Source organism: Apus apus, chromosome 3 (genome assembly GCF_020740795.1).
Source record: "Apus apus isolate bApuApu2 chromosome 3, bApuApu2.pri.cur, whole genome shotgun sequence".
In the NCBI taxonomy this organism is placed as follows: Eukaryota; Metazoa; Chordata; class Aves; order Apodiformes; family Apodidae; genus Apus; species Apus apus.
In genome coordinates, this window is record NC_067284.1 from 14,373,054 (window position 1) to 14,444,971 (window position 71,918).

At 42.0% G+C, this 71,918-nt stretch overlaps 1 protein-coding gene and 1 long non-coding RNA gene across 3 annotated transcripts; one reads left to right on the forward strand and one right to left on the reverse strand.

The window, feature by feature from the left end:
- Positions 1 to 9,947: 9,947 nt before the first annotated feature.
- On the reverse strand, positions 9,948 to 12,032 carry LOC127382166 (uncharacterized). The gene is made up of 2 exons (XR_007888893.1): positions 11,930 to 12,032; positions 9,948 to 10,292 (listed from the first exon to the last, which is right to left on the reverse strand). It is a non-coding gene; the product is annotated as an uncharacterized LOC127382166 (long non-coding RNA).
- On the forward strand, positions 10,212 to 17,602 carry TENT5A (terminal nucleotidyltransferase 5A). Of its 2 annotated transcripts, none has more exons than XM_051613380.1 (3): positions 10,212 to 10,273; positions 11,131 to 11,653; positions 12,722 to 17,602. In XM_051613380.1, exons 2-3 carry the CDS (start codon positions 11,219 to 11,221, stop codon positions 13,499 to 13,501), a joined length of 1,215 nt encoding a protein of 404 aa, XP_051469340.1. In that variant the 5' UTR covers positions 10,212 to 10,273; positions 11,131 to 11,218; the 3' UTR covers positions 13,502 to 17,602. The 2 variants fall into 2 exon arrangements, with proteins under 2 accessions (XP_051469340.1, XP_051469339.1); XM_051613379.1 differs by lacking the exon at positions 10,212 to 10,273 and adding an exon at positions 10,632 to 10,888.
- The last annotated feature ends 54,316 nt before the right edge of the window (positions 17,603 to 71,918 follow it).

The following is a 71,918-nucleotide window of genomic DNA, read 5'->3' on the forward strand; positions in this document are numbered from 1 at the left end:
TACTACTAGTGGATAAAAAGCTGGACATGAGCCACCAATGTGCAGTTGCAGCCCAGAAGGCCAACTGCATCCTGGGCTGTATCAAAAGAAGTGTCGCCAGCAGATCAAGAGAGGTGATTCTGCCCCTCTACTCTGCCCTAGTGAGACCTCACCTAGAATACTGCATCCAGCTCTGGTGCCGCCAGCACAAGAAAGATGTGGACCTGTTGGAATGTGTCCAAAGGAGGGCCACGGAAATGATCTGAGGGCTGGAGCACCTCTCTTATGAGGACAGGCTGAGGGAGTTGGGGATGTTCAGTCTGAAAAAGAGAAGGCTCTGGAAGGACCTCATAGTGGCCTTCCAGTACCTGAAGGGCCTACAGGAAAGCTGGGGAGGGTCTTTCTACAGGGGCTTGCAGTGAGAAGACAAGGGGCAATGGTTTTAAGCTGAAAGAAGAGAGATTTAGGTTAGAGGTCAGGCATAAATTCTTCAGTGTAAGAGTGGTGAGATACTGGAACAGGCTGCCCAGAGATGTTGTGGGGGCTCCATCACTGGAGGTGTTCAAAGGCAGTTTGGATGGGGCTCTGAGCAGCCTGTTGTAGTGGAAGGTGTCCCTGCCCATGCAGGGGAGTTGGAACTAGATGATCTTTAAGGTCCTTTCCAACTAAAAAAATTCTGTGCTTCCGTGATTCTGTGACTTGGTATGTGCAATATAAATCTTTCTTTGAAGCTTTGCATTAGGGCAACAGGTTTCCTGAGCAAAGCATTATTTGGAATTCAGTGGCAAATTTAACAAATGTTATGCTGATAAATAAGGACCTCAGGAGGTTAATTTCAAACAGCAAGACTGGTCCTCAGCAGAGAAACAAGGAAAGGACTAATGAAATTATTGTGCCATTCATTCTGAATTCATTTACCGGGTCACATTATGGCACTGTGACTCTAATTTGCACTTTTAGACACACAGTAATACAACCACAATGAAATTCCCCATCAGGGAAAAGCTTGAGGAGGAGATTGTGTCCAAATCTGGACTGGGAGTGAGCTGAGGCTGTTGCTCATGATAAGATTGGGTTTGGTTATGCGTAGGAAGCAAGCTCAGGACTATTTCAAAAGTAGGAAATTTCACAAACTCTTCTCTGTGTTTTGGCCCAGATGAACTGTCTTAGAAGATTTCCACTGTGATGGGAAACATTTAAACATCAGAGCTGGAAAGAAAGGCTCCATTCCCAGTTTGGTTCCTTCCTACAATCCCAGGTGTGGGCTGAGGTTACACTCTGGGATACCTCCTCCTTCTTCCTTAGCAGCGTCCACCTGAAACATTGCATGCCCTAGGGGCCTATCCAGGAGCAAGTGAGAGCCAAAAGGGTCATGAAGTGTTGTGGCTAAGAGACCATCTTTGCACTTGGACTTCTAGTTTCTACCTCTTTAGCCTTGGAGGGCTTCACAGTAAAAACAAAACAAAACAAAACACAAAAACGAACAGAAATGCGACAGTTGCCCTTATTTTGGTGTTAATGTTATTCCTGCCTTACTATTTTTATCCTTGCACAAAGCCAGATTATGGTTCAGACCTCAGCTGGGCTACTGCTGAGCTCAGCATGACCAAAGAGCTGAAGCTGCTGCTCTGAAGAAGAGGCTGCTTCTGCCTCTTGAGAAAGGGGGGCAGCAGTTGAGCTCCAAACTCAGCAGGAGGTGGGAGCAGGAGCTGGTCTGCTACTTTCTCAGACAGGAAACGGCTCCCAGCTCTTAGGTCTTGCTGATTTCTGAGGTCTTCAAAAATGGTGAGACCCATGCCTCAGTGGCAGAGCTCAGTGAGGACTGCTCTGCCCTAGCAATTGCTTCTCAGGGAAGCCACCATGCTGCTCCCTGTGCAGCAGGAGTTTGTAGCCCTCTCTGAGCTAAAACTGTGTTGCCACTGCTGCCAAACAGCTGCCCATCCCTCTCAGCAGTACATAGCCCTGATGATGCTTGGCTGATGCTCAGGAAGAGCTGGAGCCTCAGGGTCCCTGCCTTGCCTCCCACAAAACCCAGTGGTAACTTGCAGCTGTGGGAGATGCAGCTGCTCCATTTGGGATCCTGCAGGGTCTCAGTGAGAGCACTGGCAGGACAGAATAGAGCCCTCTCAGCAGCAGCTCTCTGCCCCTCCAGTGAGGTGCAGGCAGGGGGTACTGCTACATAATAACCTGCTTCCGCTACCAATCTGTGTAATTTTTGTGTTCGTGGTAGAAGAATCTTGCATTTGTGACTGCTCCCCCTTTCTGACTTGGAAAAAACCTGGGTGTTTTTGTGGGTTTTTTTTGAGAAATACTCTACTTTTGCTTAGAAATATAGTTGATAAATTACCTAGTTCTTTTTTTTCTCCATACTCTGACTAAAAGCTCTGACTGACAGTATTTTGCTCTTTGAATCTAGCATACCAAAGCAGTGCAGGGTGTGGAGAAGCAGGGTTTATCATGTAGGAAAAGGACACCCATGAAAGAAAAAGGAGTGTTGTGGGTGGGTGTTTTGGCAAAATACATCACTGCATCCTTGTTTGTGACAGCAGCATGGTTCCAAACCAGGTCCTTGCTTCAGCTGCCATTGTTAGTTCATACATGGACCGCTGGAAATGATCTTTGATAGGGAAAAAAAAAAAGTATTAAGGAAACAAACAAACAAACAAACAAAAAAACCAAAGGGGCGGCCTCTTGATTTGTTTTGTGTGACAGTTCCACTGGAGACCGAAAAACATACAAAGCAATTAAAATTACAAACAGATTCCTGTTGTCTTCTTGCAATTTTGGAAACGCCAAGGAAACACCAGGATTCAGGTAGGACAGCAGTGCACATTGGTCCAGCATGGTGGCATCCTGTGGGCACCAGAAAAGTTACTATTTCCTAAAAGTTATGTCTGACACAAACTGTGATTTTTGAGTGATGGCACATTCGGGTCATCATAAACCCGATTTGTCTCTCTTGATGTGCACAAATGGACTGTGGTACCATCCAGGTTTTTGCTTTTTTGGAAGAGGGCTCTCACATCCTTTTAGTCATTGCTGCACAGGGTTTTGATGCTGTCTCCACTTGCATAGCCTTAAAATGCTGGGTTACATTCTTTCACCTTCAAGGGACTTTGATTCTTCACCTCTAGGCCAAAGGCCCAGCACACCTGTACAACTTTAGATGACCAAAACCTACTCTAGTATGTACAACGGTAATGTATTGGCTACTGATGGATGTGCAGCCATAAACGAGCCCATTTTGCCTCCTTGAGAGGGAGGTAACCTTCTTTTGCAGCAACCCATTACCTTCAGTAGTCTTGGGTGAGATGCAAAGCAATAGGGGATGCCAGCTGAGGAATTCACATTGTGCCTCTGCCCACACATAAGTATTACTTCAACAAGCAGTTTTAAACAGGAAGAGCAACAAATGTGTATATCTTAGTTTCTGATAGCTGCTAAGAATTGTATTCTGGGCACATACATGTCATTTCAGTGTACAGAGACTAAATTCAGTGCAAACATTCCTGTTCTGTGCAAACATACCCTCTGACTAGGAACATTGTGCACATTTTTAACAGTGAGGGTAATTAGGTAATGGAACAAAATTTCTGTAGCAATCCAGTTAATTTCCAGCATTTATAGATGTCAGTCAAGACTGAAAGATGTCCTGACTCCATCAGGAGTTCTAGTCTTGATAGTGAAAGTAGTTGGTAAAATGGCTTTCATTTTGTCGTAGGTGAAACTAAGTTATAGCTTTGAAACCGTTAAATCAGTTCTGTTTGAGTGAACAATAATGCAATTTCTGCTAGTACACATTGTGTCTTTTCACACTGTGGTTCGCTGTTCCAAAAGCAGGACAGCTTGTTTAAATCTGAAATGATGAGTTTCTCCAGCTCTCCTGAATAAAAGGCAGAATGCTGAAATCCGCTGGAGTATTCCCACAGGAGCCTAATGCCTTGTAGGATAAACAGAACATGGAAAAGTAAAATTGGCATAAAATCCTATCAGTCATAAGCAACGGGGTTTGCATGAATGCATGAGTCATGAAACATTGGGGGTTTGTCTATCCTATATGGACAGAAAGACTGAAGCTGTTACACTATGTACCAGTGCTATATACCAACGAAAAATGTGGCCTCTGAAAAAAAAAAAAAAGGAAGAAAAAAGTCTTATTCTTGGCTGCCATATGAGTAAGGCTAAAATCAACTGTACCTGAGTGTAAAACACAACTGAATCTGTGAGCAGGGCTATTTTTTTTATGCAGGTGAACTAGAGAAAAGGGATGCGGCCAGGACTGGAGCACCCCACACCTTCCAGGGTGGGATGGCCACCTGCCTGGCACGGAGGAGAGGAGAGGCTTGCTGGTGCCTCTGTCATGTCCTGTGACCAACTACAGCCCCAGTTCTGAAAAATCCTGCTCAGGAGGTGACCTCCACTCCTTTCTCTGGGGGCAAACATCAATGAGTTTATCTAAACAAAGACACTGCTATTTATTGGTATGTTTAGGCTATGACCTCCCTAGATGAGGCAGGGATATGTCTTTTGAACTGTTTGGTGCCCTGATCTCTGATGTGGCCTGTGGCTGTTGCAGCAATGCACATGTTGGATGCTACTATTTCATTTACACTTTCTCAGCAGAATTGCAAGAAGCTACTGGCAGGCTTGTCAGAAAATTCTGATAATTTGGCCTGCTTCAAACTGCACCTTTTCAAAGCAACACAGCATTCAGTCCAAACATTGAAATTTTTCCCAGGATGAGTAAAGTATCTTTCCAGTAAAAACTGGCAGAAGGAAAATAAACCAAATAGAACAGTAGTACTTTGAAAGCAAAAAGATTTCTTTTATTTGTCTCTGAAAGATCATTTTCTAGATATCACTGATTTCCATTTTATTCAAAGAACCTTAGTATTGACTACTCCAGCAGTCAATGTTAATTCCAGTTCTAATTCCTAGTATAAAATTTTTCATCAAAATGTAGTAATTTTTTCTAATGTCAAGCAGGGAAATACATTTTGGAAATCGATCAGTGTGAACTATAGAATACCAAGCTATCAGAAGACTACTTTATCAATGCATGCAAGACATAGACAAGGTCTTTGAAAAGCTACCTAAAATACATTTTTTTACAATTTATTCTTGTAAGAAACCCAAACCAAGCCAAAACAAAAACATCCAAAAAACCCAGACAGAGAGAGCCTTTGAGCTCTGCTTCCACACCCAAGCTCAAACTTTGCCCAGACTAGTTCTGAGGAAAGACATGAATGAATCAAGACTTGGAAAGGATTGCGAGTCTGTTTAGTATAGACAAGGTCCTAGAATTAATTTTGAAGGACCTTTGCTTTGTGCTATTGTCAATAGCAGCACTAGTCTTTTTGATACTCAAAGGTACCTCCATCGAGTATCCATTTGCCATGGGCTGTTTTCATGAAATGCAGGTTTTGGGCTGTATATGTGTGTGTACACGTGCATGTGCAAAGGTGAGCTGGGGCTGTGGTTGGATGCGAAGACTTTGTATTAATTCACAGCATTTCCCAGCCAAGTCCAGAGTTCTCTGAACTTCTGTGGGCTGATGGCTCCTCGCATGTCCCCACTCTCTGGTCGGGGTGAGCACCCCACAGACAAGACATAGCACACCTCATGCACCAGTGGGTCACCCAGCCGTACTGTGGGGGGAGCGGGATGGAGCTGCAGGTGCTCAGAACCGCTGCCAGCAGCTGTGTGAGAGGTGATGGGGGGGAAAGAAAAGGGCACGATGTCCTGTATTCTCCAGAAGTTTGTATCTAGAGATGACCTGATACATTCATATGCTATCTGGGTGGAGAATAACTAGGAATATTCTGCAGTCACATCGCTGCTGTTTCCAGCTAGATAATCGTTTAGCAACAGAGTGAATAACATAAAGAAGTTTTCCGGTGATTGCTGCCCAGCCGTGTCTTTCCATCTCTAGCAGGCAGAGAACAAAAAATTAGGTCAAGATCTCATTTTTAATCTTTTAGTTGCCATTGGATTCTGTACAAGAAGGGACAAGCCAGCCATGCTAAGGCAATACTAAGCAGAGACAGAGAGAGCAGCTGTGTCAGATGTGGGAGGATTTGGGGCTGCTGTGCTCCTGTGCAGCCACCACTGTTCCCTCCCACTGCAGCCAGGGCTGCCAAGGGGACCTCAGAGCTCCCCTCTGCCCAGCCTCTTCATCCACGCTTGACACACCACACATCCAGCCACCTGGAAATGGTGCCTCTTGATGTCCATCTTGCTACAGCCTGTTACTTTTTTATCATATTGAACATCTATGTTCATTTTTAACATTGTCAAGAGGAGTTAGGAAAAACCACCATAGGGATACCTGCCATTTCTCTCTGCACTGTGAATAACTGCACTTAATAGAAGGATTAGAAAGAAATAAAAGAGGGAAGGAATTATATTACTAAACTTTTCATGCCACAGTTGTGATAAAACTGGACTGTATCTTTTTTTCCAAACTTATTCTGATGGAGTTTTTCAGACTTCCTAGGCCCTTCCTAAACTTCTTTGTTTCTGCCAACTCTATCCAAGACATAAGGCTGCTGCTTTTAATACCTAGTGATGATAGCAGTATTAATGTCTATTATGTTTTTAACAAAAACAAACACCTCTGGCTGAGTCAACACCAACTTTTGGACTAAAGTAGCACTGCTGCTCAGAAGTGAATCCGCTGATTGTCCATAGGTACTACATGTTGGCTGTATTGGCAGAGCAGCTGTGGCACACAAACTCCATTCCTCTTGGAATGAAAAAACCCAACAAATTGGAAGTTTTGCTCCAGCTGGGTATCAAATGGGCACCAATTCCTAACACAGGCACAGCTCAAGAGTCATGGGGGTTTTTTGCTTCTTTTTTACACCAGAGAAAGCATGTTCCTTTTTAAGGCTTGGTTAAAGGGGAGGTGGAATGACATGTAGTTCAGTTAAGAAAATGCCAGCAATTCTTAAATTCAGCAGAACTCACCTTCAGTGTGTGCTCTCTAGTATGTGGCTGAGCTGAATGAACAGCTCACACCAAGGACTTTATTAGGCAAATATACACAAATGCATCCAAAAGACATTTATTGCTAATCAACTGGGTGAGGTGAAGGGACTAATTGAACAATATTAGGTGTACAGACAGAAAGACATGATTTGCACCACACATCTTGTGTTCCCATTAATTGCTTGAGCAGTACAAACAACCTGTGTGAGTAATATGACCAAAATTCTACCTAAGAATTACTGCTTACATTGGCAAGCTAAAAAAAACCCCTTTTCCTTCCAAAAATATGTATTTGTCATTAAAGAGACAGAGCATATTTATGAACTGAATTAATGCTTTTATTAGCAGCAGCATTACCTGCATCAGGAATAATTAGAATGATCTCTGTAACTCTTGCAAATATTTCTAAATTTCTCACAATATAATTTGCCCTAATTCAGTTTCTTGATACTATTCTTAATGATTTCTATTGATTTAAAACAACTTGGACTTTCACATTCAAGTAGGGCAGAAGAGCAAAACATTTAGAATATGCATGTGCTCTAGGCAAAGTACTGTGCTAATAAAGTTCTATTTCCCCAATATTTAGATAGGTTATTAAAAAAATAATAAAAAATGCATGTATTGTGTCTATTAATTAGGGAAAGAGAAGTGAAAATAAGGCTCCAAGGAGACCTTATAGCAGCCTTCTAGTACCTGAAAGGCCTACATGAAAGCTGGGGAGGGACTTTTTACAAGGGTGTGTAGTGATAGGATGAGGGGTACTGGATTTAGGCTGGAAGATTATTAATAGACTTAGGTTAGACATTAGGAAGAATTTATTTACTGTGAGGGTGGTAGGACACTGGAGTAGGTTGCCCAGAGAAATTGTGGAGGAACCCTCTCTAGAAGTGTCCAAGGTCAGGTTGGATGGGGTTTAAGCAACCTGATCTAGTGGGAGGTGTCCCTGCCCATGCAGGGGGGCTGGAATTAGATGATCCATTCCAACCCAAACGGTTCTATGCTTCTATGATTCTATGAAAAGAATTGCACATCAATGCAAATAATTCTTAATTTATACGAAGAGCTTGATGATTAATATCCTGTGTACCTTTCTGAACTGAGAAAGTGTAAATGCAGGGATTCTGCCTGGAAATGATTTCCCCTGTTCTTTCAAGTGAGGGGGAGGTGATTTGCAGGTGCTTGCACTGAGAAGGGGAGTGTGAGGTGAGGGCCGGGCTTGGCTGCCCTCGCTCTTACAGCAAAGCCCTAGAGGGCAGATGGCTTCAGCCTGAACTGCATTCACCTCGTCCTTAGCAGATGAGTACTCTCCAGAACAAACTTCAGCCTATTTTTCTTCTTAGCATGCAAGCAATGACAACTTAAAGAGATGTTAAAAATCATATTTAATGGGGAAATGAAACATATAAAATAGCATTAAATCCTACTGGCCATGGAAATGCACCAATACAATGCAATATTTGAAATACTGCTAGAATTTCGTTGCAACACACTGAGAAACACAAGAAATATGAAATGTTGATTACTTCTAGCCAAGGTTTTCTGTTTCTTGGAGATGGCCTCGCTTAATATGGGATGAGCCAGCAGGCCCTTGTTCCAGAAACCAGTTATGCAGCTGCAGTGATATTGATGATTTACCTACAAATAAGGAGTAATCATGTGCCCTGTGGAGCTGGGGTTCGCCTGAACGGTGTCAGACTGGGAATGGGGAGGTGCTCAGCTTGGCTGCGCCTTAACGTCTCCGAGGTTCCTAAACGCGTGCGGAGGGCAGCGGTGCCTCGGCGCGGGGCCGCTCTGGGGGGGCTGCTGCTCCCGCATCCAGGCGGACGGTCAGGGCTGCCGGTGCAGCGGCTGCCGGCCGCTCGGCCCCGCGCTCCCGCAAGTCCCGCTGCTGCTCCTCCGAGCCTGGGTAGTTCTTGTAAAGGAAGGAATAAGCTGGCAAACCCTGCGCAGCGCGCTGGTGGGTGCGCGCCACTCCCCTGCGGCTTTCAGGCGTTCCTTTGTATACACCCGGACTTTAAAAGCTCTTTTTAATGAATTTATTTATTTCAGTGACCGCATTGGCACAGAAAGCTACACATCTCAGACTTTGCCCCTGCCCAGCCGGAGGCACGCTTCAAAGCTTCACCCCCCACCCTACCCCGACCACCCCCCCCCCGACCCCGACCCCCCCCCCCCCCCCACCCCGACCCCTCCGCCCCCTCCGCAGCCAAACCCGGGATTTCAGCGCTTCTGCCCCAGCGCGCGCCGCCCGCCCGCGTCCCCCCGCCCCCGCGCGCCCGGCAGGGGGCGCCCGTGCCACGCGGCTGCGATGTGTGACGGCGCGGGGGGGCCCGGGGGCTTCCCCGCCTGCACCGCCCCCCGCCCCGACGGCGGGGACACTGACCGCACGGCGGGACCCCCGGGATGGTTTTTGGGCGGGAGGGGGGGGAGAGGAACTGTGCCAGCTCGCCAGGGTGAGGGGTTTCCCGGTGCTGGGCGGGGCAGAGCTCACCTCCCCCCTCAGCCCCATCCCTCGGCGGGAGGTAACAGGAACGTGCTAAAAACGGGGGGAGGGGGCGGTACAAGCGCCGTCGGGCTCCCTCATACACCGACCGCCCCCGCCCCCCCCCCCCCAGTTTGGCGGAGCGCCCGGCCGGGGAGGCCGCGCGTCACGCCGCCGCGCGCCCCCATTGGCCCTGCCCGCCGCGCGTCACGAAACGGCGAGAGGTGACGCAACGCCGGCCCCCCCACTGCCCCCCCCCCCCCCCCCGATCCTGCCCGCGCAAATGGCGCGGCTGCTGCGCGGGGTGCGCGCTGGGGCGGCACTTGCCGCTGCACCCGCCCGTCTCGGGGGCCCCGCGGGTGCTGCTGCGGACGGGAGGGGAGCTGCGCTCAGGCTGTTTTAAACAGTACTTAAGGTGTATCCCACCACTGGGGAGGTGGGGGAAAGCGCACATACATCCGTTGTTATTAAATAAAATATTAACTAATTCAAATGTAATTAAAATCATATATATGTATGTTTATCTACCATGTATAATACGTATTTTTACCGCTCCGCGGTTACCAAGTTGCACTTCAGGATGTTCCCCTGAAAGACGCCGCCTCGTTAGTGCTCCTCGGGATTTCTGCTTCACCCCCGCCCCGGCGAGGAGGGAGGCAGGGAAAGAGGGAGGGACAGGCAGGCACGGAGCCGTGATGCCCCTGCGCTGCCGCAGGCGGCTTTGAAAATCTCGGTCAGGAGCTGAGCAGCTCAAACCGCACGGGCCGGGATCCTCGGCATCTGCTCGGAGCGGAGCCCTTGCCAAATTCCGGCGCTCTGGTATGAAGTTTGGCTGTGCCTGGGGTGACCGGGAATGTCGGGGAAGGAGGTGGTAAAAAAAGGGAGTGAGAAAGAAAAAAAAATAAAAAATAAAAGAAGGAAAGCGTAGCAGCGCGGAACTGCGTGCCTCCGGGCGCGCCTGCGGGCGCGCATCCTGGCACAGCAGGAGCCGGAGGGGTCCGCGCCCTCCGCGGGTGCAGGGAGGGGGGGTTACACTTGTTGCCTCCCCCCTGGGCGAGCGGCCAAAGCCGTGCGGAGGGCTGCTGCGCTGCGCTGCGCGGATTTTCCAGTGGGGCTCCGCGCCGGGCGGGACGGCCGCGCTGGGCGCTGCGGAGGGGCGGGCTGTACCGGGCCGGGCCCCGACGGGGCAGCGGGGGGCCGGCGGGGCGGCCCTTGGGCGCGCAGGGCGTGGGCGTGCCGGGGGCACCGCCGAGGCCGGCCATGCAGATGGAGGGGGCGGGACGCGGGCGCCGTGACTCGGAGCCCCGGAAGAGCGGAGAAACCCCGTATAAAAACTACTGGGGACCTTTCCCCGGCAGAACTACGAAAGCTCCGGAGACGGCGGCAGCCAGCGGGGTGGCCTCTCCGGCGGCGCAGAGAGCGGCTACTCGGCAGGTCGGGCGCCATCCCCTGCTCTGCAGCACTGCCTGGTTCCGGGAGCTTTTTCTCCCCCCCCCCGCCCTCCCCCCCCCCCCCTTTTTTTTTTTTTAAATTTACTCAAAAGGTGCGTCCCCCTCTTTCCTGCTGGAAGGGGCGGTGGGCGCCCTGCGACGGTGCGGGGCGGCTGCAGGGGAGCGGAGCTCCGGCGCCGGCTGCGCACCGCTGCTGACCGCTCGCTTTTCCTCCTCTTTTGCCAGGCGCGGAGGAAGAGCGGCCCCGGGGGGGCAGTGAGCAGCCGGAGCCGGAGCGGTTTCATCCAGCCCGAGGAGGCGGCGGCCGCGCACCATGGCAGACGATGAGAAGGCCGGCGGGAGCCCCGGCGGGAGTTACGCGGGCGGCTGCGAGAGCGCGCACTGCAACGTGCTGAGCTGGGAGCAAGTGCAGCGTCTGGACCGTATCCTCAGCGAGACCATTCCCATTCACGGCCGCGGCAACTTCCCCACCCTGGCCATGCAGCCCCGCCAGATCGTCAAGGTGGTGCGGAGCCGGCTGGAGGAGAAGGGCATCGGCCTGCGGGACGTGCGGCTCAACGGCTCGGCCGCCAGCCACGTCCTGCACCAGGACAGCGGCCTGGGCTACAAGGACTTGGACCTCATCTTCTGCGCTGACCTCAAAGGGGAAGCCGAGTTTCAGACTGTGAAGGACGTAGTCTTGGACTGCCTCTTGGATTTCTTGCCCGAGGGGGTGAACAAGGAGAAGATCACGCCGCTCACCCTCAAGGTAAACCTGCCCTGTGCCCAGGCGCCCAGAGCGGGCAGGTGTGTACGCTCCTGCCCGGGGGGAGCTGGGCACCTTCCTCCCGGGGACAGAAGTGTACCCTGAGGGACGCAGCTCCCCCCACACCCCGATGCCCACAGGGACCGTTAGTGATTTTTTTTCACCGCACGCGTGAAACCGAGGAGGAGTTTGTAATAAAGCGACCTGGCCTGGGCTTCTCAGGATTAATTAGTCTTTTCTCCCTCTCTCTCGCTTGATTTGCTGGGAGCGTTGACTTACCTGGGGCGTGTATGTGTGTGTGTGTTCAAGGCACTGCAAATCTCCCAGCTCGGCACTGCGGCAGCTCGGTTTGCCCTCCCGGTTCCCGGCCTGGCTACTGGGAGCTTAGATGGCTTTAGTATCTGCAAGAAGGAAGCACCGTCTGCAAGGCAGCACACTCTGTCGTGTGCTGCATGCCCCAGCGGAGAGAGAGGCGCATTCCGTCCTCTCCGAGCCATTTCACTCCACTTAATTCGGCTGAATGCCAAATGCCTTTCAGATTAGTTTTTTTTTTTAGAGGGATTTTTTTTTTTTTTTAATATGGGGCAGACTGGTACAACCTGCACTGAAAGAGGAGGATTGAGAGGAGTGAACACTTGCTAAGTTTGTTTTGGTTTTTTTTTTAATTTATTTTGTAGGGAGGGAAGTGGAAGGCGATTAAAAAGATTTCTTATCAGATCATAGCGGTGACCTTTTGTGTGCATGGATATTTGGCGTGTGTGCCGTGGGCTTCATGTGTAGACGTATTTAGAAGTGATTGAAAGAAGCAGTGTTACCCTATGCTTCCCTTGCACGAGACAGTCCCAGCAGAACACCGTCCCGTAGCATGCCCTTGCAATGACAGCACTTCAGGCTCTCACATTAAGCGTTTCATCTCCTGTTTGTTTCTGCAGGCTCCGTGAAATCTTTTATGAAACACAAGGACGGGGGGGGGGCGGGGGGGAGGGGCGCGGAATGGATGTGAACAAATGCAGCAAATGGGAAATTTCTTGCATCCATGTCTTCATTTGCTTTTTGTCTTTCCAATTACAGGAGGCTTACGTGCAGAAAATGGTAAAAGTATGCAATGATTCAGACCGATGGAGTCTCATCTCCCTGTCCAACAACAGTGGCAAAAACGTGGAGCTGAAATTTGTGGACTCTCTGAGGCGGCAGTTTGAATTCAGTGTTGATTCTTTTCAAATCAAGCTGGACTCCCTCTTGCTTTTTTATGAGTGCTCAGAGAATCCAATGACTGAAACTTTTCACCCGACTATCATTGGTGAGAGTGTCTATGGGGATTTCCAGGAAGCCTTTGATCACCTCTGCAACAAGGTAATTGCCACCAGAAACCCAGAAGAAATAAGGGGAGGTGGTCTTCTGAAGTACTGCAACCTATTGGTAAGGGGCTTTAGGGCTGCCTCCGAATCCGAGATAAAGTCCCTGCAGAGATACATGTGTTCGAGGTTTTTCATCGACTTCTCAGACATTGCAGAACAGCAGAGAAAGCTGGAGTCCTACTTGCAGAACCACTTTGTGGGATTAGAGGACCGCAAGTATGACTATCTCATGACCCTTCATGGTGTGGTGAATGAAAGCACAGTGTGCCTGATGGGACATGAGAGAAGACAGACTCTGAATCTGATCACCATGCTGGCCATCCGGGTCCTAGCTGAGCAAAATATCATCCCCAATGTGGCCAATGTCACCTGCTATTACCAGCCAGCCCCGTATGTAGCAGATGCCAACTTCAGCAATTACTATATTGCCCAGGTTCAGACGGTGTTCCCCTGCCAGCAGCACACATACTCTACTTGGCTGCCCTGTAATTAAGGACTGAAATTAGTAGATCCGGTGGGAAGAACGTTTCCTAAGACGTAGGAAGGGGCGACTCGTCCCTTTGAAATGGGGTGTTTTGTGCAATGATGATGATCTGCTCTAGTTTTCAAGCTTGGGAAAAGCTTGTGGTTCTTCTAATAAATAATGGGAGCATGATCAAGAAAGAACCCCAGAATAATTGGATCCTACCCCAGAGCACAAGAGGCCTGTCATTAAAAGCAACCAGCTTCCCCTGAAATAAACGAGGGAGGAATGCTTGATGACAATATGGGTTGGCAGTATCTGCTCCCATAGCTTTGGCATAGAGAAGGTGGGAAAGCCTTATTTTCTTTTATTTTTATTCTTACTCTAGAATGGGATCTGCAAAAGGGAGACTATGAAAGAAACAAAACAAACAAAAAAAACACAAAAAGAAAAAATTCACAAAAAACAATTTTATATATATTCAGGAATTAAAAGTTAGAGGCATAAAGCAGAGATAAGCTGAATAAAAATGTATATTGGAATTACTGCATTTGGGGCTTGCAGCAAGTGCCGTCTGTGGATTGACCATGTAGAATGTATAGCTTGCTTGACTAGAATGCTTTACTAGAAACAGCTTGCTCCAAATGAACAGTAGTGGATTGGTACAGTTATGAAAACAGAAACTTGTACGATGACAAAGTCCATTATTTCCAGCTGTGTGCGTGCCTCACATTTTAAAAATGTGAGAATGCAGGAAAACCAGCTGTGGCAAACAATATACTCAAGGACCAAAGATTTCTCAAATAAGTTATCCAAGCAGAGAAGATACAGTAGAGTATATATATACATATATATATATATATAAAAGAAAAGAAAAAGATTGTTGCTATATTTGTACACACCAACAGTAATCAAAAGTGCCTGATGCCTTCATAAAAGTTGAGGTGACAATAAGTTTTGTGGTTTAACCATGCATTTTATTTTATCAGGGACACAAGGATTGAAAACAAAACCCCATAAGCTTGTGAATAAGTGGTGGAGGAAATGCCCTATTTTTTTTTTTTCTTGGCAAATACCTGTATAGAGTTAATGTTATGTCGGTGTGCTGTTATCCTAGGTACGTGTGTGTATGTGTGTATATATGTTTGTGTGTGTATATATGTACATGTTATAGGTGTATATCTATATATATACACACACAATATATATTAATGTGGTCTAGAAAAATGTAGCAATTAAGGAATGTTTAAATAAAGTACTATGTATTTTCCAGTTTGTAACAGGTTGTCATAGGACAGTGGGCACCTTGCAGTGAATTTGTAACCCACACCTGAGAAATTTAGAGTAAATGAACCAGTCAGGAATAAGGTGGGAATCAGATAATGTCTTTGGTTGCAAGAACAAGGATTACAGTAATTCAGTGGGTTGCTTGTGAGCCATAATAATTCCACAGATGGAGAAACGTATGACTAGCTGATTTTTTTTTAACTATTTTGTACTGTAATGCCATTTTGACATTTAACCCACTAATGTTGTGACTGTATACCTCCGTGATCTGTAATTCAGTGGAACGTGGATCAAAGATAGTTTTATTTAAATCCCCTGACAGCTAAAGAATATTGTATTAGTTGGTGATTTGAACACTAATTGTTAATATTTAAAGGAGTATTTTTAATAGAATGCGCTAAGCATTCCAGGACCACTAGAATTTAGCAAATGTGAAATGAACCCTTTTTAAGAGTGTTGCACGATTGCTTAAAATTATATTTTATATATATATATTATATATATATATTTTTATGCAAATATTAAACATCTTTGATCTGGTTGTCACACTGCATTTACAATTTCAGTACTGTACTTTATTTAAATGGAATCACTTTACATTGGAACAGTAACTATTCACTTTCATTTCCTCTCCCAAAAGACCAGCAGGGGGAAAAAGCAACCTCCGCTGTTGTTTTCACTTCAGTTCCATCTCTGAAGGTGTTAAATTCCTTGTTGGGCTTTGAAAACCTAATGACTAAGTGACACTTGACTCTGATATTTTGCTTTTTCTTTCTGAGGGGGGAAAAAAAAAGAAGAGGGAAATCAGGCTTTTGAACGAAACTGGCCGTGCCCTGTCTGGTTGCAGGCAGGTCTGGTGTTGGAGGAGGCAGGGGCAGGGAGAGGACTTGAGTCCTGGCAGTGTGTTGTCCCTGCGGAGCTAGTGAGGTACATCTGTTTTTGTCACGCTTTGTACTTTCTCACTCTGGAGGCAATTTAACAGGAACCCGATTTGTTTACTGAAGCACCTTCCCTGCGAGTCCTTCAGGAAACGTAGAAGCTGTTTCATGGCCATTCCCGGCGTTGACTTGCAGGTCTCGTCCCCACCTTCCCTTCCTCTGGCACGGGCTGCAGCCTCTCGCTGCACTTCTCATCCACCAGGTCCCCCTTCGGCCCCTTGAGGGTCTTGGCTGCGTGTTCCTCGCCCTCTCTTTCCCCTTGCTTCCAGCTCCTGGGAGGGTTTGGTATCGGAAGCTACGGGGAGGGCTGGGGAAATGGGATCAGCTGGTAATGTGGTATGTCTTCTCTTGCCACAACTATTTGCAGCAACTAAATGACTCATCTGCTCTTTAAAAGGGTTTGAGAATCTATAGCTGTGCCACAACCGCAGAGCGCTGATAGTACATGACCCGATGTGTTTTTTCCTTTGAAGGACCGTTTTTTCTCTTTGCTTGAAAGAAAGTTTTGATTTACTTCCTCTCGGCTCAAATTTTATTGTTTTTTTTTTTTTATTTTTTAATGATTGACAGCAGGTAGTTACCTTATAGTGCATGCAGCAGGGCTCTGAGCTAAACTGCACCTTTCAGCATTTGCATTTTGATACATATATAATATGTTTTTATATATATTATATAGGTATTCCAGATCTGTTTTGCATATGTTAATGATCAAGTGGTGGAACTGGTGGAGCTTTGTTGTATTTGTGACTGGTAGCTTAAAAGGTGCCTGGTGTTAGAGGTGGGAAGAAGGCATGAGTTCAGGCCAAGAGTAAAATAAGCCCTTTTCAAAGCTGGTTTATTTCTGTGGTTTGCACACCTTCCTCTCCATGAAGTCTGACTTTTTTAAACTGATTTTTCCCCTTCTCTTCAGCACACTGGTACTTTAACGACCACGTTCTTGCTTTGTAGACTTCATTTTCCCCATCCAATCAGATGTAAGGTTAGAACTTGTGCTACAAGAGACAGTGCCCCTTTTAAAGAGCTGAACTGATTAAAAACATTGACCTGATTACAGTAAAACTGTTTGTGCCACAGCTGAATTTACTGCTAACCCTCAGGGCACTAAACTTGGTTAAAAGTAGCAATCGTGAAACAACCGAGAGCTTTGAAATTAGATTTATTTTTTTTCCTTAGGTGTAACTGTCCTCCCAAATGCAAGAACACTTCTTCTGAAAATAAAGGGCAATTTAAAGACCAAAAATTATATATTTTTCTATTTTATCTTATTGCACTTAAAATATTTTTTAATCTTGCACAAAGGCCTTCACACAAATCTTCTAAACACCTCTTATTAGTTGCTTGGTTTGCATCATGTCAGAAGCTCCTACCAGTTAAAAAAAAAAAAAAAGTTTTTTTTTTTTATGAGAAAATCAAGTGTGTTAGATAAAACTGCACAGAAAAGGAAAAACTGTAATTGCATACTCAGCTCCTGTTTCAATATATTCTTTTGTATGGTTTTCTTTATGCAGAGTTTCCCTTGCAAGAAAGAAAATCAGTGTACTGTTTTGCTGTTGTAATAATGGTTTGCTAACAAAATAAATAGTAAAAAAAAAAAAAAAAAAGCCTGCAAATTTCAAGACAGCTTGGCTAAAGCACTGCAGGCTCCTGCAGTCTGTAGGAGTTTGTGCAGATTTGCTTTCCCTCAGATTTCCTTACAACTGTTGCCTTCTGCAAGGCATCCTGTTGCAGCAAACTGCTCTTTGGATTATTGCTCTTTTGGAACATTTTGACTATAGGCTTTGTCACAGACAGAAAAAGAGCTGATGGGAAACAGACTCTAGAGGGAACAGATTGTGAATTTTGTTTACAGCATCCAATATTTGGATTTTTTTTTTGTAAATAAAAAGAAGTTATTTTTTTCTATTGATTTGTGTCTGCTGTCTTCCGTGTCTGAAATAGCTCTGGCCTGCTCCATATGAATACCAAGTTTGCTTTCATGAGAAAAGGACAAGGGCAGCACTTTTCTGAGAAGAGCAGCATTCAGCTGCTTTCTGATTGGAGCACAGGACGTTTTGAAAAGCCCTGCCTTGTGCCAGCCAAGTTGGTCTGGCTGCACTCAGCTCTGGAGGAACCTCCCCAACCAGTGCCAAAAATACTCACTTTAGTGCTGGTCACGCCGTGCAAATGGTCCAAAGTCTGGAATCCAGCACCACAGCAACCCTGTGCTCTTGCTGCTTTCCCAGTTTAGATTCCAGTGCTGGCAGTAACACAAGGGTCCTGATGCCCTTATGACATATTCAACAGGGACCGACACCTCCACCTTAGCTGTTTTAGTAGGTCTGGGGAGCAATGGGGTGCTGCTCCCCTGGTACACAGGAAGGAGTCTGTAAGGCTGATTTGTAGTGTATGGGTGCTGTAGGAGCTGCAGCTTGGGGTGCTGCAGGGGAGCCGGGGTGCACATGCCCCTTTGAGCTGCTGAATCAGTCCAGTTCTTCCCTCACCCTCAACTCTCCTTCCCTGACCTACAATGATGTCTTTGTCAGCAGAGGTATTTTCTGTTTGCTGCGTTTACAGGGGAGATGCTGCCGTAATGAAGGCTAATTTCCTCAAAAGGCACTTCAAGGGAATGTAAAATACTAATTTACAATGCTCGTGGCAATACTTTTTTAACCAAGGTGTCTCAGACTGACCCAAATTTGAAAAGCACTAAGACTCTGCAGTATGTAGCTCTTACTAGGCTCATTCATACACAGCTCTAGGTTTGGAAGGCTCACACCCGCTAAGGGCAAGCGTGAATGTGCTTATTGTAATGATGAGTGAACCTGTATTCCCCTGTAAAAACAAACAAACAAACCAACAAGCTGCTGGGACTGCGCTTTTTTCCAGGCTCAGAAGCAGCCTCCTTGCCGAATGCCGGGCGCCTTCAGCACAGTGCTTCTTTGAAACCTGCTGGGCACAGGACGGGACCGTTGGCCAGCCTGTTCTGGAGAGGGGGATGAGCTCCACATCCCTGCCCGTGCAGCATTGCCTTTCCTCCCACATTACTGCCAGGAAAGGGAGGGGGACGTGGGCTAACGTTTCCTCCTCTTAACTTGCTCCGTTACGAAGTATTTTAAGCAGTCTGAAAAAGGTGGCTGTGACGCCCAGAGACACAGATGAAAATCAGAGGACTGGAAATCATGAATAGAGAAACACCTTGGCTTGTGTCTCAAAGTCTGACCCCAAATCGATGCTCTTACGCTTTGGAATGAGTTAATTCTGGTTCTTCTGCTTTGATTTTGGGGGATTTTTTTTTTAAGATGTGAATGCTAGTTGAGAATCTGGAGCATTGTGAATCCTTCACAACCTAAGGAGGACTATGATGGGTATGAAGCCAGCTGAGCACTGTACTCCAGTAGGTGGTGAGGAGGGAGGAGCATTCAGGACTGAGGAAGAGGGAGGGCAAAAGCAAGATGAGAGAATGGGAATCACCTGAGTGACAACACCAGGGAAGGCTAGAGGACAAGCTGATAGATTAAAGTAGGAGAGGAGAAGTGGCTCAAGTCTTTAACTTGTGTTTGCCTTGCTAAACTGTGTCTGATCAAGGAAGCTGTCACTTGTAAAGATAAGTAAGTCTCCAGTTTCTCTTGGCTGCAGAGTGTATTTTTATTTGTTTGCTTAAAAAAAAAATTAAAAAATCCCCAGGAACCCCTTTGCCAAGGAACAAAGCTGAGTATAAGCTAAATCAACCCTGTATCCTCTAGAAAATGTATCTGAAGTCCCTAAAAGGCAATAAATTCATGATGCTGAGTTTAGTTTTATAAACCTGCTCTTGGGAAACCCCCATGAAACCTCTGCAGAGATTTCTGAGGCACAGTCGTGTGAAACTTGTTTGTGTGGATCTGGTCATGCCTTCCTGAAACTGCTACCAAGTATACTCCTCCCTGTTATTTATGTGTTTTAGTAAAATTCAGTGCACGTGGCCATATGCACTTAGGGAAAGCACAGTCTATAGCTATGTGGCATTGTGTTAGAGCTGGTGTAGTTTTGCAGCAATCCCCTGCATGTCTACAGAAGTGTATCAGAAGCAGCTCTGCATGTGGGGCTCTAGTCCTGATGTAAGAGGCAAGAGCACAGAATCAGAATCTGCACTTTAGAGATGAAATATTAAGCCTTCAAAGGCCTGATAAAACATGATGAAAAGACTCATCTCCTGTGCAGTTACATAGCCTTAGGCTGTTCAGAATTATTGTTTTGTGGATGCATAATTCTACCATTTCATGTGGCTAATATTACATCGGGACATGCAATGCTGGTACACGCCAGAAAATTTTCCTTTTGCATTTTTTTAGTGAAAAACTATGTTCTAAATACACACCTAAATATTGTGTGTGAAATACAGATATTCTCCATGGTAAAAACATGCCTTAGTTTCCCATAATGTCTTAGAGGGCATAAATTCCTGTTTTTTGAGAGGATAGTACGCCTAAAGTTAACCTGCCTTCTGTTGGTCTTGGGGGTGAACAACTCTTCTGCGTGAGCAACTCTCTTGAAAATTAAGTTTGTCTTCCTGAAAATGGAGAGATCCAGAATGGCCAGCACTTAAAAAAATTAAACTCCATGTGTCTAACCTACACAGGCTTTTTTCTCTTCAGCTCCTCTCATGGAAGGTTTAGAACACAGTAATTTCTAAAATCATAGCTAATGACAATAGACAACGAATACGTTTTGGAGACATCTAGCTTGTCCTTGTCAGTGTGAGTATCTGGTTGCCTCTCTGCCATTTGAATGAATCTGATGAGAAGTGCCTGGACTGGGAAGGCAGGTATTCCTGCCTGAGGGAGATGGACACAGCTTTGTGACAATTTTCTCTCAGGGAGCTAGTTCCTTAGAGAAGTCATGCTTGAAGAGCACTCTCATTTCCACAATGGCTGCATGGCCTTAATTTTAACTGTGACTCCTGTGCTTTTAACTGTGATTCGTGTGCTTGGATCATTCCTTCGATCCAAGATATCATAGAGTTCCTGCAGCAAATTCTGAAGTGGAAAAGTAATTGCAAGGAAATCTTTCTGTAATTGCAACTGTTCTTAATTTAACTCATGCTTTGAGGAAAAAGTAGACCCACAGTTTGGGGGGGTTTGGTTTTGTTTTGTTTGGTTTTGGTTTTTTTAGATCTTTTGTTCTTGAGTAATTTCTCTCACTTCTGCATTGCTGTTCTGTGCTTGCTTCTCTGCTGCCTTCTCGTCCCGATTCTTGCAGCAGAAGTGGAGGGACCAGCACCATGTGCTCTCCAAGCTACCAGTAATCCTGCTGGTCCCTGGTGTTTGAGAGCCACTGGCATCAGGTCCATGCTAGATGGTTGTTGTGTGAGGTTCGACATGGTGTAAACAGAATTCCTGGGTGTCTTGTGAGATGCTCTTCAGAAATATTTCAACCCAAGTTCTCCACTAGCAGTTCTTCATGGCAGGGGGCATTATGCATACAGGCTTGTACATACAGTTACTTGGACATCTCAATAAGTGCAGAATAACAGTTAAATTAATAAAAAACTTAGCAGAATAACAATTATGATTAAATCAGGGAAAAATGCACTGGAAGGTACTTACTGAAAATGTAAGCATTCAAGCTAGCAGAGAAGCTGTTTCTCAGCTTTAAGGTTTTTATTTGGGTTGGAGCAGGCTGTTCACACTCTTTGCAAACCAGACATTTGGCTTTGGGCTTAAGTACTCACTGGAGAATCATATACATCTCTTGTTCCCCACCTCAGACTTTGTCATTTAAGAAACAACAAGTACCTGAGAGTTGTCAGCTTTGCTAGAGTGGGGTGAACTGTGAGTTGATTGATTTATGTAAGTGCTGTTTATAAGAGAACCTATAAATGTCAGCCAGTGGCGGAAGTGAAACCAAGAGCTTGGGCCTTCCTTCTCACCAGCTGTGAATGGCTCTTTTGTATTTTTTATGGAACTGTAAAACTGAATTGCACATATTTTAATTTTTTTTGAAGATTGAGCTTTCCGACGTGTTTTTCATTTCTTCCCAGCCCTCTGTCAACAATAATGTCAAATATTTAAGGCGGGATTTTCTAGTGTGCCAAACTCATGTGTGCCTGGTTTTGCTGAAGTCATGGATGCCTGTGGGGCCACTTACAGGCATTTGTGCTGTGTGCTAGATGCTTGGGGAGCAGCATCTGCTTGCTTCCAGCCATCACAGGTCTTTACGTATCCCACATTTCATAAAGTTATTAAAAAATCACAGAAGTCGTAAAAATTTGAAACTAAACAGATTTCACCCAAACTTGGACAGCCCCAGGGTTGTCTCCAGAATCTTACAGACAATGCTTGTCACCTGCCATTCTCTGACCCCATGAATAATATCTGTATTTTATATGCAAATGAGGAGTGCAGCATCTGCCTTGGATTAGGCTATTGCTGTCACTTGTATGAAGACAACCCATTAGGCAGCAGAGCCTCTGCAGGGCTGGGCTGGTGGCCACCACAAAGGTAATCTACTAAGAAGAGGGCAAATAGGACTTTAGGTCCTGAGGAGAACCAACTGGCAATCAATATTTCTGTGAAGTACACACACGACATTGGCTCAACACTGAACATTGTATGTTTGTTTCCTGGAGTTTTGTGGGCAACTGTCACATTTGCTGCAGATCACCTGGACCATTATTTGCATTTTAGTTGTCATGGGTGCACCTTACTGACCAATGCACATGGAATTATTTTTTAAACTGCTTTTTGACTGCTCAGAGGGTATTCTCCATAAGCAGCTCAAAGGTGCATAGCAGGTATTCTCCACTGCCAAGAGTTCATTCTTTGGACTCTGAAGACTTTGAGTGGGAGTCTTTCTTATGGGACCAGACACCTGAACAGAAGCCAGTGGGGCCAAGAGGAGATTTTTTCCTTTGGCTATAGCCAGCCTTGGGATGCAGTGGTAGCAGCTACCTCAGTGCTTGAGGAGGCATGCAGGGAGCACACAATGTAGACTTGGTAGCTGAGCCTGACCCTAGCATTACTTGCTAGTTCTTTGTTGTTGGATGTTTGCTCTGCAATAGCAACCAAAGGGCATGACCAGGTTAGGACCCGTTGTACCAGGCGCTGTGCAAACACCCTTGTGTGAGTCCTTTCCCTTAGAGCTTCTCTGCATGGGGATTTCAATGAGCTTGTTCTTTTCCTTTAGCTGTCTCACAGTAAGTCAACTCATTCCTTAAGGCAAGCTCTCGCTTTTCTAAGAAATGTGATATACACTGCAAAAAAGTGTCCGCAGAGAGGCAATTTTCATGAAATATTATTGACTTCTGTAAATTTGTTCATGTTCTAAGACAAAATCTCAGCTTGCCTTCACTTGCTCTCTTAAAAGCTGTGTGCCTGATGTGATACATTTTTGTCACTGACAACTGAAATCAGTCTTATTTCTCTGCAGTCAATGCAGAGGCAGCTGCATTTCTCTCCCCTCCATCTTGAACTGCAATCACTTCAGGAGGTGCAATGAAACAACTGTGAACTCATGTGCAGCGACATTAAATAATTGCAGGGCCAGAAGCTGCAAACATGCTGAAGAAGCTGAGCCCATACTTTGCATCTATTGAAAATGAGCTTCCCCAAAATGTGAAGATGTCCTGCCTGGGTTTACCTCTTTTTACTTTTATGAAGGTGATACCACACTTCTTTTGTTTTAAGTTAGGCTGCAATTTTCTTAACAAGCAAAAGTTAACTCCATACTGCAGGACTACCTCTACCAGCTGGCTGGTGAATCCACCTCCTCAAAATGCTCGCTGTCATAAATCCAGAATGTCCCAGCCCTAAACTGGCAGCAGGAAATAATTATCCTGAAACACACAGTCTCACTGAATGTATAATACCTCCTGAATATATCAAAATGCAGTGTTTGGAAAAATCTTGATATGCTAAGCAATTTACAGAAAAAAGTTGTTAGAAAGAGGGTTTAATAATGGCAAACGGCTGTATACAGAGACGTTGAGAGGAATGGACTGTCTTAGCAGCCCTTTCTATAATTAGAACAGAATAATTAGAAACTCAGCTGTAGGCCTGTGAGTATGGCCATGCCAGTGAGACCCAGATATGGTGGTTATGGAGTAGTCCGAGTTTCCATAATCATTGTCTGTTTTCAGGGTTTATAGTTTTGCTGTAAAATACCCATCCGAAACTAGCTGAGTCTGCAGATGACTTAAACCAACAAAAGACAAGACATTCAGGATTGGGGCTGGAATACCTTGTTCTGCCCCTCTGCCAGGCTGTAATACTGTGCTGAGCTGCCCACCAGGAGAGGTGATTGCCTGGGGGTGATGTCCTCCGTGCAGCTCTTCACAGTACAATTGCTGGCTAATATGAGCTCTTTCTTTAATATATAATTCCACCACCAGTTCCCCCAAGTCCAAAGTATAATGTAGTGCATTGGCAAAATTTGACTCATGCCTTTGATGCTGTGATAAATTTTAGCAGGCATTTTCCCTAAGAGCTTGACAACAAATAGAGGAACGTACATGCCAAGAAATACCCAAATGCTAACATTTTTATATGTCTTTCAACTATTGCTTGTTTCGGTTGTACAATAGACAGAAACATTCTAATCTAGAAAGGTTGGGCTTATACGTATTCCTTTTGCACTAGCAATTTTAGATCCAGTTTTTCCTAGACATAGTAAAAGCAAAAATTGGCAAATCTAAGAAAAACAAAAAAATGTTGCTGATTTCTTGGGAAGCAACTGTTTGCTAATCAGAAGCCTGGACATTCCACCACAGAGAATATCCTCCTCATACTGGTCTAAGTTGACTCTCCCAACGACCATAGTAGTAGCTCATATCTCAGACTCCTTCCTACATAGTATAATGTTGGTGTAATTTCTGCTTTCTTCTTTGGACAGGTGAGAATAAAAAGCACATGGACTGGGGGAAGCCTCTTGTCCTGTCCCCTTGCGTCTGAAGGAGGCTTGCAATAGATAGCACAGCTCACTTTTTTGTTACTTTTGGTCACTCCAAAGCTTCATGGGCAGAATCCATTCTCATTGTCTACAGCCCTTGCACCACATTGGCAAGAAGAGCCTGGAATGAGTATGGCCATGCAAAGGGTCACCATGCAGTTGGCCTTGACCTGTATGGTAGCTGTAGTGCACACCTAATGTGCTGGACGTGCACCAGGGAGAAAGTGAGCTATGAAGCCTTTTTTACAATAGAGATGGATTATGCCAACTTTTTGCTTATGAAAGACAGCTGGGTTTTGGTGAAGCTGTAAGAAGAAATCACTTTGTACTTGGTGGGAGTATGGGATATGGGATTTCATACAATGTTCATGGTGGGAGCTAAGGTGGCTGGGGTTTTCAGGTGGGTCTATCCAGGCTCTTCTCTGATACTGAATGTATGAGAAACTCTGCTCTTCCTTTATGCCTGGCCCATGCTCCACCCCAGCTGCTGTCTCCATTGACCATGGTGCCCTTAGGATGATCTGATTTTGGATAGAATCACCAGAGCAATTCAAACATATCTCCTCCCACCTTGGAACCTAGCCAAGGATTTCAAATAAACAAGAACTTCTCCTTGTGTGCAGGGAAACATGCCACACTGTAGAGCCAAGGACAATCTTGAACAATCTTGGGATCTAGCCCTGGTTATGGTCAACCTTTGAGTCAGGGGGATGGTAAGTCAAGAGCTCAATCACGAAAACACTTTCTGGTTCTGGGACAAAACTTGAGAAGGCAGATGGGGACATGAAGTGGCTTAGGTTAAACACACTTGCAAATTAAGAGAGTCAGGGATAGAGAAAAATTGGTACTGAAATAAGGGATCTAAAGATAATTACACAATTCATTTTGTCTTAGCTTCATTTGAGGCATTTTATTCCATCTGAAACAGAAAAAATATTTTAAATGTGCTTCACTTTTTTAAAAAAAAAATGAAGTCAATGTAGAAATAAAAGTGATTTCAAGAATTTTATTCAATCTTTTGACATTTCATAGTCGAAATATTTTTCTGGAGCTGTGTAGTAAATTTCTTTTGAAATAGGAAATTTTTTTGGCAGCGCCTACATGTGTGTGTGTGTGTGTGCACAGGTGGTTATGTGCATATAAAGACTGGATAATGCCTTTTAAAGTTTTTATTGCTGCTTTTAATTATGTGATTGAAAAGGCAATTTAGCTAAGGCCTATTCAGTTGTATTTTGGTGACTTCTCTGTAAAACCAAGTCCTCCTCACTGGTTGCCTCATGCTCAACGAAAGGAAGCATGTGTCAATGAAGCTGTCTGTAGGGACTTCCTCTGCTCATGACCAAAAACTGCAGAGTTAGCATATTGTCTGCAGAGTTAGCATATATAACCTTCTCCATCTCTGAGGGCAAGAGTCCCAGGACAGCTACAGGTGAAAACTCTTTGGCAAGTTTCTTCGCTGTTCCGTCACTTTCTATTCACCTTGAAAGCCATAAAATTCAATCTGGTTCATACGTCTCAGGGCAATGCAAAAGCATTAATCTCTTATGGCCCAAACTTCCTCCCTGTTTACTCCTCAGCTATTAATCCTATTTATTTCCTCATTAATCTCCAGTGGCTTTCCTTTCTGCAGCAGGAAGCCTGCATGAAATGCCCTTTTTCCTCCTGAGCTAAATCCAAGCTTTTTGACACATTAAAATTTAATTTTGTGTGTAAAATTTATTTTTTTTTCCTTATGCACCTTTCATTCATAACCTCTTGATTATCTATTTTTAAGGAAAAAGACCAAACCAAACCACAAGTCAGAAAAATGCATCTCCAGTAAATAATCTACCGCTGCTGCCATAAGAGAAAGCTAATCCTCACAGGCATTATTATGTCTTCAGTTTTTTTCTCTGACATTTATTAACTTCTCATGAAAAGCAGGGGGATTTCTTTCCCCAGTGGACACTTCCCAGCTTGCTTTACAGGCATCTGATTTTTGGCAATAATCCACAAAAGGATGTCTGCTGTCAGAGCCCCGCTGTCACAAAGACTGCCTGGAGATTTTTTTGCTTCCTAGCAAAAAATCATTGTGTCTATGAAAGAATTTCCAGGCAAGTACAGAGGCTTTGGCCCCCTCCTGCATGATGCTGCGGACCTGCTGTGGACCAGTGTTTTCCCTGCTGATGAGCCAAGTGGTTTGGTTAGCAAGCAGAAACCACGTCAAACCCTGTGAGTACCTGGCATGGCCACCGGGTATCTCTGCTCCTCCCCAGGAGCCCAGCACAATGTTAGGAATATCTGAACCTGCTGGAGTGGGGTGGGGAGGAGGTGAAGTGACAAAAGGCCTTTATAAAAGCTGTTTCTAGGGTTGGGAAGTGCTTGTTGGTGATGTTAGTGAGTAACTCTAAAACTCAGTCCTTCTAATCCCCTTAGAGAAAATGGAGTGGGAAGAGCCTGCCAGGCTACTCTGCATTATCCTCTTGCCCAAAAGTAGGATCAGCTGTCCTTAAACTCTTCCTCATTGTGCACTCGAAGCCAGAGCAAACAAATATCTAACATACTTTCTTGTAGCAAATCCTTCAAGTGGGGTGGGAGAAAATTGGTTTGTGTTAACTCTGCCACCCCTGGAGTTGTCTGCCCTCTGTGGCTGGTGAGGCAGCTGTGAGTACATGTCCCACACCTCCTGGCCTGGACCAGGCAGAAGGAGACCCATCATATTGCAAAGCTGACAGATAAGTAATATTTCATGTTGTAAACTATCAGAAAACAATGTGTGTTGAGGGTGGGTACAGGCAAGTAAGCATATCTTAGTATATCTTGTCAGGATCTGGCCAGGAGGTGAATAGCAGAAAGACTTCTGTTTAAAAACTGTGCACAGCAGATGTAGAGAGAAAGGATTTGCAGAGCAAAGACTTCTTCAAGATGGCAGATCTGTTTGCCCCATGAAATTTCAGTGCTTCTGACCCTTTGACATAGCTCAACATTGAAACAGGATGGGGCTGCTTTAAGGTACTGGCATTTTGCTTCAGGCACTGAGAAAAAAAAAAAAATAATTGGAGAGGTGATATTAAACATTATTGCTGTGTTTTTGTTTCCTGGTGCCTCTACCTTGTGACTCTTGGTGTGTAGCTATCTACTTGGCATGGCTGCAGCAATTAGCATCTGACTATGAGGAGGGATGAACGTGCATTTGTGCAGCATTGCAGCACCTGCTGCCTTGAGCTCATTCTTGCCGAGGAGAAGAGGGAGAGGTGATGTAAAATCCAGAAGCAAAGCAAGGGAGGCTGGGTCTGGGGAAGCCTGCAGAGATGAAGCTTGGACTGATAACATCAAGGTGGCTCATTCCTTGTCTGGGTCTTTGTTCTTTTTTGAACTCAGGAAGTGTGAGAATTGGCATATCAGAGCTAAATCCTGCAGGCTTGCTTCATGTGTATAGTTACTGGAGATGGATTTGGAGGATTTGCTTCCTGCACCGTATTCTGCTTTTGGAAATGCTTTCCTATGTCCCCTGTATGGCTTCCCATATATTGTACTGAGGACCCCTTCTTAAAACAGTAGATCCTCAGCTTCATCCTCAGTCTCGTCCTGACCATTAGCTCCCCAAAAACAGTGTGATAAATTCCCAGCTCTTCCTTTCTCTCCCACTCTTTGCACACCTTTTTGGTTTTCTGCCTTGAAATAATTTTTAGCTTCCTTCTGTCATCCCCACCCTGTCTGGCACACCTCAATAAAAAAAACTTTGTCCTTCACCCCAATTGCCATGGCCCTCATAGTGTCTCTTGCTGGTTTTGGTGTGATCCTGTCCTAGTTATTTTTTGGGGGCCACTGCTGTCTCAAACAGAATATGCAGGGATTGCTGGTTTTTTGTTTGTTTGTTTGTTTGTTTGTTTTTATTTGTTTTCTTCTCACTTCTGTGTTTCAGGGTGTCTATTGCTGAAAAAAGCTGATGGAAGAAAAATTATTAGGAGCTCCTTGAAGAAAAAATTCAGATTGCTACACTGAGGAGTGGGTGCAGTTTATCAGGTGCTGCAAAAATGCATCTGGGACATGCCGGAAGCTCTGGGTACCCCACAGATTTTGTTTGCTTCCTCCTTAGATGCTTGAGCAGTTTGAAACCTCATATTTATTGGAGCAGAATGAGTTCACTTCTGATACGCTCACTACATGTTTGATCTGCCATTCCCCTCACAGTCTTTGGCTCCAAGAACTAATAATCAACTACCTACTTAAAAAAAAAAAAAAAAAGCAGGGCTGAAGAGTCCTGTCACCCGATGGAGCACAACTAAAGGAGGGAAACTGTTGAGAGGATATATGACTCCCAGAAAAGCTCTTTTCAAGATCTAGACATTCTTTGAAGATTACCCTGGCTTTAGAAGAGTGGGCACAAGACAGGATGAAGGATATGCCAGATTTTTGTCAGTATGGGTCTAATTTTGAGAGACTGTCCGGAGCATGTGGCATCTGTAGTCTTGCCCTTTTTCTAAGATATGTGACAGAGACTGTCTTCTAGTGTCTTGTTTTCAGTCAGCCTGGTTAATGGGTGGCAGTTTATATTTTACCTGAGCCAGCCTTGTTCCCAGTTATTCTGCCTCCTGTTAGCCTCTGGAGTCAGATTACCCGTTTGCCAGTTTTAACTCCACAGAGATTTGTTCTCATCTTTGGGCCTTGGCTGCAAACAGTGCAGGTTATACATAAATTGTAATGAGAACCACAGAAGTTCGCTCAGGGCAGTACAAATGCAAAATTCAATAGGTCATGAGACACTGAAAACCCTCACAAAAAACCTTTGGGAGTTGCCCACTTGTCTGGAGTTTCTACCAATAAAGAATGGCTTAAATCCCCTGTGCTTTTTCAAGTTCATTACCTTGCAAGATCTATTAACGCTTTGCTGTACTTTGTGTCAGGGAGTCTGAGCGCCAGACTTTGTCACATCTGGAATTGCTCGTGCTATTCAGCAACCTCTGTTCTTCACAGTTAAAACTGAGCTGAAAATTTCCTTTAGCCAGCTGAGTATACCAGAAAGTATGATACAATCCTGGGGTTGTACTGGTAAAGTGATACTGGCAGTGGATGGCGTTTGGTAGGAAAACTTGAAAAAAACAAATGGAGCACCACTAAGAGCTCTAAGTATAAGAAGTCAGAACACTGAAAAATAATAAGCACAGACCAGAAAGTTGCACTGGGCTCAATATTTGATTCTGTAAATGAAACTGTATACGGTTGTAGAATTGCCTGAAAATAACAAGTAACAATAGCATGTTGATGAGAAATTAGAATATTGCCATCTCCATTTTCTGAAAAACGACAAGAATCGCAGAATCATCGAGTCATAGAATGGTTTGGGTTGGAAGGGGCCTTAAAGATCACCTAGTTCCAACCCCTTGTCATGGACAGGGACACCTCCCACTAGACCAGGTTGCTCCAAGAGTCATCCAACCTGGCCTTGAACACTTCCAGGGAGTGGGCATCCACAGCTCCCTCTGAGCAACCTGTTCCAGTGTCTCACCGCCCTCACAGGAAATTATTTAATCCTAATATCTAACCTAAATCTGCCTCCTTCCAGTTTTAAACCATTACCCCTTGTCCTATCACTACCTGCCCTTGAAAAAAGTCTCTCCCCAGCTTTCTTGCAAGTCCCCTTCTGGTACTGCAAAGCTGCTGTAAGGTCTCTCTGGAGTGGAAAAGTAGAACTGTAGGGCCAAACCCTGTGATTTACCATTGGCTTTAATGGACTTGACTTTTGTTTTGTTTGGTGTTTGTTGTTGTTTTTTTTTCATTTGGTTGGGTTTTCTTTGGGGTTTTTTATTGGGTTTTTTTTTTTGGTTGGTTGATTTTTGATTGTTGGTTTGTTTTTTTGTTTGTTTGTTTGCTTGCTTGTTCGTTTTTTTGGTGTGTTTTTTTTTTGTTTCTGTAACTGAATCAATTAAACCCACTTGTGGCAACAGGGCAGTGCCCTCAGCTTCCTGTGCTTCTTCTCCACCGATTCTGTGAGTCCATCATTCCAGAGCATGATTACTTGCAGACTTCTGGTAATTTCAGCCTCTCCAAGATGCCCACAGTTTCTCTTGTGAGAAAAAAAAAAGTCTTCCTTCCAGATCTTAGTGTGTGTGGTGCACAATTGTTTCTGTTCAGTTGCCACAACGGTTTTGTGTTCTCCTAGCCCCCAGAGTAGTATGCATTTAATTTCACTGCTTTTGCTAACCAGGAGTTGGCAGAATCCACAGGATCCAAACATGTGACCCAGAAACCTACTGAAGTCAGTCAGTTCTGACTGTTGGTTACTAAGCAAGATTACTGGTTGGACCCCAGCTTCTGCTTGTAGTGTTCGCACAGGATAGATTTCATACTCCTTTACATGAGATCAGGTCTGACACTTCTTCTGAGATTGCTGGGAAATAAAATCAAGGCTGTACGTGGTTCTGTAGACTTTCTTCTGGCAATTTATTGGATGAGGTACTCACAGTCACCTGTCTCCAGGATGGATGTGAGAAGGTTAGGATTTGGTTTACCATTTCAAAATCTGGATCTTTATCTAGGTTTTATCTAAATAGCTGATTCTTAACCATACCTGAAAGATTCTGTGTTATCTCTCTTTCCTTGTGATCTTAAAATCCTGCTATGAAGAAAGGAAGAGAAAAAAACAAGCAGATTTCATATGTTTCCCTCAGATAGTCTCTTTAAACAGTAGCATTTCTAGATTGAATTTTCCAGTGATGTGTTCCACTACAGTACCTAAAGTTCCACATTCTGAGAAAATGAAATAAAAACCTGAAGACTGCTCATATAGACATTATTTTTACCCGTTAACTCACCGTTTTTCCACATTAATCACAGGGTAAAGATATCGGGCTTCTATTCAGATTATGACAGTATCTAATGTCTTTTCCACATACAGCTTCAAATTAGAAGACTTCCTCTCTTGTTTTCATGGGAATTTTGTGAATTCCACTATGTATATTTTTCCAGCTGTAGTATTTTATTTGCAATTGGAAATTGCCAGTTGAAATATCACCTTTCTTATGGAAAAGCTGCTAATGCTAAATCTTAGAAACACAAGTTTATTTCCAGTACTCAGGTTAGATAGTCTCTACGCATAAAGCAGTGTTCTGTAATGCTCTGAAAACATTCTCTATAGGTGTCAATACCTGCATCTTGACTTGTTTACTCATATAGAATCTGCTGCTACAAAAGCTGAAGGGCAGAGAGGAGCAGATTACATCTTAAGTCTAAGGTCATTTGAGGTAAACCTTTCCTTTGTAAATCTGCCCTCTGACAAGAAATAGTCTGGTTGAAGCAGCCACCTGGTTTCCTTGGGAAGAACTGAATAAACACAGCTACTGCTACATTTGCTGGGTTGACTTTTTATCCTCAGGCTTGAAACTGCATTTGGGGAAGCAGAGGACAAGGGAAAATCATGGCCTGTATGATACACTACATACACTGTATGCACTTATGTTTCTGTTATACAAAAAGTTTGTTAAAAACCCACAAAGAATAACTTTGCAAAAATAAATACCTGTGTTTTGTATTCGGCATCTTCCTTCTCCAGTGAATCTAAACCCATGAGATTTTGAACTTTTATCTTCTCTTGTGCTTCCATTGTTGCCTTTTCTCTTTCTCCATGGCTCCTCTTGTCCCACAGCAGTAGCTCAGCCTTGCCTTCTGTCCTCGCCTGAGGCCTCTGGCTAGTCTGACAAAGAAGTGATGCTTTGTCCCATTTGTCAGGCTGCTCATCTGGTCCAGCCTTGGCTCCCTGTGACTTTGAAGTCTGGCAGGTTTCAGAAGCTGGTTGGTGCAGCCCACCATGAAGTGGGCTATTGTCCCTAGAAACAGGATTCTCAGGCCAAAAGCATCTAAGTTCCTAAGGTGCTTGATGCAGAGATCCAGTCCCTCATCAGGGTGAAACAGGAGGGTGTACACTGCCACCATGGGAACTGCACCTCTGCTGAACTGGTGGAAGCCCAGGCTGTGTCGAACCATGTGCCACCTCCTAAGTTAAGCAGAGAAGGACCCAGTCCGGAGGTGTTGCTGAATAAGACATACTGTGTGGTGATGACTGATGGCTTCAGTGCTGATGTGATCAGGGTAAGTATTAAAAGGTGATGGGCACAGTGAAGTGGACAAACAGGCTTGGTTTAACTGGAGGAACTAGTGTGAGGGTTTGGTGACTGCTTAGGAGGAGTGCAGTTTTCCTCTGGGTTCAAGCTGGGCTATTTGGTAGCATTCAGCAGAGCAGATGCTCGCAGATATACTCTTCCTTCATCTGAGAGGCAATAACTTTAAGAAGTTGAAGGCTTCAAAGGTCAGGTGTCTTTTTGACACTAAAATGCATTCCCAATAAAGGACACATTGACAAATTCCACTGCCAAAGGTAGGAAAAATAATGTCAGGTTTCCTATTTTATGGCTGCTTCAGCACACACTTTCCATCTATGACTTCTCCAGATGGCAAATATTTTTTACTCATTCAGTGCAGCATGTATATATAGAGAGCAGCTTTTGTTCTCATTCACCACATCTCTAATTGTTCAAGCTTCAAATTTGCTAAGCACACACAGCACAAACTCTCCAAATGCTCTTTGGGTTTTTTCCTGAAGTTTTGCTGAGTGTGGATACAGAGCAGAGAAAGCTCCTGACAAAATTTTGTCACATCTGTAGCTGTTATACACAATATCCAGTTTGTTAAGTAATATTACCTATCAGCATCCATTCCTGATCAGAGAGATTTTGGTAAGTGTATAGAGATTTCATATCACTTATTTTTTTCCCTCTCTGTTTCCTCACCAAAGAACCATTTACCATGAAGGTCATGATTTCACCAGTTGCCCACTGTAAGGATAATAAATTTCCCTCCCCTTGTTTTACCTACATAAGAAAAATAGTTATTCCAATGAGCACTTTGTTTTGCCCATAAAGATGACCAGTCATATTTTGTTTATTAATCATTGTGCTGTTGCTGGCTCCTTTTTAGATATTTTGGAATTTTGCATCATCAGCAACTTGGACAAGATCTAATGGACTCCAAGAGGATTATATTAAATACTAGAAATAAGATAATGTCTTACTTAAACAATTAAAGACAACACTTTTTAGGGACCTTTTGCTGTGATATATAGCATCTTTGACTGTTTTGGAATGAAAAGTAATCCCTAAATATAAGACCTTAAAAATGGGTAATACAAAATTCTAAAAAAAAGTTCCCCCTTGTATTGGAAACAGTATCTGTCTCTACTCAAGCTAGACAAATTTGTAAATTGTCTTCATTTTTTCAAAAAGACATCGTAGAATGGCTGGCAAATCCAGCAATAGGATGGAAAGAATTTCAGAATGTTCAGCCAGTCTGGTCCATATTTTGACACTTTATGCAAGAGAATAAAAGCTGTTTAACCCCCCATTACTCCAGGCTGTTATAACCAATCATTCACACAGATCTGGTTACGAGCTCACAGAAAAGTCATCAATGTGATGGAAGAAGGTGTAGAAAGAAAGCTGCTTCTGTTTATGCAAAACATCTGGAGAGGAGGTGCAGGGGATTTGCTGTTTCATTATGCAGCTTGGCACAGATAGAAGCCAGCAGTGCAGCTCTGTGCAGCAAAGGCCTCGTCCCTCAAAGATCAGGGAAGCACATCCCCAAACTAGCTAGCTCAGATAACAGTGAACATGCTGAACAGTCTGACGGAAATAGAAGAATGATAAGTGCTCTTCTAGAGGCCTTTTGGAAACTGCTTCTTTAGGTTTTGTGTTCTCATATCTGGAAATACACACTTTCTTTCCAGAAGCCTGGAAGCAGTGGGACCCATGAGTCAACACAAACCTGAAATTTCTGGCACCATCATAGTTATTGACTCTCCTTCTCTGCTATCTTCTAACTTGCTTACCTTGCTGTAAGACATGAATTTGCTGCAGTGAGATGCGGAAAAGCCCATCATGCACCTAATAAATGGCACAATGTCTTGGCAGATAAAACATCCTTTCATGACTTGTTTTCTCCTCCAGTCTCTTGAGATGAAATTGTATGAGTTGCAGGTAGAAGGCTTCAGACTGAGGCTCTTAGTCACAACTTGGATGTCACACCCATCCCACAAATAACAGCTTGGCATTCTTGGCAGACAAAGGGGATTTGGAGAAACAGACTGGGAAGCAGCAGGTGTTTCTTGGTGCTGAACAGCCCTGGGTCCTTCTCACAGCTGAGGGAAAAAACATGATGCTGAGAATATTGGGGAGTTGGAAACCTTGGGTGTACCCAAACTTAGACACATCGGCCCTGCCTGATGAAGGAAGTGGATGGATGCAAACACTTCTGTGTTTGTTCTCCACTGCCTTGTGTGATCTTCCTGCTCTGTGTTCACTGGTCTCTCCTCCTCAAGATTAAAATGCTGCTGACTCTCTACATCTGACTTCCTTTTCTGCTTTGACTCCTAAAAACACTAATTAAAGATCTTTCCTCCAGATCATGCAGGTTGGATTATATTTTAGAAAAAAAATGTCAGTGATCTTCTGTCCCAAATTTAAAAAAAACAACAACCCATATGGGTTCTGCCTTTCCCTCTCCAGGTCTGACACTAACCACACTAGTAGACACTCAGACTTCAGTCAAGTCCTCACACTAAAGGAAATTACTATTCAACTGAAAAAATTGCTTTCCTGTTCATTTGTGTTTCTTGGGTTGAAAGTTTTAAAGGTCGACTTAACGAGGCTTTTCTGTCTTCCCAAATAACTTAAAAGTAGCTTTACTAAAACCTGAATACCAATTTTTAAAAACATTGACTTGATTATTCCCATGGTATACAAGGCCCCTGGCTGGTTGTAAACTTCTAAGAGTGACAGAAACTGAAAGGCATTTGGATGTCTTTGATTGGTTGTGTTCTCTTGCAGAGGTTGTTCAATCTGTCAATGACAGGAATATGTGCAGATTTAGATAACTGAGGTAGCTTTAAGGTAACCATACATTAAATCCAAACATGCAATTCAACTGCGTTGGTAAAATGACCATTTATAGAAATATCCAGATTTTTGTAGATATGGTTCAGATTAATTATAACTACCAAACTAAAATGATAGAATGATACAATAATTAAGGTTGGAAAAAACCTTCAAGATCATCAAGTCCAACCGTCAACCCTATACCCCTGTCACCACTAAACCATGTCCTGAAGCACCATGTCTACCTGTTTTTGAATCCCTCCAGGGATGGTGCCTCTACCACCTCCCTGGGCAACCTATTCCAATGCCCCACCAATCTTTCTGGGAAGAAATTTTTTCTAATATCGTATCTGAACCTCCTCTTGCACAACTTGACTCTATTTCTGCTTTTCCTATCGCTGGTGACCAGGGAGAAGAGGCCAACACCCACCTCATTACAACCTCCTTTCAGGTAGTTGTAGAGAGCAATGAGGTCTCCCCTCAGCCTTCTCTTCTCCACGTTGAACAGCTTCAGCTTCCTCAGCCTGTCCTCTTAAGAGCTGTTCTCCAGACCCCTTATCAGCCTACTTGCCCTTCTCTGCACCCTCTCCAGCACCTCATTGTCCTTCCTATACTGAGGTGCCCAAAACTGCACACAGTGCTCGAGGTGCGACCTCACCAAAGCTGAGTATAGGGGTAAGATCACCTCCCTGTTGCATCATGGCTTCCAGCTCCCCTTGTTTGTTGCCCATGCTGCACGTGTTGGTATAGATGCACTTCAGCTGGGCTAATGATCCTTTTTGGGGGTACAAGCCCTAATTCCCACCTAACAGCACTCAGACACATCATAGTTACCAACCTATCACTAACCCTCATATCTTTATTGCCACATGGATCAATGCACCCCACCTCCGCTGAGATGACAGACTGAACGTAGGGGCAGCCCTACATTCACAATGTTGGGCCAGAGCCATTCACACTTGGCTTCTCAAGCTCCAGAACTGCCTTATAAACTACACTGGATATTATTCATTTGAATCTGTGCCATCTCCTTTCACTTACCACTTGCTGCAGGGGGCTTCGGTTTGGTGTGTTCCAGCCTCAGGACTCTGTGAGTTCAGAGCTTCTGTCTTACGTTGGCTGAACTCTGCTGCCTCTGCAGATTGGTACTGGCCTGGCCTTTTTCAAGCATGAGAAAGGTGGTTCTGATACTCTGATGCTATTAAAAAAACATCAGCATTTGCATTATAGCAACAACTGAGAGCCTTGCACCAATGGTCTGGAACTTCACTCCTGAAAAACTGCAAAATCCTGATGAAGTGATAGACTGACTGTGCTAGGCTCTGACCAACATTACCAAACACTGCAGCACCCTCAGGGAGAAGGGAGAGAAAACCAACAGACACTATGGCTAAACCAGACATTATGTCAGTTGCCCCCATAACTAAAATAAACAATGGAGATGGAATTCAGCTCATTTATCAAGGGATGTAGAAGCTTCTCCTAAGAGGGAGCAGGAGAAAGAATCAGCAAACTTTTTAGCACGGCCTGTAGTGATAGGACAAGCAGTAATGGTTTTAAACTGACAGAAGGTGAATTTAGACAAAACATTAGGAAGAAAAGTTTTATAATGAGGGTGGTGAAACATTAGAACAAGTTGATCAGAGAGGTGACAGATAGAGCATTCAAAGTCAAGTTAGGTGGGGCCCAGAGCAACCTGATCTAGAGGAAGATGTCCCGGTTCTCAGCAGGGGGTTGGACTAGATGACTTTAAAGGCCCTTTCGACCCAAACTGTTCTGTGATTCTATTCTATGTTGATTCTGCTTCCTGTTTTCCTTGTGCAATTCAATGCACTTTCCTTGTCCTTGTTAAGTAGAGTATTAAAAATAGTTAGAAACAGCAAGTTCATACCATGTAGATTGGGACTCAGGTGTAGTGATTTGTGAAGAGAAGGGGATGTTTCCTAGGCAGGTCTCGTGTGTGCAGGTGTGTGTGAGGCTGGCATACCCTAATGGGCTGTGGGAGTAGCACAGAAGAGCACAATGATACTGGGTTGAGTTACTGCTCCTTCGCACACCATCATTGCATCTGCCATGGGTCTCAGATGCCCTGGGCATGCAGGACATTGAGTTTGCACAGTGATCTGAAGGAAATGTCTAGGACAGCTGGGAATAAAGTCCACAGTCCTCTCCTTCAACACGGAAGAGAATTTTAGGTGACATAAAAGGAATGGCTGGGAGAATCCACATGAGCAGTTGCCTGATGGAGATAGTTACTTATGTAAACTTCCAGCACAGCAGCCAAAGCTTGTCACAACATATCTTGGGAGATGTGAGTCTACTAGACAAATCTCTTTGACAAAAGCCTGGTTGCTGCATAAACAACGCACAGTATCTTTCCAGTTTTGCTTCGTAACTCATGGACCTTAGTAGAGCCTAGCTGCTTTTGCAGACTTTCCTGGTTCATTTTGCTGCTTGCAGTCTTTGCAAGGGATCCCAGAGTCAGTTTACTACTCATTTGGGAGCAAGAACAAAAGTGTAGAAATGTAGTCTCCCTTCCAATTATGCTGCCTTCCCACTGTGTGCTTGTGTACCTTCACGCTTCATTTGTAGCCCTATGAGTCCACAGGGAATAGGAGTATGAGCCGGGATGCAGATGGCAAGTTACTTGTTCTGCTGAATCACACACAGAATTACAGAATCACAGAATGTTAGGGGTTTGCAGGGACCTCAAAAGATTGTCTAGTCCAACCTCCCTGCCAGACTGCTTGCTAGCTGTGAACCTGCAGTGGGGGTTCCCCGGCTGACTTCAGTGGGAAGAACATGCACTAGTGAGATCATGACCGCAGCATGTATTTGAGAGCAAGAGCCATGTTGGGAACACTGACTGACACACTACCACAGCCTTGCCACTACCTGCAGCACCTCACGGTGCTACTCATTGCCACTGCAGTGAAATGGGTCTTGGAGGAAAATCCCAAGCCCCTCAAACATTAGGAGGCAATGCTTACATCCCGTCATTTTGAATTATCTCATTGAAGTCTGTCAAGTATCTTCCAATTAGCTGTACCATAACTACCATGAGAATTAAGGTGTCATTTTGACCTGGGCCTCCTGGCTGGTGTGACTCCAAAAACGTACACTGACTAGAGCCACTGAGCAATGATGCGTAGAACGTGATGTGCCAGAGACACAGCTTCTTTACAGACACCTACATAAGAGCCTTAGAAAGCCAGATACAGTAGTTTTCCAGTCCCTTTTCTCCCTGAAAGTGGTGTAAGAAAAGAGGGGAGGACCTCTGGTTGTCTGTGTGGGAGCAGCTAGGAAGAGCTAGATTGTTAGAGGTAATTACGTGGAATGAAGGCAACTGTGTGATTTTGTCTGACAAAGTGATGCATTTGGTTTCCTTTCTTTCTACACACCTGTTGGTTTCAGTTTTGGCTTCAGTCCTGGTTTTCTTTTCCTGCCTTTAATTCATACATTTCATATTTGATTTTTGCTGTGTACTGTGTAACTAACTCTACCTCTTTTTTTTACTTGAGGGGGTTTGGGCCTGATTTTAAAGGGATGTCTACAGGCTTGAACATATTTGATGGTGTTTTCAAAAGCATTAAATGGTTTTGAAAATTTATGGAGGGCCTTACAGTCTTCAGTAAGTCAAATCCTAATGGAAATTTGGCCTTTCTATGACAAATTATATGCTCTGTAATAAAAAGCAGCATGTTAGTCTTGATTAAATTACAAGATAAATGACATTCTCTGGAAAAATGAGAACTTGAATTTTTCATTGTTGGCCTCTGTTCTTGATTAAAATGTGCAAAGTCAAGGAGCCTTCAGGCAAGGCTACCCTAATTACTCAGTTCAATGGCAAAGCAGTGGACTATTTAACAATAATCTTCCATTTCTCATACTAATGCTTATCTGGTTGAAGGTAGAAAGCAAAGTAGAGGAGACTTTCAGTCTGATTGCCTGTGAATGCAGAGGTAGGCTGAAGTTAGCTTGGGTGTTACACTGGGAAGGGTTTTTGGCTGCTTAACTTTTATGGGGAGAAGATGATGATCAAACTACATTGTGGGCAAAAATATTCTGAATGTGTGCAGGCATGGAGAGCGCAAGCTATAATTCGAAATGTGTTCCTGCTACAGGTCACAGGTAAAAATCCTCATTCACATTCAGTTGTATTTCTGGACTGACCTTGGTTGCAGCTGCTTGGCAGTGCTTGAAGTTGTTCCCTGCTCCCTCAAAATATACTAGCCCAGCAGTTTAAGGGGTATCCCTTTTGTCTGGCTGGGAGGAGCTGGGCTGATGCCCCAGGCCAGTCCTGGAGGGCTGTGAGCACAGCTGAGGTTGCCTGCTCCCAGGAGCACAGAGTTTTGCAACCCTACCTAATTCACCCGTTTACCTGTGGTTCACCTGGCTGAACCAGATCAACCTGAAAGTTTGACATCCAGGCACCCAGTACCTTCTCTAATCGATGGAGAGAAATAGGTGTCAACAGAGGCAACCAATCTTTTTCAGGCAGGCAGGCGAGAGCAGAGGAAGGACACGGAGCTAGAGGTTTCTGTGTGTCTGCCCTTTGACTACAGAGTGTCATTATGCAGCTAAGGCTAGACATTTAATTTTTAGGTAGGTAAAATAAAGTGAAATTAATGCAGTCCTCTGAGGCCTTTCATAGGTTATCTTGGGACTGCCTGAACCCTAAGTAGTTTGATTAATCGTATCTTTACTTCTGCTTTGCAGATGGTTCCTCTGTTGCTAACCTGCAATAGAGTATTTTGGGTTTTCAGACCGTAAAGTTGGACTTCCTTATTTGCTGTTTCCAAGGACCATTTTCAATTCTTACAGTAATTTGGCCCTCACAGCAGTGAGCTGTGTGAATAATCCTGGTTTTAAGAGTCCATCACAATTTTGAAGGGCAGTGGGTATAACAGCTGTTGCACTGGGTATCTTTTGATCGCTTGCTGTAATTTCATAGATATTCAAGCAATAATCAGTGTAAGCAGAAGGACACACACCGTTTGACTGTCTTCAAGCCTGATAATATTTTGCATTTGCTGCTGTCATAGTCCTACAACTTCTGTTTAGCATATGAGCAGATGGTTCCTAGTGTGAGGGTTACAGAACAATCCCTGGCTGATATTTTTAATTCAGTACCTCACCAGCAGTTGGAGGCATTCCGGTGAAGTCTGCCATTCCCTTTCAGACTTGTTGGAATTGGTTTGTGTTAGGTCTCTAATTCATGAAAGTGTTGTGGTGCACAGCAAAAACATGTAAGAGGTGCACTTCCCAGGTGAATGAGGGGCCCACTAAGCATGGCAGGAAACATCCTCTGAGGTTTGGCAGAGCTGCCAGTCAGCTTGTCAGCTACTGTTGCTCACTATGGTGACATGCATAGAACAGAAATCACAAGTCATAATGGAGTGGCCTGGGATTTCCTTCACCAGCCCATAGATTCAGGAAGTTCTTGGATTATGGTAATATAACTATTCTAATACTGATTTTATTTGGCATAGAAATACTAGTAACATAAGAAGTTCAAATTTCTTCACTAGTTAGGAGTTTATTCAATGTCTAATCAACAAACATAATGAAACAATTACAGTTTGACAGAGACTTCAGATAAAACTCAGGGAGAATAAATGTCTAGGTGGAAATGCAAATTGTGCAAGGAACCTGGAGGCAAGATTGGTGTATACAGCCAAACTCAAATGTAAACAGTTTTATTCTTCAGACTGGAAACTAGGTCACCATATTGTGTTTGCCCCAGTACCACTTAATACACTGTAGAACAAAAGGAAACAATACTGTGGAAATAATTATTTCATATTGATGATGAAAACTGTTTGTAGAAGAGTAACAGTACAGTGACAAACAAGTACTACAGCTTAAGAATCACAGTAACATAGTTCTTAGTTTGATAGACCCTAATCCAGACCTTGAGCAGAAGTCAGTCTCAGCAGATAAGTCAGTGAAAGGAGATGTTTTCAAAGACATCTGTGAAGCACAAACAGTGTAGGAGGGGAAAAACCAGAAGAGGAAAGGCCATAGTAAATGAGACAAATCTGTATGTCTGTGATGTGTCAACTAGGAAAAACATAATTTGTCTTTTAGGCATAGTAAATAGCACTTTGCTACTGTGCAAGGGTTGTATGAGATTGAAAAGACAGGAAAGAACAGAATGGATTGTCATTATTTGTCCCAGCCTGTTGACTGAATCAAGTCCAGTTCAGGCAAGGACCACCAGCTTTTGTTGAAGAAAAAAAATGAGACGGTCTTCTCCAGCAGTAGCTCCTTCCTGGAAGGGTGAGATGCTTAGTAAGAGGACAATCGGTTTTGTTTCTCCTGGCCTCAAGAGACACTGATGGGATGGTGCCATCAGTGAGTCAGAAATCTCACAAAGATATAGTTTGTAGTTAATGTGTGTGTTGTTTAATGTATGAGATAGGATGACTTGTTACACTTTTTCAAAAAAGGTTCTCACACTTTCTGAAGACTTCATGGGTTCAACTAAGATAATCAAGCAGCTTGAACGGAAGTTTGTAAGCTTATGCCGTGATGTGTCGCAACATCTTGAAAAAGTCTCCATCTGCTACAGGGCACAGCCTGCCCCTTCAACCCACAGCAGAGCACTGTCTGGAAGGGATGATTGTCTAAGGGTAGGACAGGTCCTGTGCCAAAGAGGAAAAAGCTGGCCCAGAGAGCTCTTGCATAGTGCTGTGAGGCTGGGGCAGGTCCTGCAGCCGAGGACAGCAGTGGGAATGAAAGCCAGAGCTCAGGATCCTGAGAACATACCCTGTGAATCCCACCCAGGGGACCCACAGCAGACCCTCCGCAGCCAAACTCAACAGACCCTGAGACTGCAGATTGTCTTGACAACAGATGGATATACATGTTTGCCCTCAGTCTGAAGTCTGGTCGCAGTCCTTGTCAAATTCCCAAAAATGCTGCCTTCTGCCAGCAAGCATTACTACTGTTTTATCTGGATCAAACCAAGAGTATTAGACTTTCATCCAGACACTGGGGGCCACTCTGGAGTTACACTGGAATTGCACCAATGTTACTGAGATCAGAGTCTGGCAGTGGGTGAAGAGAAACAGAAATAGCTGCATATCATGAAAAGGAGACAAAGGAATTTGTCTTGAACTGCGATGTGACAGGAAAAATAAGAAGGTTCGTGAGAGTCGATGGACTTAAAATCTATTATATCTTTTCCTTAAAAAGACTTCTATGTATTGTTCAATTTTATACATAAAATATGTATTTACTTGTGTTTACTGTTTGAGCTGTTGTAGATAACCAAGAAAAGGAGCCAAATCTTTCCAAATTAAAAACCTGTATATACCAAGGGTATGGTCTAGATATTTTTTGGAAGAATGTTGCAACACCAATGTCTTTCTTCTGCTTTCCTGAAGGTCTACAGGGTAAAAGGATAGCATGGTCCAGTTGATAAAAACATATGTATCAGAGTAGAACACATGAATTGAGTACCTCAGAGCCTGAGTACTTCAAGCCAGGACAAGAAATATATAATTCATATTTCTGCAAGTTAAATGCAGATGAAATGACACATTGGCAAGGAATTCTCAGTTTAGCTCTAGGCCTTTTAGAATAAGAAATCTTCCCCCAAGTGGAAATTAGAGACGAAGATAAAAATAGGATTTGAAGTTTATTTTAAGAAAGAAAAATTGCACATAGAAGGATAAGAGAAAGCTCTCAAATGCAGAGAGGCAGTTTTTGAAACTAATAAAAAAATAAGAACAGATTAGATTGTATTACTTTGCCAACAGGCCAAGTTAATTTGTTGTTGGACAAAGGACTCAATTAATTAAAAATTACTTAGGTGGATACTGATATTTTTTAACTTCAACCTTTACACTGGGGTCAAGACAGTGATTTTCTACCTTATTTAAAACCGTGGTTACATAGAAGACATATGAGGAGACTAAATTAAAACACAACACCAATAACCTTTCATTGCATTAAACTGCTTCAGCCAGATATCCAGATGATGTTCAATGACAGAGCTTGAGGAATGGGTCTGGGCCAGAAGTGGTTTTTTATTCTGTGCTGTTGCAATTGCAAGTCACTGTCCTTGTGTTCATCAGCAAAAACAAGAGGATCATGAGAATGAGAGGCCTATGCCTACTTTGAAAAAAAATCTTTATCTTCCAGAAAAGCCTTCATGATAGAGCAGATTAGTATGGATAGACTGGGAATCTACTGCAGTTGAAACAGGAAGCAGCATGAAGTAGATGCTAACTGTGCCACCTCTTGTAGGTTTCATCTGCACTCACTCTTGGACTGCTATACTGACTCTGCCAGTAAAGGAGAGTTTGTCTTTAGTATGCAGCTGGGAGCAGAATGGAGATCAGTGAGCACCAGGGAGTGTGAGACATTGTTCTAGGGACACTGCTGCTGGTTGGAGTTACTTCTGGGGAGCTGTAAATCTCTGTGAATGCCCACCTGTGATATGCCCAGTCTTTTCTGGTGGACAGTAATTGTGTCAGGGGTGCCAAAATGTGGCTTCCTTTCCCTTTCTCATTAGTGGCAAAAATGAGAAGGAATATAAGGTTCTTTTCCTACATCTGGCTGCTATCCTGCTTGACACCTTTATGAGTGACCTGCGGGAGACTGTCATGTGTTAAACCATGTGATCCACAGAGGCAGATTTGATTAAGCTGTTTTTAATTGCAAAATCCCTACATACCAGCCTCCCCTTTGCCTTGTCTGAATTTCTCAGGACCCAGAAGAGTTTTTGAGCCAGGCCCCCAACAAGAATGCCACCGTGAGTCCAAACTGTAGGTATTCAAAACCAGCATTCAGTTGTGACCTTGCTGTAAGGGCACAGACGTTTCAAATGTCTATATTTTCACCTTTTGGTGAAATGTTGGAATCTGTTGGGGATATGAAGTCAAAGGAGCTATAAAAATAGACATGAGAGTCCCTGCCCAGCTACAGATGATCAGTTCCCCCTCCTGACAGATATTCTCAGAACCTCCCTGCAGAAAAAGGCTTCCCATAAAAAGTGAGAGACAGAAGTGGTACTGTTGGTTTTGCCACAGGTCCTTCCCAGAACTGTAAGGGGTATTCATGTGTCTAAGCATAACCATAATAAAAATAATAGAAAACAAAAAAATCATAGTGGATGTAATCAAAACCAAAGCAATCTACAGAATTTACTGCTGTGTCTCTGGTTCTTTCATAAATCCTGAGAATCAGTACTACCACTTTTTTTTAGGATGTGTAATGGCATTCAGACATAGTTCCTCACTCGTCTCTCTGACAACCATTTCTTCCTTATTTTCAAGTTCATACAAACTACTAGTATAAAATTACTCTCTTACAAAAGCATTCCTTCAGCAATGCGTTTCTAGTTGTAGTGGTAACACCTGAAGCCACCCTCAAAACAGCTAATTATAGTTTTCTCACCTCTTCCAGCTGGACTGCTCTCCTTGCTCTTACTGTCAACTCCACCTGCTTCCTGGGTCTCTGGGGAGGAAGCCTGTTCTTGTAAGTTTTTCTGCAATAACATCCTATAATGCAGGCTTTTGTCTGTAATGCTATGTCCATTTAGCTTAATATCTATTTAACTATGAATGCAAAAGCAGGGGCATTAATAGACTTTCCTCAGGCTGTGGTGCTGCAAGGCAGATTAACTGCTGAGCTCTATAAAATGATTGTGTCACTCATCTGTATGTAAAGAAGTATAGTCTATGAAATGGGGAGATGGGAGTTAGCTGAAGGAGAGTTGTTAGTAAGGCTTTGTGTAGAGGTAGAGGGAAGGTCCAGTTAAGTGCAGAAGGCAGAGTCTGTAAGGTTTTGTGGTGTGTCCTATTCCAGGCTATGGGAAAATACAACCTGCTAAAGCAGTTGAAAGTAAGAAATAATTACACGAAGAAAGTAACTTTGTAAGCAATAACAGTTCTCAAAAAACTTCCAACTTGTGAAATTCAGCCACAGTGAACACTTCAAGTAGAAAAAGGAAACAATGAATAAACCTTTTTCAAATGTATTGAACAGATCGGGGATTGGAAAACTACTGTTATGGTGAAAAAAATAGCTCTGATTGGGCAAGAAGCTAAGAAATGAGAAAACAAAAAAAAAAAAGAGAAAAAAAATCTGCCTTATTTTCCAGTCAGCATTCTTAAATTTCTCTAATGAGTTGTATGTATTTGCTGCTCCAGAGTGTCTATGAAGTAACACGGACACCTTTTGGTATGCCTGAGGAAACTTTGGCAGCGGAATCTGGAACCGAATGTGTATCCTTGCTCAGTGAAGTGAGGAAGGCTTATGCAGTTTGGTCACTAACATTTACTATCTGCCTGGTGAAATACCTATAATATCACAATTGAAACTTCAAGTTCTAATATGCTGAGTGGAGCTACTTCTTGGTTCCTTTGGGATTAGTCTCCTACATTGTAGAGATTAATCACCACAGAACCAGACCCTAAGTGATCTTGTGCTAGGGAAAAATATAACTGAAAAGGTTGTTCCTGTTTGATGAAAAATAAATGCCTTCTTGCTGAGAGCAGCTACAGCTTTGGAGTCAGCAGCAGTCAGAAGGGATGAATTACCTTTATAACCTTCTTGGTGCATCAAACATCCTAGGAAGTCCTGAGGATTAATTTAGAACAGAAGCTGTTCTAAGAGATACTGGTATTTTCTGCCTCAGCCCTACCAGTTATACCAAAACCCAAACAGTGCCATTCATTTTATGTCTGGAAAATATTTTGGCTGTTCCTGCAATCTGCAAGGATGTTTTGTGCCTAAGCAGATGAAGGAGCTGGACTGAAGTATCCAGAAAAAAAATATAAAAAATATTGTATTAAGTAAAATGTGCCCAAAATTTTTATGTTCTATCCATTAATTGCTAAGTAATAATAACATCTGTGGTAAAGATGTATTATTTTTCCCAGTTTCCAATGGCACAGCTCAATTTTTTCCTAATTCTATGTGCTGACTTCTGCAATTCATATTCTTAGATACGGTAATGAAAAATGAATTGTCACGTCTTATGAATCTACATCTCCTAGTGTGACAGTTGCAGTCAGGAGTCATCTTATCATATGTGGTAACAGAAATATGAAAGATGTCTAAATTACAGAGTCAGAGTGGTCAGTGTTGGAAGAGACCTCTGAAGATCATCTAGTTGCACCCTCCCTCTCCACTAGAGCAGGATCACCCACAGTAGATCACACAGGAACACATCCAGATGGGTTTTGAATGTCTCCAGAGAAGAAGGCTCCACAACTCTTGTGGGTGTCCTGTTCCAGGGCTTTGCTAGCCTCACAATAAAGAAGTTTTTCCTTATGTTTAACTTGAACCTCCTATTGCTCCAGTGTGTGCCCATTGCCCCTTGTCCTGTCATTGGACACTGGTGAAAAAAGACCAGACCCATCCTCCTGACACCCACCCTTTAGATATTTATAAGCACTGATGAGATCCCCCCTCAGTCTCATCTTCTCTAGGCTAAAGAGACCCAGCTCTCTCAGCCTTTCCTCATAGGGCAGATGGTCCATTCCTTTAGTGTCTTTGTGGCCCTCCTCTGGACATTTTCCAGTAGTTCCTTATCGTTCTCCTTATCCTTCATGAAGTGAGGAGCCCAGAACTGGACACAGTATTCCAGATGTGGTCTCACCAGGGCAGAGCAGAGGGGAAGGATAACCTCCTTCAATGTGCTGGCCAGACTCTTCTTAGTGCACCTCAGGATGGCCTTGGCCTTCTTGGCTGAAAAGGCACATTGTTGGCTAATGGTCAGCCTTTTGTCCACAAGGACCCTGAGGTCCTTTTCACCAGAACTGCAGTCCAGCAGGTCAGCCCCCAACCTGTACTGATACATGGGGTTGAAAGCTTTGTCTACTTATCTTCGTGGTCTACTGGGGTGAAGAGCACTTTTTTTTTTTTTTTTTTCCTCCTTTTATGCATTCCTTCTTCTCTTGAACCAGACTTAGTGCTTTGGGGCTCAGGGTTTCCATCTGTTACATGACTGGTGGTGATTCTTCGAGCAGTTTTGATAGTTCAGGGGTACTGGAGACATAAAGATCAGCAAGTTTGTAAACTTTCTGTGTATTTTCCTAAGAGACTTTAGTAACAGTATGAGATGAATTCTGTGGTGTGCAGATTCCAAAACAACAACGAACAGCCCAGAGATGCTTTAGTTAACAGGACAATACTAAACTTTTGGAAGATTTGTCCCAGTAACAAATTCAGGGCATGCAGTTCAACTCCAGGGTGAGCTGGTATGACAGGCTTGTCTTATCCAGAAGATCAGAACGGATGATCAGAATCTTCCCTTTTGGCTGAGGGACACATCGAGTTGTAGTTCAATGAGATGGCTGAAGACCTGAAAGGAAATGAGCCTGCTGGGACATCTGAGTCTTAAATAATACTCAGTTATTAAATTGCTGCTTCATGCATATTTTGAGGCAGGGATAAGTTTAAGACACCTGGAAGCTGTGCAGTTATCCAACTGGCAGTTACTTGAAGCCTTTTATGTATCTGGCATTATGTGGAGCTGGGATTATTCTAGGTAAAGTAAGATTATAAATACTCAATAGTGAACACTGTTCCATAATATTTTCTTCTTTTACACCCCTTGTGTTTGTTCTCAGTCTGTAATTTTCACTTATGTGGGTGTCTTTCAGCTCATTGGGTTTCTCTAAATGAATTGTGTTGTGGGTTGCACTAAAGTCAAAGATCTTCACAGCTTTGCACTCTCTGTGTGATCTAATGCTATTTAGCAATTTAAATTTTGGGTTATGGTTTAAAGTTATCAAACTGCATAATTGCTTTCTCTGGCTTCCTTCAGTCTTTAAAAAATAACATTATTTATTTATATTTGTCAAGCAAGTGCAATGTGGTGAGGACTCAGTGAGAGAGGGAAGCCTGAGTCAGTGCTACCCTCTCAAAAGTAACACAAAAATTGTTATGTAAAGGTCTTTCAAACCAGACTGTCTCTGTGCTCAGGTACTGAAAGAAATTTCCGTTTCCATTTTACATCAAAATAATCTCACTGAAGCAACTACAGAGTACCACTTTTCCTTTTTCTACCCCATCTCAAATCTATAATGATTAAACATTTCTGTGTGTGGACTCATTCCCATCTCTCACCAGACTGGTATGGGTGAATGGGGAAGAAGGCTGGGAAGTTCTTATTTCCTTTGTGCATGGAGATACTGTTTTACATGTAATATTTTTCCTCCTTTGGGTACTTACACCTCTGGGAAGAGACTTCATCGTATTTCTTAAGCTTAAGGTATTGGAAATCAAAGGTGGTGAAAAAAGAGCAAACATCTAGTGATGTAAGGATTTAGCTCGATGCAATTGACCTTCCTTCCCCTGGTTTCCTTATTGAATCCTAATGGGAGCCATTACTAGGAAGCTAGGGGAAGGGAGGTCTACCTTAAAACAAATTATTATTAGATGTAGAAATTTGACTCAAATTAAACAGTTCTGAGATCCTCTGGTGCTCCTGCCATGGATTTCTGTAATGTTTAAGTAAAGATTGTTACAGTGTTTGAGTAATTACAAGCACAAGACCAGCAAAGAGGCGGCAAACCAAGAGTGGAGAGAGGCTACATGGGTTTTCAAATATGCCAGTGAACTTCATCCCTGAGTTTGACATGTCTGCTATTCCAGAACTGAGACACTCCTTACAACAAAGGCGGTGATTCTATAAGCTGTACTGGTTTTGCTTTTTCGTATTTGATCCAAGATCTGAGAAGTAGGGGGTAGGAAAAAGCTTCTAGAAACTCAAATGCCAAGTTGGTGATTATTCTGTTTCTCCTTGAAAAGGATGCCAAATTCTTCCATCGCACAACCTTTCTGTGCTGCTTTTCCTATACCATGGCTTGCAGCCTGTGTATGTTATGGCAGGGATCCAGGAGACTTCAGTAAGAGCAGGCCCAAGAGGGAGAGGGTGGAGTGAAAGGTTACAAGTTCAACAAGGAGCAATTCAGATGAAATTGAATCATAGTGTCTGAAAATAGTTATTTAACATAGCTGTGTTGTCTTAAATGAATCACCCTGAGCAATAATCCATTGATTCCCAGGCTGACTTTTTATTCCCTGTTTTGGTGAGTGCTTTGATATCTTAAAACCTGATATGTAAAGAACAAGAGAGGTTTCAGCTGAACAGTGTCACTGAGAGAGTTTGGTGAAGCATGAGGAGATAGACTATGTGCAAGCCACTGAAAGAGGACACTGCAATAGGTGCTGGAATAGAGAACAAAATATATTGTTTATTTCCCTTGAAGATTACCTGCACCATTACCCTGTCTAACATCCAGCCACTGCAGATGCCAAGTTCATTGTCTGTCCACGCCTTTTACGAAAGGCAAGGTTGACACAGGGTTCCTGCATTTACCATCTGTTGCCTTCTTCCATCCTCCATGGGCAGAACAAGTGCCTTTGCAAAAATAACCTAATCTACCTGTTAAGAATAAGAGAAAGCAAAAGCTCACCAAAGAAGAAATATAAGAGGAAAATTTGGACTTGTGTACATGTCTCCTACATGTGTTGAACAGCATTAAACATTATACCTGCTTCTGTAAACAATATATAAATAATCCTTTAAACAAAGTTAAAATATGTATTTTTTCTTTCTTTTTTTTTTAATAATAAGTGTTATGACTTTCATATTTTATGCCTTGTAAAAAGACAAGCAACTCTGTTTTGGAAGAAAGCATTTTCAATGGGCTGTCTGGCCCTGCCAAACTCTTGTTCCCGATGTTCGTTGTGGGTCAATGGGTCGTACCGTAGCAGCGCTGTTTGCTGTGGGCTGTGCTTGCTGCTCACTGGAGTGGAGTGCTTTCCCTCAGGGACAGATTGCTTCATGTTGCTTTTGCTCATCTCCTTAGCATCTCTTTTTTTTTTTTTTTTTTTTTTTTTTTTTTTTTTTTTTTTTTTTGTGTTGTTTGGGTTTTTTTTGAAGCTGCAGGGAAAATTTGAACCTTAGTGTGTTTTGTAAAACTTTTTTTTTTCATGGCTGGGACAATATTCAGGTGACATGTCATAGGTACCTAAATTGGACCTTCTGATGCTTAGTGAAACCCTGACATCTTGAGATTGTCAAGAAAGTCAAGTATTAGCATTCATTCAACAGGAGATTTGAGCTGCTCACTGTTGTCTTGAACTCTGATGTTATGGTAGGCAAGCTGAACATGCCTTATGAACCCGCAGCTGTGTTCCTACAGGGATCGCTGGTTGTCATACTTGGCTTTCCCACACTGACTACCTAAAGCAAATCTGCCTAATTTGACTCACTGTAGGCTGAGACCAGCAATTCTCCTCTTCCAAGTTCCATCCTTCTTAGCCTCCCCAGAACTTTTACACAAGAGCCAACATTTAGTACCAGAAGTAAGAAATCTATCTCTGACAGTGTCAGCTGTGAGCAGATGTCAATGTCTGCTGCTTGTGTGATCTGAGGCTGGAACTTCTTGTGGAAATGTTCGCTCTGGAACTTATAATTGTAAAAGGACTATGTTTGTTTAGTTTAAACTATGCTGGGACTGGTGCTAAGAAGGAATTAAACTACACAAATCCTTGAAAGTACACTGCACTCAGTAATATTTTTCTCTTTTCTTTTCTTTTCTTTTCTTTTCTTTTCTTTTCTTTTCTTTTCTTTTCTTTTCTTTTCTTTTCTTTTCTTTTCTTTTCTTTTCTTTTCTTTTCTTTTCTTTTCTTTTCTTTTCTTTTCTTTCTTTTCTCTTTTCCTTTCCTTTCCTTTCCTTTCCTTTCCTTTCCTTTCCTTTCCTTTCCTTTCCTTTCCTTTCCTTTCCTTTCCTTTCCTTTTTTCTTTTTTTTTTTTTCTTTCTGTCTTTTTTTTTTCTTTTTCTTTTTTAATTATTCCTGCCTGGAGTCTATTTTTGTCTCAGCATTTTTGCAAACATGAATATAAAAAGAATTTAGAGAGTGTTTTATTATCAAATGTTTAGGCTAGTGTTGTGAAGTACACTGTCAATCTGAATTCTGCCTACAGCTCTTGATACAAAGAGGGTTTTTGAGTTGGGGCAGACAGGCAATACGTACCATTTCTTATGCTCTTGTAACTAGAATTTAAAACAAATATAATTTAAAGTCTACTAATAGTCAGTCAGTAAACCAGTTTTTACTTCGAAGCAAAAAGAAGACACAACATTTCTCATTACAGGGCTTCAAACATTATTAAAACCTCAGGCAAATTCTACTGAATTTAGATTGAAGTCATAAGGTCAGATAGATGGGGAAGTCTATTATCAGTTTACTTATTATTACTGAAATGTATTTAAAATTTTAAGCATTATATATTAAAAGGTGGTAAAAATAATCAGAAATTTGTACAAAGACAATAGATTTGAGTTTAGAGTTACTCTTCCAATAGAGATTTTTGTGTGTGTGCCTCAATAATAAATTACAGGGCCAAAGCATTACAGCCAATTTTTTTTAATTATTAAAAAATAATATTCCTGATCATAATGAACAATGTCAAAAAATGGATTATGATACTGCATCTGAAGATTATTTTTTTTTTTTTGCTTACTAATCCTAACTTTTTCTTAGAATCTGGACATGCAGTTACTTGTCATTCATTGACTTAGCCCAGCATTCTGCAGAGTAATTTTTTTTGTCAAGAAACCTGCTCTGAGATGACTTACACTACCTAATTTAAATATCAATATGATTAATATTCTAAAATTGCCATTGATAATGTTAACCCTGAATAGATCCTTTTTTATGTCTTTTTAATTTGTTTTTGAGTTTCCAGTGTTGTTCTTTCTGCTTTTTTTGGCTCTTGGTGAGGAAAAATAATCTCTTTTTTCTGAAGTAAGCCTCTAGGGAATCCCATGGTATATTTGGCAAGATTTTAGGGGATTTATTTGGACTTCTTGATCTCTTAACTTATAAGCTCACCAGATTTGAAGACTTAAATCCTAAGAAAGGAGTTTTGCCAGAAATTGTCAATATTAATAAAGAAATGGGAACTGAAGCAAATTTATTAATTCTGTCTGTACCAACAGCTATTACCTGTACTCTCAGAGTAAGGAAATCAAGAACATATCAGTCTTAGAGAATTACTCTTGAAACAGTGAGAAAAAGAGATAATTGCTCTCTGCCAGATTCCTGCGATGCCAAAAATCTGATCAGGTGAAACCAATGTTTTCAGAGTTTGATACCTACCGTTGGGCTTGATTTTTCAGAGGTCCTGTGGCTCCTAGTGGCTTTACATTGTAAACAAAATTATTTATGTTTCCATAGGGTTGTATATTGCCCCCTTAAGGATTGGATGTAATAGTAAATGCAACCGTTTGATGATCTTCTCCTGAACCGTCCTTCATGCTGGATGTGTATCTACAACCTCATTTTAGTAGGTGCCAGCAGGGGCTGGAGTTCAAGTGCATCTTCAGTAGTCAAAGCTTGCATCTAGGGGGAGATTTATTTTCATCATCATCGATATATTTATTTTCACTGGTTGCAACATCTATAACATTAATAAGTATAGATTACACAAAAAACATCCACAGTGTCTGTGTTCAGCGGAGGTCTTTGGAAAAGGTTCAGGCCACCTATTTGAGAAGAATGGAGAATGTATCACTCGGGTCTGGAGGACCACTCAGGACTTGATCCTTGCTAACTCTGGTGTCTGTACTTCACAGCTCTGCATTCACAGGGGTATTTCACTTCTCTAGAATTCCACAGAAACATCTTGGTTTGGCAGCTCAGCTGGAAGGCAGCTCAGTTTCCAGGATTATGCCTGCATTTTCTGTAAGACAAATTGCTAGGTTAAAAAAACTAACCAATCAATGAAAAAAACCCAAAACCTTTTAGGAAGTGAAATTCAGGTTTTCCTTTTCCAGTGGACACCATAGCCTCCTTGCAGCAGAGGCTACAGTTTGTATTGCATTTTTGCCCTTTTGGGGAATGAACCTCCACTTCATGGCTGAGCTCTGGCTGATCCTTTTAAAAAAGTGACAGAAAACATATCAACCAATAGCATTGTCATTAGGAAAGTCTGTTGGGAGATAAGTGATACAGATTTGAATCTCTTAAGGCTGGCAAAATTTGATTAGACAGCACTTCATTTTACTGGGAGCAATGACTACCAGAGGTGTCACACCAAAGTTGTCACCTTATGCAGAAGAGGCCTTCTTTAGTCACTTTTGCAAAAGTTAGTGGTGAAAGGTTGACTTCATCAGGTTTGAATATAGATATAATTTTTAATTTAATTTTTTTTTTTTATAAACAGCTTTGATGTTTGGTGGGGCTTTGTGTGTGTGTGTTGTTTTGTTTTGTTTCATTTCATCTCAAGACAGGCTTTTTTTCCACTGAAAAGGGGGGTAAGCATTCACATTCTCTGAGGCTAATATTTTGTTCAAGAGATTTATACATTCTTCTGGCTCTCTCTGAGCTGGAAGGTGCTGGTAGTGAAACTATTGTTTATTCCTTAGTAAGCCTGCAGTTTTCTCTTTGGTTTTGTTTGCTGAGACAATAAAAAGTCTACGTAAGAGCCCTAGGCCAGCAAATCTGTGCAGACAAAATCCATGAGCCAGGTCACACAAGGTGACTTGCCTATTCCCTAGAATCAGCACCAGTTTGTCAGCAATGTGCATGGGTCACTTGGTTTCTGAATAAGCTGTAGCAGCACTGAGACATGGAGTATGAGAGCAGAAACCTGGGGATGTGGTTCAAGCAGCAAATCTATGGGTAAGAAAAAATAAATTTATTGCTGAGTGTACTGTATACATAGTTCTGCAGTCCAGGATACTGCATGGTTTTATGATACTTGTGCTGCCTACATAAACGGTAGCACAGTCAGGGAAAACATTGAAACAGATTAAAAATAACCTCTGGGAATTTACAGTCAGAGGTGGCATGTTTTTTGGTTTTTTTTTACTTGTTTGGGGTGGTTGTGTCTTTTTGTTTGTTTGTTATTTAAAAGGATCTCACTGTTGTGATTAGAAAAATGCACATTCTTAAAATCTCTTATGTTGCTTCAGTTGCTCTAACTTGCTGTTTTCTCCTCTCAACATTTCCAGGAGCTTCAGCCAATGTGTGTTTCACTTCTAAAAATGAAATGCAATATTTTCATGCCCATGCACATTTTATTGAGGAAAAGGAACAGTTTTTAGAAGCAGTAATTGGAATAAAAATGTGTAACTGAATAATACTCCTTTGCTATAAATAAGCTACTTGACAAACAGAAATAACTGTTGTTTTGGCAGGAACATAGCTCTGTGACCCATTGGAAATACAGCAAAGCTCTGATGTCTCTGTGAACTTTCTTGAGAAAAGTTTTCAAGCACAGGTTAATTCTGTGCCTATTCCAATTCACACCTCAGTTACCTCATGCAATGGAATTGTTTTGTATGTAGCTTGACAAATAAGACTAGTTTTTAGCCATTTCTGTGAGAGCCTAACCACATGACCTGACATCTGTCAAAGTCAAAACAATATGCCAGTTCAGGAAACTTAAAAATTGCCCACAAGTCATACATGTGTTAGTGAAGGAATAGTTTACAGAGAAACAGAGTGACCAAGCATAGCACTCCAGCTTTATTTTAGTCTGTCTGTCTCTATCTGCATTTGAATCCCAGCTTTCTTATTTGGTATTATTTTCTTCCCTCTTTTCTCTGTCAATTTGTCTTATTATAAATGGAGTGCTCTTGTTTCTTAACATGAAGTTGGAGGATGGGAACAGTGGGTTCATCTACTGCAATAATTACATAAGGACTTTTCACCAATACAGGCTATCAGGGTCGCCTCTCTGTCTTCTCATTGAGAGTGTGTTCTGCTGGTAGTCTGTGCTACAGTAGTATTAGTTTGCATGTGGACTCTGCCAGGGTGTGAACATCAGTGACTTCATTGATGGAAGATGGCCTCAAACAGTGGAGAAACTGTCAGAATCAGAACCTCCCTGAAGGATTACTAGCTGAGTCATATGCAGCATGTTAACTGGGCCTAGGAGTCAAGTACGGCAGAAGAGAGTTCTGCCATTCACTTTTAGTTTGACTGTTCCTTTTGCATCTTTTTTATTTGTTTATTTTCTTATTGTTGGACGATACAGGTGCTTTTGTATTCAGCAAATGTTATAGGAGTACATGTAGTTCCATGCAGTGATTTATGAGGGTAATGGTGGCATATCCTTTGTTGTTTTTTTTTTCATTATAGACTTCAGTGCAGGTGATGTGGAGCTCAGAGCAGCAGGGACAATTGAGAGGGGAAAATTGTGTGCTATCGACCTCGGGACTGTGAGCTGTAAGAACCTATGCAGCTGAACGTGTGCTGTCAGTAGGGATACTTTCCACAGACTTCGGGGGGGCTGTTGTAGCTTACTGATGTGATTTTTTTTTTTTCCCTTTGAGAATTTAGAATCCACTTTCTTTAGCAACAGAATTTATGAAGCTGGGTGAACCTCGGTCATTTGTGGCTCTGTATATTTCTGAGGTCATGCCACAGAGCAGGTGAGGAAAAAAATAATAAATTCAGGTAGTGCAGATATGAAAATCAGGGGGTTATTTTCCAGAAGCCTTTGAATGCTTATGAAAGTGCAAGAGAAGGCAGAGGTGAACTTTTGGGCAGCCTTCCCCCTTTCCACTGACATCAGACATCAGGAAAGGTTTGCCCTTGAGACATTATCCTGTTGTGGAACAAATGTTGCTACTCCAGGATCATGTTGGTGTCAACTTGCTGTTCAGCTGAGCTGAACAGGATTTTTTTTTTTATTTCCCTTTTTTAAAAAAAAAAAAGAAAAGAAAAAACAACCACAAAAAAAAGTGTACAGGGTATTTATCATAAAGCATTTGTAGTTTCCTTCCTTGAAGCTTATTTTAGCCCGTGACTCAGGCACTATAAACACTGGTACTTGATGCAGAGCTCCTGCACAGTCTGTCTGCTGCAGCAACCTATGTTTAAACTGTCTTAATGAATAGCTTGCTGCTGTCATGGGAAGGTGATTGCCCCATCGAGTTCTCAGTGCTGAAAGCAGAGAAAACAAAAAATAATGATGCAAGTTTTTACTGTGCTACTCTAGCAGTAGACTGTGATTTGGGAATGGTACTGCAGCTACTTTCCTTGAAAGAAGACAGTGCTTGGTCAGCCTGAGAGATGCTGTGCTTCACCTCTGTGGTAAGAAACAGTTCTCTTGAGAGGATTCTTGCCCATTTCCATTTATTTCTCAACTGTGGGGGATTTCTGCCCTCTATGGAAAAGAAATCTCAGATCCACAGGAAGAGGTGTTGTCTCAAAAATGGTGAGGTGAGAATGAAGCTTTATCACAGACCGATGAAGAACTGGGCCTCTAGTGCACTGCTGTGCTTTCTCCTCTGGCACTTTTTGAGACAGCACCCTGAAGAGTAAGCTTCAGCTGGCTGATGAGAGAACTGGTAATGCTTTCCTTGCTTAGGTCTCATGCTCATGAAGAAGAAACCATACGAGGTTGTCATTCAATCAGAGCCATGAGTGCTGTCACCAAGAGTTCCCTCAAGTGCTACCATCAAGCAAGACACCAGTGGGTTTTCTCAAGTGAGGCTAGGGTGTGAAGAAGGAACCATGCTACTCTTGGAGAGTTAATGGAGTTGAACCTTATGTGCCAGGCTTTCTCCTCTTGGGATATGACATGTGGCACCTTTTACTGTTGTTTGCCTTGCAGAGATGACCAAGGAACTGAGAGCTGATGGCAGCAGGAGAAGGGAGTGGGGACTGTGGTCACGTGTGACCTCTGAGTAAACTGGGTATAGTAGCCATAGGACTGGTGCCCCAACATAGTAGTCATGCTGTTTCATAGAGTACAGATGTACTGGAGATGACATTTTACTCCTGAATATTTGACATAGTGACTTCATTAGTGTGACTTCTTGCTGCCTACTGATGCATTGCTGCTCTAATATTACTTAAGCATTTCACCTCACAGGGAAGTTGCTTGCTACAGGTGACTTCTCTCCTTAATGTCTGGACTCTTGTTTTATTAAAATACTTTAAAGCTGGGTGACAGCATGCCCAAGATTTCTTTCTGTACATATGTTTCTTTACCTTTTAGTTTAGCAGTCATCCTGTTGCCAAGGGAATATCTTAGCATTATGCTGGTTTGCTGGTGCATGATTCCCTGATTGATTCATTGGGAAACTGCAAGCTCAACTTGCTGTGTCATTTGCACAACTAACAACCACAGTCTAAAAATAAAACCATTTCCTGAGATTGAGGTCACAGTTTAGAGAGGTTGCCTCTTTCCACCTGGATCGAAAGCGCTTGGAGAGATGTTCCAAGTAAAAATTAACAGTAATTGAGCAACAAAGTTTCCATTTCAGCACAGCAGATAGATTTACTAAAACAGACATACAGAGCTCATTAGCAGAATAAAAAGCCTTGACATACCTCGTCACAAGACAGCGAAATTGCTCTGCAGTGAGCTGTGCCAACATGGGTTCAGTGCTGAGGGACTGCTGCCAGTGTATCTGAAGGAGTATTCTTCTTGCCAGGTGTGTTCAAGGAAGGATTCTTGTTGCCAGATACTCTTGTAGAGATGTGCACCCTCCAGCCCCTGTCTTTACGACCTCTCAGGCTGTTTAACCCCTTGTTTTTCCTGGTTGTCTGCAGGGTAAGATATTGTCTGTCTGCAACTGCTCTCTAGCAGGATCCCTGAAGATAGATCATATGGGCAAAATCTAGTGTAGCAAGGAGTTAGTTGTGTTGAATTAATTCATTTAAACAAGTGGTGGGTGGGTTTTTTTTGGGTGTTTGTTTTTTTTTTTGTGCCTACTCCCCTGTTCACAGTTTAACTGAGATAGGCTTAGGGGATATACAAAGAGTGATCTAACTTTCGGCTGCCACTAACAGATTGTGAAATATGATACATACGTGTCTGAATCACCAAGAGAAAGCATTAGTCTCCTACACTGTATATTTTACATTCACTTGGATTCCATAGTAATAGCAACAGGCTCTTTTGCTACTCTCCCACTGTGTATTTTCCTTTGCTGGTTAATAGCAATACTATTTCATGCTATGAGCTCCTGACAAATAGCTGAGGGGAAAGTTGTCCTTTCTATTTGAATAGTGCCTACTGTTTCACATCTAACAGTCAGAAGCTACAGAAATCAGGATTGTGAAATAGTTAAGAGTCAGTGGGAAGGAATGAAAATGCAGAGGAGACTGAATGGAAACGAAGGCAAGGCAGGCAGTAATGCACAGCAGCAGTACCAAGGAGCCTTGTATTCTGCTCTGCCTGATGCAAATATGTCTTCTGTGCACACATCTGTAATGCCTAGGACTTACCAGTTTGCCACCCATAGTCACATTTTTCCAAGAATGAGATTTCCTATTTTGTTTTATTTTGATGTTTAGTACTGGACAAAATTTGGTTTCCTGCCTTTGAATAGTTGTTGTTGCTGAGATCTCCTTGGGTGTAAATTAGGAAGCCTAACTGGTTGAATGGGTTTTAGTCATGATTTCCAATAGTCAAGTTCTTTTATAACTGGTATTAAAAATTTTACTATGTTGGTAGGGCTCTTTTATGTGTTTGTTTATGTATTAAAAAAAAAAAAAGAAAGGAAAATAAAGTGGGAACATACAACTCCAGGAACTCAATGAACAGTTAAATTGCAATAGAAAATGGCTCCTGGCATATTTAGAGGATGAACTATATTTTACTGTTACGAAATTCTAATAAGAAAGTGCTTTATCTGAGGTGTGTAGGGCATCAATCATACAAAAAAAAACACCCCAAAAAACCCAAAAAAACTCCAACAACCCTAGGACATCATCACTTTTGAAAAGACTCATGCAGTAATTGCTAGCACACCCGGTATAACTTCCATGTCCCAGTAGCGTCAATTGGAAATTGAGCATTGCTACCCATTGTGGGAACTTTAAAATGTACGCAAGACATATAATCTATAAGCAATTTCTAGAAAAGTATAAATCACCGTTTCCCAGAATTATTGTAGAATTTATCTTGTATGAGTTACAGAATTACCCCACTGAGCAGAAACTGCTCATTAGAGTTTGGTTAACCTCTGCTGCACTGAATCTGGGTACCAGATCAAGTGACCTTGTATTCAAGGCCTGTTGTTAAATAACTTTGCTGCAATGTGGTGTGTCACCTCCTGCTTGCAGGTCACAGCTCCAAGTCTGGTCTATTCTATTGCAGGACCTTTTTTGACAGGGCCCTGGAATAATAAAGTAAAATAAGCTCTGCTTACCTGAAATTACACACTGCACAATCCAGTATTGCCAGGCAAAACTTCTAGCATCAGTATTTGAAACTGGGCTCTTTGTGAGGCAGAGAAGTGTTATAGGCTTCTGATTGCACACCTAAGATTTTTACTGGCTAGTTTTTTGCTATAAAGTGGAGACATGGCAGCATGTGATAGATATGTCAATTTTGGCTAGCTTATCCCCCTCCTTTGAGTGTAGGGGTAGTACTGAGTGTGCTGGTGTTAGTATGATGTTTCTTCAGTGCCTTGTTCACGTAGCAGCCAAAGAGCTGTCCATGCAGCAGGCTTTACATTTTTTCTAACATAATTTTATAAAGTCCATGTACTTTTTAATCTAATTGTGTGCTGTCACTAAATTGCAATTTTTGTAATATTTGACAGCTCTACAATACATTCATACAGCAGCTTGGTATATGCTGTGCAAAGAGAAGTGATTGAGTCAATATGAGATTATTTTTAGACACGCACGGAGCACTGCACAGCAGTGCTAGATAGATAACCTTGTCACTTGTGCACTCTTTCAGCTGGACAGCTAATTCCTTGTCCTAAGAGTGATTAATTTTAGAGTTCATGTAAAAGCTAACAGCCTAAAAGTTTATGGCATAGATACGGTAACTTCAAAAACCCAGACAGTATCTATGTGGAGCTTTTTCTACATTTCAGTGTATGGTACCTATGATGCTATTCTTCACTGAGAAATGCTCATATGAGTCAATGTAATAATTTGCTCGACCTTCCTTAGGAGGCCTTTCTTCTCCCAGTTTCTCTTTCCCCACCCAGCTCTAGCTTTCCACTGGATGTTAACTTACATGGCATGGTAATAAAACACAATATTCTAGTGGACATGAAAGCAATGTCTACAGTATTATATGCTGCTGTTCTACCAAATTTCTTCTGATTTCACTCTCAAAATGAGCTGCATCTGTTAGGCAGAAAATAAAACTGCTCTTCTCCTCAGCACCTTCCTCCCTATAACATTTATGTTCTTTTCCCATGTAACCATTTCAAAATTCAAAGAGAATGCAGTCCCTCTGAGGCTTTATTTTGAAGAATCTCAGACTAGATGGTTATCTATTCTTAACCAGATAGTTTAAAATGCCTGAAAAAGCAACTGATGTATGCAAATGTCATAATATGAAACTTGTGTGATACTCTTCACTTTAGGAAGAGGAATGAATATGAAATATAGCCAGGCATTTATAGGGGTTGCTTGAAAAGCTGCCATTTCCCACTAGGCATTATTTTTCAAATGGATGCTTTTGTAGTCATGTACAGTACAGATAATGTAATGATGATATAATTTTTCCATAGTGCTGTTCTATAAATTCAGTTCCACATGACTAGGATACTATATTCTTCATATCCTGTGATTTGATGCAATCTGAAATATTTAATTTTGTTTCTGGCTGTTTTTTCATTTGTGTATCTAGAGATGGAAAATATGAATGCTTATCCACTGCAGATTAGACTTATATATGAGTTAAAAGTGCTGGTACATGCTAGAGTAACTGTTTAGATGTTGCTTTTGCTAGTATTGAAACTCTTCATCAAATATATTCAACACTTGATCAGTTAAAGCTGTTAAAAAGGTGTTTACTGGCATCTGAAAGCTATTAAAAAGGTGTTTACTGGCATCTGACTGATGCAGAAAAAATGCTAACAGAATGTGGGTTTGTATAATTTGTTTGGTTTTGGTTTTCTTCCTTTCATTTAAAAGCAATTTTCTATCTATAATTGCTTTTCAATGTCAGCTGATTTCCAATATAACAATGTCATGAACTGGGCTGCTGATGGGTACCTGATATTTTCTGACTTTGGTGCCTTCGGGGGACAATTTATAATGTCTACATTATTCAGTTTTACTAAAAATTAGCACTGCTGAAACTATATTCTTGCAGGTACATTTCTTTGTTTCCTTCATATTCATAGAAGACCACTATTCATGGTTGTGCTCAGTCTCTGAACACATATTAGAGAGTTTGGCATTGCCCCTGTAACAGTTACACATATTTTGAAGTAGAAAACAGCATTTCAGTAGTCTATATAAACATCTGATAAATATTTACACTTCTTGACAAATGTATACTCTTCTGTCCTTGAATTCAGTGGGCTGACTGATTCTGTGACATTTCTCAGTTTAAGGTAGGCTTTAAAATTCTGCAGTAAGCCTGCTGCCAGATGTTTCCTTTCTGCTTCATATAGCAAGTAGTTCATGTATAACTAATGATACCTAAGGTGGACTGAACACAAAGGAAGAAGATAGAACTAATAGAAAACCTATTATCCCTCCTTTCAATTATATTCTATTGAATTCTGACCTTGTTAGAGCTCTCATAACCTATACAGAGCCTGTATATGCAGAGAAGCAGAAATAAACAGCATGGAGGTGGGGAGAACCTGTGGAGGTTTGAACTATCAACACCCAAACTCACTGAGAGCAAAGCCAGCTCCAAACTCCTCAGCAGAGCAAGAAAAAGTCAAAGGTGGCAGTGTGAAAAAGGGGATCTGCGAAGCCATGAGGGGATGATGAATAAGGGCTAGAGTATACAGCAGCTGTTCCCCTCAATGACCATTAACAAGAAAGCTGTTGTAGCTAGAATAGATTACTTTGGTATTTATTGTGGCTGAGACAACTGAATAAAGTCCCTTCCCTTGGTGCTGCCATCTCAGAGAGCTGAAAAAGTCCAGAGTCTAGTGAAACACTGGGGAATATTTTCCATTTTGGGTAGAAGTCAACTGTGGGAAATCATAGTTATTTGAAGTTTCAAATTTGCAATTTGAATCTTTGGATGTTATTTTTGTTAAAAATAAATTAAATAAAAACAATTATGAGGGCAATTGAAGGATCTGTTCCAGGAATCCTTTTGGGATTTCTTCTCTCTATGAGATACAACCAAAGAAGTAGGCTGCAGTGCTTGCAGACTTGAAGGAAATAGAAGCAACTAGTGATTTGGGGTGAGGAAGTGATATCAGCACCACAGAGAGGAACTGTGCAATAATGAGTGATGTGTCAAAGCAGAAAGGCTCCAGACAGTAGAGGTGCAATCACTGCATTGGGTTGGTGGAAAAGGTAAACTTGGCAAGAGCAAAGAAGAGAGGCAATAACTAGTGTAAACTGAAAGTCACAGACTAGATATTCATGGACACATTAGAATGGCAGACCACAGCAAGTGATGTCTGACATCCTTTTACAGCTCACTCAAGGCTCTGTGTTGTATTTTGAGGGTAGCTGAAGAGTCAGACTTGACTTTACTGAACTCAGAAGGGTCACAGTTTGTAATATTTTAGAACACTTGCTCAAAACATGGGAAATCTAAGATGCCATGTAATTAATTTTATAAGGTAGATGCTAACTATTATAGCCTTCATCTTGTTCCTAGCATAATATCACATACAGGGAAAGGGCTCGAGTATCCATGAGGAAATGAACAGCCTTGGTCTCTCAAATACCATTATTCTGAACAGGCACGTTTGAGAGAAGGCACAGTCACTTCTAGGATGCTCTCTGCACCAATGTCCAGTTCTTGGTTATGTCTCTGAATCTTCTTCTGGGACTTGTTGAGCTTCCAAAGGCAGGACAGAAAGTAGCCCATTTGCAAAATTACTCAGAGATTTCTTTATTAGAGCTGAATCAACACCTCCTTTCTAGTGCCATCTCTGAAAAGTCATAACAAAGTCCAATCCAGTCCTTGCAATGCTAGAATAAAGTGGGAAGCAATATAAAGACCTGAAGATTACAGTCAATAACAAAATAAATGAAAAACACAAGCATTTTTCTGGAAAGAACAACATATCATGGCAGTGGATTGTGGTTTTTTTGTAGGTGTTTTTTTTGTTATGGTTTTTATTATTATTATTAATTTTTTGAACTGCAGAGGTTAATGCAATAGACTATTAATTTGAGGGCTTCTGCACAGACACATTTTAGTGCCTCACCTCTCTACTGGAGCATGCAAGGAGCAGAAGTCTGCTGAGAAATAGAGGCTAATTATCATGACACTGATTTCTATTTAATATATTTAACTGGGTTTTATTAGGAAAAAAGGTTACTAAGGAACACACCCCAGTATGAGTAACTTCTAAAAAGCAGGTCAGCCAAGTTTACATTTCATGCTTTGACTGGTGCAGAACACAAGTGAAATGCTCTCTTAGTAGAGATGCAAACACATCATTCTGGGACCTAAAGTCACTTCAGATTTCTTTTTGAGGACTTACCTAGAACTGTGACTAATTTTTTGGAAGTGTATTTTTTTTCTTTATGTGTAAGTAATCTTTTCCTGAGACTTACAATGGAAGACATTCCAGGTCAGACCTTCTAAATGAAACAGCAACAAAATAATTTGTATTGCATATGGAATTAATAGCTTGTTCAGCTTCATTCAGACTTTCAGTCACACAATAACAGGGATTCCTACATCATGATTTTTCAGTCTCTGATTCTCACTTTGCTAGTATTCAGCTTTTATTTTGTTTGAGCATCTGCTTCCAAACTATAATTTTCTTAGCATGCCAGTGACTGTACTTAAATGCCTTTGTCATCAAGGAATCCAAGTAGAACTGGTTTCCATTTATTCTTCTTTTTTGAAAAAATCTGACAGTGGTGCCTTGTGTTTCATTTGTCACTGCATCAGTCATGCCCTCATTTTACATTGTAGTAAACTTATTTGCTTACAATAACCCATCAGCAGCAATCAAGGCTGTAAATAAGTTTTTTGTATTTTTGTATTAATATGGGACTGGAGTGATAAAATTAAGAAGAGTGCAGCATGAGAGCTGCTCATTCAGTCAAAAGCCTATATGGATCAGCTGCCAACATCCTGTCACTTTGACATGTCAACAAAACCGCTGTTTTCTTACAACTCTGAGCAAAATGCTGAATTCAAAGACCATTGAATTTTAGGCATATAAAGGTCTGGATCTCATTTATGTGGCTGGAAGTCATCTCATTCTGTGAGCAGGCGACTAATAAAAGGCAAATGTGGTATTTGTAAGCAGAACATTCAAATGCTTGGACTCTTTTAAAGAATTCATAGCAGAAGTTATGGATGAAGCAGACATGGCTAACATATATTATAGCTGGTTTTCCCAGTGCAACTGACAGGATACATGCCTGAAAATAAAATAAGGTTCTGCAATATAAGAGATAATGCTCTTAGAAAGATAAAAATTTCACAGAATTATAGAACCACAGAATGTTTTGGGTTGGAAGGGACCTTAAAGATAATCTAGTTCAAAAGCTAGGAAAATAGAAAAAGTCAGAACATTACTGGGATCTTAAAAGATTCTGTGCTGGAATACACAGTGCTCAATATCTAAGTAACTGGTTTGAAATGCAGTAAAGTGTCAAAATTTGCTGATGACACCAAATGATTTAGAACAGTGAAGGCTGAGTAAGGAGAATCACAGAAGCACGTGCTGATACCAAAGAATAAAATGACAGATAAAGCTGATCCAATTAAATTTAAAACAAAGTGGAAGGAGAAACAACCTAAACTCTGAGTACTCTGTGCTGGCCTCTGGGGCAAATTTGTATAGGTCTCTGGGAATAGGATCTTGGGCCAGATAAAGTCTGCAAAAGCATTACTTCATTGCTTCTCAGAGAGGTCAGGGGGAAAAGAAAACAATTCCAAAAGAATTAGGAATTAGAGTACAAAATGTTATATAAATCAGTGTTTCTTCTATTTCGTAAGTACTTTTTTTTTTTTTTTTTTTTTCATTTTGGATTGTCTAGTTCAAAAAGATTTATTATGGCTGGAAAAGAAAGAGGGAAACAGGGATGGCACAGGACTAGAAGTCTTCAGCCTGGAGAGGGATGACAGAAGGCCATAAAGGTGTAAGCATTATATAGAAGACGAACCTGAACAACTGATCAGTCCTACTCACTAGAGGTAGGAAGCATTGAGTAAATGTGACAGGTGAGTTAATACTTCACTCACTGTGCAATAATTCTGCAGAGTTCCTTACCATGGGAAGTTGTAGATATCATTTTTATGTCACAAATTTGATCAAGGAAACTCACAGAAGAAAATCCATCTTGGCAGTTAAATTCAAGGACACCACTACTATCTCAGGAAGCTTTTGTGCCAGTAAGCATTTGAAGCTGGAAGACGGTTCTGGTGGAGTGTAATGCACTTTCTGCCCCCCCAGTGTCTTTCTCAGACAATTGCAGTTTGTCCTTGTTAATTGTAAGGCCTTGCGTAAGTAAAGATGAAGAACAAGTTATTTCTTCCCTTAAATATTTGCATTTTTTGTATCTTTCATTATGTGTTTTGATATAGCAGGACAACAAAATCTTTGAAGATATGTTTTACTCCTACAACCAAAGGAATCTGTGTGAATTTCTTGTCTGTCAACCGGAACATACGCCACATGCAGATGTCTCAGGGGAAAAGTGAAGCAGCTGAGAGGGGGGAAGAGAAGTTTTTTTTAAAAGGGTCTTTTTACCTTCATAAAATACTGGAGTTTTTTCTTGTAAAACACAAACCTAAAAAATGGAAGTAAGGGGATTGTTTTCTCATGTATTTTGCAGATATTTCCCAGGATACTCTTTTAAAATACTCTGCTGACCATTCAAGCCTTTCAGGTCCAAGAAATTTTATTTCTTATGGTTTTTAACGATTTAGGGAAATGAAGAGAATAGAGCAAAAAGTTAATGTCATGAACCTGATGTACGGGCTCCTACATTTCTGTTTCACTAGTCTGAAATGCTACTGATAGCAAAGGGAACTCAAGGAGATGGTGGAACAGAAAGAAATGCTTTGTGAAGCCATATAAAATCTCTTTATGAAGAAGAAACTTTTTGTTCTTCTGGAAATAGCTCACATGAATAGTCTGTATTAGAACTGTGACTTACTGACTGAAGCAATAGCTGGCTTGTTTGAAAGTGCAAACATCCCACCTAATGCTCATCAAAACAGTTGGTTTTAGGCTAATTTTAATTCCAACCCCCCACCCTTGTCTTGTGCAGCATCGTAGGGAAGAGGAACAACAGTTGACTGACTCAAGTGGTGGCCTGGAAACCTATGTGAACTGGAAAAAACAGGCATACATACAGGCAGGTACATAAGATTGATTATCCACATACAAATGAGCAGTAAATTAATAACCTACCCTAATAAGAACTCATAGGAATCAATAGCTCTTCAGGTGACATGCATTTTTCTTTTTATTCCATTGAGGATATGCACTGAGCCTTTATGTCAGTTACAAACATTTAAATAAAATGAGAGAAAAAATGTTTTATTTTTTCTAGATATTTAGGGAACTTCTTTGCAGTCAGATGTGTCTAAAAATGAAATCTGCAGTATTTAAATTAGTGCAAAACAAGCAGTTCTTTAGAAATTAGTTTCATTTCTGCTTGTTGATATAGAATGCATTACAAAGACAGCTACTGAAAGATGGCAACTTTGATGATGGCAGCTCACTTTCAAATAATGATCTGTCAAACTAGTGGCTCTTCAAGATCCACAACCTGATTTGATTTTCTGGAATGTTCTTACTATGAGAGACAGAAGATAAATGGCAGAGAATCACGACCTCTGGTCAATATCAGCAAGGACTGGGGCCAGTGTGATCCCAAAGTAAATACATAGATAATCAAGTTCAGACTTCGAGTGAGCTGATGTTAACTCCCACAAAAGTGTAGTTCAGCCAATAAATCATTGTGGTTCTTCTCCAGGGGACTGTGCAATCTCAGTGTAGTTTTTTGGCAGTAAGTTTGCAGCCATCAAATGAATGTCCTATATTATGCTCCTTTCCACATGGCCAGCAGAGGAGGTTAAAAGTGCTCTTTTCTGTTAGAAGTGTCTTACAAACAATCTTAGCATGTGGTGAGGAGACACGATTGTGGTAGTCTCAGAGGTTACTCCAAGTGTTGTTTGCGATGTTGGGCAAGGGCCTTCTGGTTGCTTGTTCTCGTTTGGTTTGGTGGGTTTTTTGGTAGCAGGGGAAGGGTGCCAGGAGTGGCTCCGGTAAGAAGCTGAAAAGCTCCCTCTGCTTCCAAAAACAACCAAGGAGCCATTAGAGGGACAATAGATGGACCTCAGTGATTAACATAAGAAAGAACAGCTGTAACACCTGAGCAGAGAGGCCCTTAGGGGAGAAAAGCTGTGCAGAAGGAGGAGAGCTGTGCTGGGAAAGGAGAGCAGGGCCAGTGGTTGGTGAGGAAGAAAGGGAAGAAGGTGCCTGAGCAGAAGTTTCCCTGCAGCCCATGGCGAGATGGCAGCTGTCCTCCTGCACTCGTGGAAGAACGTGATGGAACATTCCTTGAAGGTGCCAGGAGGGGTGAGCTTGGCCACTGGACTTGGATGTTGTGGCCAGTGGATTTGCTGCCAGTGGACTCTGATTGTGCAGCTTTGGAAGACCCCGGGCCAGGGGATTTTGTTCCCGAAGGAGCCCGTGACTCTGTGGGAAGCCCAGGCTGGAGCAGCTCCAGACCTCATGGGAAGGACTCATGAAGGAGAGGTTCGTGGAGGACTCTCTCCCATGGGAGGGACCCCGTGGGGAAGCAGGGAAGGACTGTAAGGAATCCTTCTCCCTGAGGAGGAAGGAGCAGCAAGAACCACCAGCCTGTGAACTGACTCTAAACCCCATCCCCATCCCCCTGTGCCGCTGGGGGGAAGGAGGGAGAGAAACAGGGAACGAAGTGATTTGAGCCCGGGAAGAAAGGAGGGGTGGGGTAACATATGCAAGCCCTGCTCTTTGTGCTGTCTGTGTCCTGTGCGCGTTTGATTATTGTGAAATAATTATTTTTTCCCCAAATTGAGTCTGTTTTGCCCGGGACCTTAAATGGTGAAGAACCCTCCTTGTCCTTTGTCTCAACCCAGGAGCTTTGTCCTCCTCATCCCAGAGAGTGTGTGTGGGGGGAGCTGAGTGAGCAGCCGTGGGGCTGTTCCTTTTGTTGCCATGTTGGGCCCAGATCATGACATTGCTTCATCTCCTCTGGGATGGGAAACAGTGATTGTGTCCTCCAGATACTTACAAAAAAATGGCCAGGCCCGTGGTGAACACTGACCTGCAAAAATGTCTCAAATTAATATATAACTCCTATTATAATATATTGTAGCTCTTTTGCTGATATTGTACAGCCATAAAACAGGATGTTTAAATTGCCTGAGTTTATTAAAGGGAATTGCTAGGAAGCTATTACATTTCCATGATACTCGAAGAGAAAAACGTAATTTTCAGAAATCAGCTTCTTTAACATGAAGCTCATTAAACTATGATGCATAGGATATATTCATAAGGTACCTTGTATGAATGCAAGGGATATATGGGCTAGTGTTTGTCTGGAATAAGAAAAGTTTCTGTGTTAAAACTGGATGGTGTCAATTAAAAGGTGTATGTTGCCTGCTCATCAGGTCACAAGTCAAAGTATGTCTCTCATCTATGTGAGTCTAATTTGGTCCTATTTCTTAGTGTCCTTTGCTTTGGACATTCTCTTGTTCTTCCCCCTGCTGATGGCCTGTTGAAACATCTGGCTTCTGGATTTCCAGGCTTTATTGATTAGATGCATCCTGATAATTTTCAGTCATCACAGCAAACCATTAATGTTCACCACAATGACAGAGATTTTTTAAAACAGATTTTCAGTAAAGTCTGAAATGTTTATCCAGATGTTCAGATGATGAGTCTCTTGGGAGCACTTATCTACAGCTTAGAATTTCACCACATTAGTCTTACCAATGTGTTACCTCATGCACACTACAAATGCACAGCTCATTAATGCTGATGTGTTTTGCTCTAGAGCCCAATAATTTTGAGTCCACTTCAGTTCTGAACAGTCAAGCCAAACTTTGTATTTTGCGTGCAATTTATGAACTTAGTAGAAGTTTGTTTTTTATTTTTTGTTGTTTTGTTTTTGGTTTTGTTTTGTTTTTTCTGTCAAGTGTTCATTAGCCAGCTGCTGTCATATCCAAATTATTTAACAGATGAAAAAAATAACACCCCAAACTCTGACAAAGTCTCTATTGTAATCCAAAGGATGACCAAAAAGGCAAAATATTTTCAGAAGAGTTCTTGATTCTAGGTGAGGAACATCTTTGTTACCATCAGTGATTTAAATAATTTTTTATTATTTTTTTTAATGGATATGCTTCAAGGTGTCCCTCTTTTGTAAGAAACCTCTTTTTATATATAGATATTGTTTTCTTTAAACTGTGTCATAAAGATGATATCCTTGAAGAGTGGGGCTATTGTCAACTCAAGACTAGAATCAAAGAAATAACCTGAATACCACCCAGCTACAAAATGGATGCATTTTTTTTTATTTGGTGTGTGTTCTGTTTTTAAAGCTAGGAAAAAGATTATCCTTTAGCCAGTGTCAGATGGTACACAATGATGGTTATCCATACTTCTAAGTTTATTCTTGTCAAGACTGACAGCTTCAACTTCTGTGTGCAGAGAAACATTGTTTTTACAGTCAAAATAAGCTTTCTTGTGGCTAATGTAAGCCAGAGATAACTGCACTTATTCTTTGGATATATATCTACAATAAGAAAGCAAATAACCTGTGAAGTTGGTTTCCTTCTGCCAATTGCATTTTAAGCTGATCTAATGAACTTTTTCTGAATCAGCTTTATAAGGATCGTATATTTAAACAGTCTGATGAATAATTTAAAAAGTAATTTAAGGAAGAAATTGTCCATTGCATTTGGGGAATCATCCAGTGTCGTAACATCAGTGTTAAAGAATGAAAAAAATGGTATGACATAATACATTTTCATTTCTCCAAAAACAACAAATGAGAAAGTACCAGCACAATTTTAAATAGCCATTAGTTAGTTTGCTCTGGTTAACTTGTCGTGGTAGGGTGTAATGATATAATTTATTTTTATACCCCAACCTCCTCCATCATAGATTTTGAAGAAAAGCATTGGGATTTTTCATGAAGATCTTCCAGATGCAGACTATTATTTTAAAACACTTTTCCCAAAAGCCTTACAAATAGAACAACTAAGCAGAAATTTTCATATTAACCTCATACATTTTTTAGTTTTTCATAAAGTTCTAATGTGTTGATGCCCTTGGAAAGTGAAAGGGACTCCAGTCAACATGGGATATGATTGCATTTGAGAACTTTTTTTGTATTCTCTGTCTATCCATTTTTTTTTTGACATTTTGGATGCACTTGAGCAGTGATGGCAATACCAACAGACTGAAAAATAAGCCAATTTCACAAAATAAAGTGTTTTGTCAGAGATCATGGTAAGGAGAGTTCTCACTCATTCTACATGAGACAAAACCACAACCCCTAATCTGTCAAAGAGCAGTGGAAGTACCAAAGCCTGGTGTCTAATGGTTTTTTGACCTACTTTCCAGTTTGCTGAGACTGCACAGCCTCCTCTTTGTTTTGCAAAAGCAGTGCATCTTGTTGCACCCATAGACGTCAGTGCCTGTTGATGGCAATGCAGGGACACAAGGTAGCATCTTATTTTACACAAAACAACTGTTGCCTTATGCTTAGCCCAGGCAGTAATTAGGATCTTTCCTCTCTCCAGCTGAGTATTATTATTATTATTTTTTTTTTTAGAAGAAAAAAAAAATATGGATTTGGAAGTTATTGTTAGCACTGATGGGCACACAATGTTATTGCTTAAGGTGTTTCTGTAAGAAATGAGGCCCTTCCCATCTTGTCCCTGAGGCAAATGTGTGATCTGAATGAAATGCTAAGACATCTACAGCACAGACTAGCATTTCTCTGTTTAAATGTAGCTTTATAAATTTTAAAATTATAAGGTGATAATTTGTATTTCAAGTACTGCATTTCAATATTCAATATTGTGTATTAAGTATTTAAAAAAGTGTGAATAATTATAACAACTTTCACTTCGTTCTTTTACAAAGTAGATTTACTTTCTTAATTTTTAGAACTGATATATTGATGGAAGTGGAATGCTAAAAGATCTGAAAGAATGAAAGAATTTGTAAAATACTCATTTTATAACTCTTAGTCTTTTGCAGCAAAACAAGCCTATTTCTTTACTGGGTGCTTGAAGTTGTAAAAGTTCACTATGAACAAATGTATTATGTGCCACGTACATTTTTGTCAAACAAAGGATAAAGGGAAGAAAGACTTTGTGAAATACCATAACATCATCCAAAGGGATACTGACTTTCTAGGACAAATCAAGTTTCCAGGATTGTCTCTAAAGTTGTCTTTGTCATTACACTTGAATGCGATGAGAAATGTCTTTTATGCTTGCTTTCTAATCAGAAAAGAAAGTAACAGGTTGACAGAGAGAGGTGT

What these genes read in the sequence shown, in the direction of transcription:
- TENT5A (XM_051613380.1), top strand. Translation starts at nt 11,219, where the DNA reads ATGGCAGACGATGAGAAGGCCGGCGGGAGCCCCGGCGGGAGTTACGCG. An exon ending in TCACGCCGCTCACCCTCAAG is followed by an intron (nt 11,654 to 12,721) that starts GTAAACCTGCCC and finishes TTCCAATTACAG; the next exon opens with GAGGCTTACGTGCAGAAAAT.